At 35.8% G+C, this 72,089-nt stretch overlaps 1 protein-coding gene across 1 annotated transcript; it reads left to right on the top strand.

The window, feature by feature from the left end:
• Positions 1-36,519: 36,519 nt before the first annotated feature.
• Positions 36,520-57,577, top strand: LOC132313794 (protein FAR1-RELATED SEQUENCE 5-like). The gene is made up of 6 exons (XM_059812741.1): positions 36,520-36,744; positions 45,215-45,685; positions 45,814-46,025; positions 46,182-46,431; positions 54,108-54,203; positions 57,452-57,577. Exons 1-6 carry the CDS (start codon positions 36,520-36,522, stop codon positions 57,575-57,577), a joined length of 1,380 nt encoding a protein of 459 aa, XP_059668724.1.
• The last annotated feature ends 14,512 nt before the right edge of the window (positions 57,578-72,089 follow it).

Genomic DNA, 72,089 nt, shown 5'->3' with positions numbered 1-72,089 from the left:
TCAGAGAGCTCCTACACAGAGGTAGCGTCCATAATGGAATGGAAATGAATTTTAATGAAAATAATTCAGAGTTTCGAGAATTCTGAGGACAGAATTCCTTTTGTTAAGGAGGAAGAATGTAATACCCCTAGTTTCAAAAGGATATAATTGGCAATTAATTATTTTATTTTATTTTATTTTAGCTATTAGTGTGTGCTTAAGTGTTTTTTCTTAATTAATTGTTCAAACATAATGTTTTGTATTAGTGTTTTGTATTATTTAATTAATTGGATTTCTTATTTAATTGTTTTAATTTAAAAGTATTTTGTTTTATTTATTTCATTGGCTTACTCGTTTATTGGTTTTAATTTAATTCATTGTTGTAATTTAATTCACTGTTTTAATAGGATTCCTGTAAGGTTAAAATCAAGGTAGTATATTTAAGTTACAGTTATATCTTTGGAAAACTATTCACGTATAGGCAGCCGTGTATATTATAACTTAGGTTATTATATGGGCCGACTAGGGTTTATGTAAGGGTTGTGGCTCTAATTAAAACAAGGATTAGGGTTTAATGTGTTACGTCTATAAATACAGTGATCACATTGGTTAGGGGTTGGAAAAAACAAGCATCGTAAAGGTCTGTCAATGAGGGGAAAGCTAGGTTGGACCATGGAGGAGGAAGGGGAAGTTGCTCATAGGCGAAACCAAGAGCAGCAGAGGTGGAACTGTAGTCTAAAACAGGAACAGCGCATTCATAGAGGGTGGAATTAGAGTTTCAAATCTGAAACTTAAGGCAAGTTCTTTCCTTTCTCTCTCCCGTTGCCTGTGTTCTGTGCATCCTTAGACTGTCTCTAGGGTTTTAATTGGTTACTAAATTGAATCTTAGATGTCTATTATATGCTATATCAATTTTCTGTATGCGTGAATTTACTTTGTTACAATTCATGCAAGTTTGGTTTGGTTTGATTACAGTGTTTGCTCTTCCTAAGCCTGTTTGCTCGGTGAGTGTTCTATGGTTTTATTTAATGTAAACTGACTTAAGTAAGAGTATGGGATGATTCTAGACACACTTAGGACTCCTAGGAATAGTTTTCAAAACACACAGAAGGAGTGGAAGTGGCCGGTGTTAAAGTAGATGGTCGGAAAACGGAGCTGGAGGAGATTAGAGGCTTAGAGGAATGAAGAGCCGGCTCTTGGAATTGAAGAGCCGGCTCCCATCATTCAAGAGCTGGCTCCAAGAAGGCATGGAGCATGCTCCATGCTTGCAAGTGCTTGCTCTTGCATTCTAAGAGCAGGCTCTCTCCTATTTTGTTTAATTTTACGAAATCTGGGTTTTTCTTGGGTGCTCTTTGGATGAATTGAGTAGTCTGGAATGTTTGGGAGTGCACTGGGTGTTCTTAAATACTAGTTTATGTGGGTTTAACATCTTGTATGGTCTAAATTATGCTTCCAAGCTAATAGGTTTAAATTGGTAGGAAAATGAGCAACTTTGTATGTGTTTAACAGATGGAAGAAAATCAATTATGTGACTTGATTTTAGCAACTTAGCATGTTATAACATGATTATAAATATGGATTTAGAAATAAAGTAGAGCTATTTATTTATCAAATTTGGCTAGGTATGTCCTGGAAGATAAGTGCCGAAAGATAACACTTGTTTCTGCAATTACATAGGTTAAGGATCGGAAATTACTTGTTTGTTCTAATACGGCAATTTAATAAGTTATAACATGATTCAAATTCTTGTTTTAGATGCATAGTAGAGTCCTTTATTTGACAGATTGGACCTGTGCATCCTCTGGATTTTTATATTGCTGAAACATTAATTTTTCCTGCAATTACATGAGTAAAAGATTTGCGTTAAATTGCTGAATTATTAGATACACTATGCTACAATTAATTGGATAATGGTTTTCAACTGGATGATGGTTTTGGACTTAAGTTACTGAACTAAATATAGGTTTTGTAATTTACGTGGGAGTTAACCTGGACTTAATTGAAGAATTAATTGCATATTTTCGGTCAATTGTAGGAATGGATTCTAGACTTTAAGTTAACGAACGATTAAGTTTTGTCTTGTCAAGTTCATGGATATTGTTATGGATATTTAGTTGATGAACTGTTCCAATTCTGTTTTATCAGCTACATGGATTTATGTGGATTGTATTTGGTGCATTGATTGAGTTAATGCATCATTTACGGATCATATTCATGGTATGTACCAGTATGGGACGGTGACATATAGAGGGATGGATTTGATCAAAACGCTAATTCAAGCCCTTTCATACATACGGAATGGATTAACTAAAATAGTTAAATCCTACATGATGTCATGTCCTATCAACTAAAACAGTTGAACGACATATTGGATGGTTATTTATATTTTCTGTTAATAGGAAGGATAGTGATATAATTCAAACATTTAAATCCTAATTTTATGTCGTGTCATGGCAATGAATAGTTGAGCGGCACTACATTAGTTTGGATGGGGATTTATATATATAAATTATGGTACCGCGATCTGAGCTTGAGTCTCATAGTCGATAGTTAGGGAGCGTATATGCAGTAGGATGTGTAGCTAGCTATGTTAGTTGAGATATACCCTGTTAGGCTTAGATAGTCATGCCCACTCAGGTGCGTTTTGCATGTTGCCTTCTATTCAGGTTAAAACCCTCAGCGTAGTCTAATGAGAGTCATGTTGTGTGGTTATATATGTATATTTATTTACGGACTATATAGATATGGTTGAGACATTTAGGATGTATCTGTGTATCGAGTCTCTGTTTGGATTGTAGTTAGGATAGAACTTGTTCATGGGCCTAACCCACTATTATTTTTCAGGTAACGAACGGTATCAGGTCTTAGAGCTTGTTCGTGCTGAGCAGAGACGGCTTCTCATTCTTCCGACGACGTTGGAGCTTCTTTATGATTTAGTAATGGAGTTCTTCAGTTGATGATTTTAGTGTTGGAGTTTTTAGGGGTTCACTAAATGGATTCCCGAGTTGTATTAGAAATGGAGAATTTGGATGTATCAGAATAATTCTTTATTAATTTAAGTTTATTCTGAGGTGTCAGTATTTGGATTATCATTTTAGTTTCTTTTCAGCAAATTTTTATTTATTCTGTTTCCTTAATTGTATTCTGTGTTTGTTTATTACTAATTGTTTTGATATCCTCGGGTAGTCGGGCATGGGCCTGGCCAACCCGCATTCGGAAATCCAGGGGTATCACATTCTCTCTATTCTTTTGAGCTTCTTCCCTTCAATGAAAAGCCATAGTGCCTTAGTATTTTATGTTCGTCTTGGCGAGGCCTTTGATTCCACGGATTGGAATCTCATTTTGGCCATTTCTTGAGTTCGGGTTTGAAGTCAAGTTGTGATTTTCATCGGGCTTCCTTGGGATTCTTGTTCACCATTTTGTCCCTGATAAATCCTAGAAGTTTTATCGGATTCGGAGCCGTTTCATTTCGGTGGGGATTTGAGATTTCATCTCAAATGGAGGTAGGGGATGTTTTAGGATTTTGTATGTGTTGTAATGGGTGTTTTCCATGATTATACAACTTGTTTGCATGCATTGTATCTAATCTAGGAAATTAGTAATAATTATTTCTTTGTATAAAATTTAATTTACGTGGATGTATATAGCTTAGAATTGAATTGTGGTATGATGATAAATTAAGTTTTGATATGCTTGTTAACATATATTAAATTGGAATTATTTGAATAAGAATTGCATTTTTTATTTAATAATTATCTTTTGTGAAAGTTTAATTATCATGGATGTATCTTGCATGAAATTAACTTGTAGCATACTTTTAAATTAAGTATTGACATGTTGTTTAATATACTTTAATTTGAGAGCATTTGGATAAGTATGAAAATCTAGAGATTTTAATTAAAATCTATTTAATGATTCTAATGGCCTAATTAAGTTTTTGATTTGGTATATTGTAATGCCCCGGATTTTCGGATAAAAATTTTTTCCGTTGTCTTTTCCCTTCTGAGTTTGGTTTCTTGTTGATTAGTGTCGTCTCGAGTGCTCAGGAATGACTTCTAAGACTCTTTTCTTTGGATTGACAACTTCCTTTGAGGACCGAGTCATTTCCACATTTTTCGTTTTTCAATACTATTCACTTTTCGTCATTTTCCTTGTTTCGTCTTTTTCCCTATTTTGTCTTTTACCCGTTTGTCACTTTGTTGGCATAACCTCACTTCTTATGTTCAGAGTTGGTTTTTGACTTCACATATCTTCATTCTAAGTGGTTTTCACGAAATACGTATCTTTACTTTTGTAAGAAAGTACTCTGGTTGCTCCTGGTGTCCATAGGGGCATGGATGCATAGTTCTTTGGAATTATTTTCTTTTCTTGGGGTGTTTTTCGTAAATATCTTTTGAAGATATTTTATTTCAGGGGTTTTTAAGAAAATATTTTTATAAGATATTTTCATTCTGGGCTAGTTGTGCAGTTTTCACTTTTTGGAAGGGCCATTGTGCAATCAATGAAAGTTATTGCTAAACGCCTTGTTTTGGGTCTGGATCCTCGTACGTGATTTATTTTCACTTTTTGTCGAGTCGTGTACTCTTGGGATTTCCTCCTGGTCATTGTTTTCCAGTTTCAGGGTTTCTGGCCCTAGTTAGTGCCAAACTTGTTTGGGGCATAACTTCCTGCTCAGGACTCAGTTTTTTACGTTGTTTCTTTCGTTGTTTATATTTTCTCATTTTGAATCTTTTTTGTTCATAGAGTTTTTCCATTTGAGTGCGTTTGCTCAAATTTTACTCTTTCGGACCCGGCGGGGCCCGTTCGGAGCACTTTTTGAGATTTCTATAAAAGAGGGATGAGATATTTCATTTTTCATCTTCCCCACTCCTCTTGCATAACCTGAAGCTCCCATGGCAGCCCAAGGGAGGCTGCCACCTTCTCTCTCCTCTTTTGAGCTTCATTCCTTTGTCAAAACATAGTAGTGCCTTAGTGTTTGTTACTTGTCTTGGCGCTGCGCATCTTTCACCCTTATTGGAACCCATTTCTGACCATTTTTCAAGTTTGGGTTTAAATTCAAGTTGTGATTTTGATGGGGCTTCCTTGGGGGTTATGATCATCATGTTGTCCCCGACAAAACCTAGTAGTTTCATCGGATTCGAAGCCATTCCATTTTGATGGCTTTTGAGATTTTCATCTCAAATTGAGGTAGGAAATGTTTTAGGATTATTTGTGTGTTGTATTATGTGTTTCCTATGATTATACAACTTATATGTTTGCCTTGTATCAAATCTAGAAAATTAGTAATTTTATTTCTTTGTATAAGATTTAAAATTCAAAGGTGTATATGGCTTAGATTTGAATTGTGGCATGATGATAAATTATGTTTTAACATGTTTGTTAACATATATTAAATTGGGATTAATTGAATAAGAATTGCACTTTTTATTTAATATTTATCTTTTGTGAAAGATTAAATCCCATGGTCGTACCTTACATGAAATTGCCTTGTGATATGCTTTTAAATTATGTCTTGGCATGTTGTTTAACATACTTTAATTTGAGAGCATTTGGACAAGTATAAAAATCTAAAGATTTTAATTAAAATGATTAATTAAAATCTAATTAAGGGTTTCATTGGCCTAATTAAGTGTTTAACTTGATAATTGTAATAACTATGACTTATGTTCTAACATATGTTAATTTGGAACCATTTGATGTTATTTTAGAAGTTAGGGATTTGATTATCATGATTTAATTAAATTCCACTTTATTGTTCTTATGGCCTAATCAAGTTTTGATTTAGTGTAAATAATGACTATGCTATATTGCTATCATGTATTAATTGAAGGCCATTTGATTGAGATTTGAAACCTAGGGAATTTAATTAGTTTATTGATTAAATTCCGTTTCTATTGTATTTTTTATTAACTCATGTATTGGACATTAATAGTACGTTTAAAGCATAACTTTTGACTTATAATGAATTTATGAGTTTATGTTTTCAATATTGGATTATATTGTTATAGCGTGTAACGAATCGCACTTTGAAGATTCGACATTGTCATCCTATAGTAGTTGTGGTGTGCCGACCCTAGTTTTTAGGCCAGCGTGTCCTGTGATGAACCGTAAGGATGATCCAATAACGAATCCTAATGCGGAAGTGAAAACAGAAAACAAGACTCTAAGAAGTCAAAGTGACCTTCCATGAGGTCGTGGAACTCAATAAGAACTAATGCGGAAGCAAAAGATCGAAAATATGACAAATCAGCCCACAAGGGCAAAACAGTTATTTCTGAAAACTGTAGATTTGGGTGCCACTGAGCACACCGTTGGAAGGACAACGAAAAACTAATCAAGATGGACTCAAGAATCGCATGATTCGGAGTCCGGATGAAGGAGAAACGGCATGACGAAGAAAAACAAGCACTTAAAGCAAAAAGGGTAAACCGGTAATTATCCAGGAAGAACTGGGTGCAACCGAGCACACCATTGGAAAGACAACGAAAAATTAATCAAGTTCAAAAAAAATTCACTTGAATCGGAGTCCGGACGAAGGAGAAAAGCCTAAAAGAAGAATTAACGTCGCGGCGGCCCGACGTGGGGCCATGACAGCCCCATGTGCACGCACATGCGCGCGCCCATGCACGCCACGCACGCGCTGAGTGTACCATGGCTAGCAGCAGCAGCCCATAAAGCTGCCGTGGGCTTATTTTCCAGAAAAATCCAAAACAGAGGCTGAATTTGGAGGCTTAGATGAATTTTTTTGCAAAAACACAAAGAAAAAACCCCCCTCAAAATTGAGTTTTCTACATGACTCACAAGAGAATTCAAAAACAACTCAATGTAGAATGCCTGAAATGCCCCTCCATGAAATCTGGTCATGGAGGTCAAAAAAGCTGCTATGTTGAAAAACTGAGAGCTGAACTTCGTAAGCGATTTCCGATATCAAGACGACATTTTCTAGAAAAACACGGAAAAGAAACCCCCCCTAAAATCATGTTTTCTATTCAACCATGTTGAAAGAAGAAAATAAAACCACAGTGAAACGTCTACAATGCCCCTAGATCAGAATATGCAAAAAAAGTGCGAAATGAATTCACAAGAGGCTCAAAACACAAACGATAAGGTTTTACCCGGAAACAACCATACACGCAAACGTAACTTACCTATTTGGACGTGCTACAATGATCCATGACTTAAAAATACCACCGATACAAAATCCGACCCCCCAACGGGCAAAAAGGCAAAAATGGAACTTGGAATGAAAACTCGGAATCCAAAAATACAAAACGGGATCAAATGACCATTTGGCCCTTGGCCACACTATAAGACCCTATGAAAGAATGAAAATGGAATTCCCACACCCGATGCAACCATGGTGAAGCAATGACTTGCGATTTTTCAAGATTTTCACAATATTCCACGAACTTAAAAAGTATATAGAACACAATATAATGATCATTGGCCTCCGGCCTCATCTCATACATATCAAATACATTGAAAGGAGTGTACTTAAGTACACATTACATACATGGAATCAAATATACATATTTTGACATATAGGTCTACAAAATGACATTTCATGCTAACATTTGCATGAAATGGAAACTTGAAGGCTACACGACATCCAAGGAATGCTAGGCGTCACGAACCAAGTCTTCATACCTGAAATATGCCCCAGTATCGTAGGGGTGAGTAACATAAAGCTACTCGTAGGCAATGAGCAAGCATCGACTTAGCATTTTACAAATTTATCACCGTAAGGTGAAACATGTTAAAGGGGCTCATGCCACCTAACGTCTATATCGAAATGAGACTCAGGGAGCATCCTAAGCTACCTTAGAGTGTTTCTAACATAAATCACATCATCTATGCCATTTAAACAGTATGGAAGCACGTTATACAAAGCAACAAGATATAGGTTCTTAAAGATATTAACTTGCAATCTCGAATACAGAAACAACTAAAGTGATCATGACACCTAACGTCTATGTTCTAAATAAGTCTAAGGAATCATCCTAGGCCATACTGAACAATCAAAACGCAATTTACAACTTCAATACAATCTAACCACATAAAAGCATATTATACAAGGCAACAAAATACAATTTCTTAAAGCTATCAGCTTGAAATCTAAAGCACGAAAACAACAGAAGTGGGTCATGCCACCTAATGTCTAAGTTATAAATGAATCAATAGGATCAATCCTAAGCTTTATTAGAACGTCAAAACACGATTTTCAATATCGATGCAAATTAAGCAACATTGGAACTTCCAATACAATGCAAAAAGCACAATTTCGCAAAGTTAACATCCTGTAACTTAAAATGGAACGACAATTAAGAAACAACAAGTTACAACATCATCTAGTTATCAACTTGAAAATGAAATGCGAAATCAAATAAAGTGGATACTCGGACGTCACGCCGGATCAGACCGACAACATAGTTACTTTAGGGTTACTAGCCCATGGGTAACCTCCCTATGTGCGCACTAGACCATATAGAGGGACTATCCCCTATACTAGAACCACGTCCAAGCCATAGCCAAATAACGACATCCCCAAGTTTCCAAAATCAACAAGTTGTGCAACAACGCATATATCAACAGGAATATGCAAGATAATCAACTATCAACCAAGCACAACCAAATTTGGAAACCTATACAATACATGCTATAGGTCTACAACTAATATGATGTGATGAATGTTGAATCTTCAGTGTGCGATTCATTACACGCTATGCATGAATGATATTAAATACGAAATGTGTAAATCATTACACAAGGCAACAATATATTCAATAAGGAAAACATATTCTCATGAGTATAAACATAGCAACTATGTTATGCAATGCTCAAAACCTAACCAAATGAATATACAACAAGTCCATGTCCAAGATTTTGATATAGAAATGACTTTCAAACACAATTAAATCCATGGCTCAATTCGATAGAATTTAATTAAATAAAAATAATTAAATTCTGTAAATTCTAATTCAATTCCAAATAATCTCAAATTAATACATATTAAAGAACATGGCATGGTCATCACCAATATCTATTCTAAAACTCAATTAGGTTATTAGAACAACAAAGTAGAACTCTAATTAAATCATGCTAATTTAATTACCAAGGTTCTAAAGCAACTTCAAATGGTCCATAACTAATATATACTAGTAAACAAGTCATGGCCAATACAAATATCAAGTTAAAATCTTAATTAAGCTAATGGGACCACAAAATAGATTTTAATTAATTCTTTTAATTAAAATCTCTATATTTTCAAACTTAACCAAATCCTCTCAATTTAACATATCTTAGAGAACATGCCAATGACTAATGTAATATCATATTACAAGCTTATTTCATGCAAGTTACACCTATGTAAATTAAACTTTCACTAAAGTTAAATATAAAATAAAGGTTGCAATTCTCATGCAATTAATCCCAATTTAATATATATGAATAACTATACCTAAGCTTAATTTTCTAGCATGCCACAATTTAATTCCAAGTTGTATATCACCATGAAGATTTAATCTTAAACAAGGGATTTAATTAAATGAAAAGTTTGAAAACCTAACCGAATATTCTAAAACAAATATACGTGAAGCTATATGGTATGTAAGTCAAGAATATCAAGTCGGAATTTAAATAGAGTGAATAGTACACTCGGGGCAAATTAATTAATCAAATTAATTGATAATTACTAATTTTCAAAACACCTCCAATTACTTTCAAATTCAACTATGTTGAAGAGCATGCTAAGGCCTAATATAATATGCTAACATATATTAATTTCAAGCTAGTTAAGGCCATGTGAATTAATCTTTCACCTAAGGTAAATATTAAATAAAATCTTTAATACTTATTCAAATGTTCTAATTTTAATACATGACAATGAGTATATCAAGGGGCAATATAAAATCATGCTACATGTTGAAACCAAGTCATGAGCAACCGGGAAAATTAGATCCCGTACAAGAAAAATAAATAATAAAATCTTTAAATTTTATATTTAATTATGCAAACAAGTAGTATAAGCATCACAGGCATGCTATATAACAAGAATTTAAACCTAGAACATCTCCTACCTCAATTTGAGATGAAAATCCCAAAGGCCCACCAAAATAAAAGTGCTCCGAATTCAACAATACCGAGAGGTTTTGTTGGGGACAACACCGTGAACAAGAATCCGTAAGAAGCCCCATGAAAATCTCTACTTGACCTCAAACCCAAACTCAAAACTTGGCCAAAAATGGATTCTAATAAGGGGTAATGGTAGAGCACGACGAGGCGAACAACAAATGCTAAGGCCGAAGACTTTCCATTAAGGAAAAGTGAACCAAAATATGAGAGAGAAGATGGCAGCACCCCTTGGGCAGCCATGAGAGCTCTAGGTCATGCATGAAGAGGGGAGAAGATGAAAAATGAAATATCTCACTCCCCTTTTATAGAAATCTCAAAAAGTGCCCCGAACAGGCCCTGCCGGGTTTGAAAAAGTAAAATTTGAGTAGACGCGCTCAAATGGCAAAACTTTGTGAACAAAAAAGATTTAAAACAATAAAATATGAACAACTGAAGAAATGACGTCGAAAACCGAGTCCCGACCAGAAAGTTATGTCCCGAACAAGTTCAACGGCAACCGGGTCCAAAAACTCTAAAACTAGAGAAAAATGACCAGAAGGAAATTCTATAAATTTACGATTCAACAAAAAGTGAAAATGAATCCCGTACGAGGATCCAGGCTCCAGACGAGGTATTTTGCAATAACTTTCGTTAATTGCATAATGACCCCTACAAAAAGGGTTAACTGCAAAACTGCCCCAGAATGAAAATATCTTCGAAAAGATATTTTCTTAGATACCCCTAAAATAAAATATCTTCAAAAGATATTTATGAAAAACACCCCAAGAAATGAAAAAGATTCTAAAGAATTGTGCATCCATGCCCCTGTGGGCACCGGGAGCAACCAGAGTACTTTCTTGCAAAAGTAAAGATACGTATTTCGAGGAAACCACTCAAGATGAAGGCACGTGAAGTCAAAAACCAACTCCGAGCATGAGAAGTGAGGTTGTGCCAAAAACTGACAAACGGAGATAAGACAGAATAGGGAAAAGGACGAAATAGCGCATAGTGTCGAAAAACGAAAAATGTGAAAATGACTCGGTCTTCAAAGGAAGTTGTCAATCCATGGAAAAGAGTCTCAGGAACCAATTCTGAGTACTCGAGATGAGACTAAGCGACACGAAATAGAGCTCAGAAAAGAAAATTAAACGAAAAAAATTCATTCGTAAAATTTCAGGAAAACGGAAAGGTTGGCAAATGACTGGGTCGTTACATGTGGATTTAGAGCATGTATCATGTGGATACAATCTACTTGTGCATGGAAGGTGACTTAGTACATTATACAAATTACGTATAAGTTATGAACTTATTTGATTATTTTGGAGTCTTGGGACATTGTTACTGTGATATGGCTAAAGTTCGTCTTTAGTGCGGGAGGTATGAGTTATCCCCAATTGAGATAGTGCGCACTTAGGGTGGTTTTCCCTGCGGGTTAGTGCCCGGAACAACCATTTTGTTCTCGGCGAAAATCCGAGACGTGATGTCCAAGTATTCCACTATTTGTTTTCGCATTCAATTCCAAGTTGACAACCAATGTTTAATTGTGACTTGTGGTTTTGGTTATTGGCGATTTGATGTTGTTAAGTACATCCATACTAAATTGTTATATTTAGTTGTTATTGTATTTTAGATTTCAAGATGGTAACCTTGAGAATCTATATCTTGATACTTGTGTAGTATGCTTCTATGTTGGTTAATTGAGTAGATATTGTGATTTGTGCCTTGTTGTTCAAATGTAGCTTAGGAATGATCCTATAGATTCATTTGGAACATAAACGTTAGGTGGTATGACCACTTTTGTCGCTTTCGCATTTTAGATTTCAATTGATGACTTTGAGAATCTATGTTTTGTTACTTTGAATAGCATGCTCTTATTTTGTTTAAAAAGCATGAATGATGTGATTTATGCTAGAAATGATCTTAGGTAGCTTAGGATGCTCCCTGGGTCTCATATTGACATAGACGTTAGGTGGAATGAACCACAATGATTAAATCATGTAAACTTGTAAAACGTAGGTCGATGCATGCTCATTTCCTACGAGTAGCTTTATGTTGCTCACCCTTATGTTACTGGGGCATATTTCAGGTACAGGATTCGAGATTAGAGTTTTGCACTCGCTTTGGGTGAATTACAGTGTTGAAGTCTCTTTAAAAGTATTCTTGTTTACATACAAGTGTTGGCATGTTTAGTTTTGCTTATGAAATGTAATTTTTCTAACTTGGAGGTTTGACATGTCAAATGTTGTAAATGAATTGTAATAAGGCCTTGGGCCATTGTAACATGTTAAAAATGTTATTTTTCACTTGCGTGGATGTTCACATCATCACACACTTACATATAATGTAATTTGATCATGCTATGGGGGAGTCAAATGAAAACATAAGATCCATTTTCAAAAATTGTGCATAGTAGGTTCATTCTCAGTATTTTAGCCTATTTCGGTCAACCGGTGGGTTGTTTCGGTCGACTGAACCTCCTCAAATTTCAATTGTTCAGCACAAAGTCCAATTCCAGTAGCCTTTTGCACTTCGAGGCTTATTTCGGTCGATCGGTTTGTCATTTCGGTCGACCGAAGTGAAGGTTCATCTCCTTCTTTTCTTGGCCCATTTTGGTAGACCGAAGCTCCATTTCAGTTGACTGAAATGGAGTTGTTTTGTGGTTTTTTTTGCTTAGTCGTTTGTTTCGGCTGGTTAGCTTTGTCTGTTGTTCCCACAGAACTTGGTTGACCTTGTTTAAACCATTTAGTGGTGTACTTGGTCTAGTTTGAACTAGATCTTGTTCCTTTGGTTGTCATTGGTGCCATAGGGTACCATTTGACCTTTCATTCTAGTTTTGCTTCCGCATTTTGGGTCTGCTTTAGGGTCATCTTTTGGTTCACCGCTGACGCACTAGGTTGAAAACTTGGGCCGTCACATATATGCAATGACCATGCTATATTGTTTAACATGTGTTAATTAGAGATTATTTGATTTAGATTTGAAACTTAGAGAAATTAATTAGGTTGTGTAATTAATTTTCGTTTCTATTGCGTTAATGATTTAATCATGTGTTTGACATTGATTGTATATCTAAAGCATGATTTTAGTCTTGTAATGGATTTATGAGATTATGTTTTAATTTTGAATTATATTGTATTAGCATATAACGAATCTCACACTGAAGATTCGACATGTGATGTTATTATAGCGCCTAACGAATCGCGCTCTGAAGATTCGACATTTGCAATCCTATAGTAGTTGTGGATTTAGAGCATGTATTCCGTGGCTTCAACCTATTTGTGCATGAAGGTAGTTTCGTGTACTATTTAATACGTATATAAGTTGTTAACTGATTTATTTTGGAGTCACTTGGGACATAGAGTTTGGCTCTAGTGCGGGAGGTATGAGTTCTCCCCAATTGAGATAGTGCGCACTTAGGGTGGTCTTCCCTGCGGGCTAATGCCCAGAATAAACATTGAGGTCTCGGCAGAAATTCTGAGCTTAGATGTCCAAGTCTTCCACAATTTGATTTAACACTTTTAGATTTCTAGTTGATAACCTAGAGAATCTATGTCTTGATGTGTGGTATTAGAAATTCTAATTATAATAAATTGCTATATTTAGTTAATCTTATATTTTAGATTTCTAATTGATAACCTAGAGAATCTATGTTTTGATGTGTGGTATTAGAAATTCTAATTATACTAAATTGCTATATTTAGTTGATCATGTATTTTAGACTTCTAGTTGATAACCTAGAGAATCTATGTCTTGATATATGGTATTAGAAATTCTAACTATACTAAATTGCTATATTTAGTTGATCTCGTATTTTAGATTTCAAGTTGGTAACTTTGAGAATCTATATCTTGTTACTTTGTATTGCATGCTTCTATATTGGTTAAATTGCATGGATATTGTGATTCATGTTTTGTTGTTCAAATGTGGCTTAGGAATGGTCCTATAGATTCATTTGGAACATAGACGTTAGGTGGCATGACCCACTTTGGTTGTTTTTGCATTTTAGATTTCAAGTTGATAACTTTGAGAATCAATACCTTGTTGCTTTGTATAGCATGCATCTATGTGGTTTGAATTGCATGGATGATGTGATTTATGTTAGAAATGATCTAAGGTAGGATAGGATGCTCCCTAAGTCTCACCTTGACATAGACCTTAGGTGGCATGAACCATTTTGCATGTTTTACCTTAAGGTGATAAAATTGTAAAATGCTAGGTCGATGCATGCTCATTTCCTACAAGTAGCTTTATGTTGCTCACCCCAAAATTACTGGGGTATATTTCAGGTACAGGATTCAAGGTTAGAGGTTCTCATTATGCTTGGATGATTTGAGGGCTTGAATGGTTCAATTCTTGTGAAGGTTGGCTTGAAAAGCCATTTGTAACCTTTTATGTCAAATTTGTATATTTGCTTCTAAACTTGTAATGTGTGCCGAAGCACACTTTTTGATTCTCATTTTATGTATATGACATGAGGCCAAGGGCCAAACTTCTTTTGGGATTTACATTTATGTCATGGATGTTAAATCTTGCCTTTATTGAGAATATATAAAAAATCATACGTTTTAGCATGCTATTTCGAAACCATTTCATAATTTTAGGTTTCAAGTTTTCGTTCCAAACTCCATTTTTGTCATTTTGGCCGTTGGGGGTTATATTTTGCATCGGCGATATTTTTAAGCCATGGACCATTGTAGCGCATCCCATTAGGAATGTTACATTTGGGTGCATGAATGTTTTCATGAAAAGCATCTTCCTTGGTGAAATGAGCCTCCTATGGACTCATTTTACATTTTCTTTGCATAATTTGGTCTAGGGGCATTTTGGGGTTTTCCTTCGGGAAATAAATTCTTGTCTCCTTATGGCCACTTAGAAAATGTGATTTTAGGTGGGGTTTCCTTTTGTGTTTTTCCAGAAAATGTTTTCTTGGTGTCGGAAATCTATCGTAAAGTTCAGCTTCTGTTTTTCATTTTAGCAGGTTTTTGGACCTTCATGACCTGATTTCATGGAGGGGCATTTTGGGCATTCCACAGTGAGTTTTTTTTCAATTTCACTTCCTTGTCATGTAGAAAACTCAATTTTGAAGGGGGTTTCTTCTTTGAGTTTTTCCAAAAAATGTCATCTAGTGCCTGAAAAACCCAATTTTTTTCCGAAAAACCCCTGCTGCCAGGTTTTTAGGTTGAGCTTACTTTTTTCTTTCTATCTAACCGGTTAAAAGGGGTCATCTAAATGGTTAGATGAGCATGGGCAGTGTTTTGGTTGTCATTTTTGGCCTTCTAACTGGTTAGAAGGGCTTAGTAACCAGTTAGATGACCTAGGGTTGACTATTTTGACTATTTTACCCCTGTTTCTTCCGTTAGCCATATCTTCATCATCCGGACTCCGAATCAAGTGATTCTTAAGTCTAAGTTTATTGATTTTTTGTTGTCTTTCCAATGGTGTGCTCGATAGCACCCATTTTTAGGTTAGAAATGGCCATTTTTCCCCTAGGTCCATTCTTGTACGTTTTTGAAACGCCGCTTCCGCATTTGTTTCCTTTGGGTTCCGTGACCTCATTGAGTGTCACATTGTTGTCTTAGAGACACATTATATCTCTAGAGACAAGTGTTTCATCTTTTGTTTCCGCATTCTGGATCCAGTTCGGGTCATCACAGGACACACTGGGTTAAAAAATCCAAGGTCGTCACAGGTGGTATCAAAGCGTCCGGGTTCGAATACCTTGGACGACTGGCTTTGGGTGCATATCATGCTTTTGTTGATGTACTTTGATATGTTTACATGCTTTTGATAACATGTTTACGTGCCTTTTGATAACATGCTCGGTGCGATGACATGTTTTCTACACTTATATGCTTATGTGTTTAAAAGCATTATAGTTTGATACATGCTTATGTGTTTAAGTATATGTTTAGCATGTTGTATATGTATATCTGCTTATGCATGACTGTATGTTGCATACATTGACGTGGTAATTATTTGATGCATTCATTGAGCGAGTTGCATTCGATCATAATAACTCGTGTTATTATTGATCTCGTTTCTTTTTCACGCATATAGCGTCACAGTCTTGACTCATGGAGGGTCTTCTTGTTAGGGCTCAAGTGAGCATAGAGTTGTAGTCTCCATCTGGCGAGATGAGACATAGCCCATGGAGGCATCGCTTCCTCTCATTTTCTTTTGTTTCTTCGTGATGTAGTCATGGTAGTGTTAGAGGTGTCAGTGTCATCTCTTAGGACTTCATAGGGGTCTTGACGTCATTGATGTCATTGAGATCTTTGTTTCTAGCATCATGGGATGATGAGTCAGGGCTGACTCGAATCCTTCCTTGAGGAGTCGGGAGTTACCTTATGAGCCTCAGGGCGAGGTTCTCATGTCTTGCCTCCTTAGGGCGATGGTTTCGGGATTTAGATAGGTGTGTTAACCTAAGATACATCTTGTGTTGCCTTAGACAGCTCTTACGAGCTACGGTTGTGATGTGAGTGGTTTCGTGTAATTAATTGTGTTGGAGCACTTAATTACTCTCCCTCGTCTTTAAAAACTTAGGGCATTGTGTTAAGGTTCTGGTAGAATCCTGTAGAGTTTCCATCGAACTCATTGACTTCTTGGTTTAGGGGACGATTCCTTTCCTTGTAGTGAGAGATTGGACTCATCCAGGTTCGGTTTTACATTTTCTGCGTGGTGTCTTTTAAGAGGTATTCCATTTATTTCTGTTGATTTTACGAACTTGCTATTTGTATCATCACTTTTACATGTTTATGAGCCCCATTATTTTCAGGTATGCATTAGAAACATGTTTAGGATATGTGATTATGTGATAGTTGTATGAGAATGTATAGGATACGTTTGCGTATACAATATCTTCTTACTATGTTAGTGTTGTTGGTGGTGTATAGCTTGTCGCTATTTGTTTAACCTCTATATGATAGGTGGTTTATTTGGTTTACCTTATGTGCATTGTGTGTTTAGTAATATGATATTATTTGATTTATGTCATTTAATTTTTGCGAGTATACACTATGTGAGTGTTTGGTTTATACTATTTTGTCTTTCCTACACTTATGTTGGGATTTTGTGACCTTGGTTGTCGGGATTGTCATGAGTGAGCTATGTAGTGGACTTGTGTTTTAAGGTTTTAGTTATCTAGTATAGGGATTTTGACCCAGCATTTTGGTTTTTTGTATGTAGCCTTGCGGTAAGTCTACTTCAGATCAGTGTTTAGGTTTTCAGTTTTACGGGTCCAATCCATTGGCTTGAGGGCACAAACTTGTCAGACTATGGATTTGGGACTGGTGTTGTTGTTGTAGCATTTTCAGAGGTGGGGTTCGTTAGTACTCCAGCGTTAGGGATCTAAGACCTTAAGCATAACGATGCCACTGACATAGTTGTTAGAGTTTTGGGATTAGCTACCCAAACTCTTGCGAATGCCTAGCTTCCGTAGTGCTTTTGGTAATAATCATTTCCGACATTGATGTCATTTATAACGAAAAGTTTCTTTCTGTGGCATGATATGAACTAGTACTTTATAGTGTCATGCTACCTTACTGACGAGTAAGTGCAGGTGGGTTCTGGCTATTGTTCGTACTGTCGTTTCACTCTTAGCCATCTGTTTAGATTCGACTTGTCGTTGTCTTCGGATTCTCTCGGTGATTGACGTTAAGTTAATATACTGATTCGTTTGGGAAGTGTCACTCAGTTCTTGGGTTTTGCGTTCCTTCGGATGATCTTCAGGCTTTTGAAGTTGTCCTTTCGTACCTTATGGTGTGTCCTTTGGTTTGATCTTGCTTCGATCTTGTTTGGTTCTCTTTTGTCTATTCCTGATTTCAGGGATGAAATCTCTTTAAGGAGGGTAGGTTATAATGACCCGGTCATTTTCCTTCCTTTCCTTTTCCTCAGATTTTCACGGATATTTTTTTTTCCGTTGATCTTTTCCTTTCTGAGCTCAGTTTCTAATCACTTAGTGTCATCTTGAGTGCTCTGGAATGATTACTAAGACACTTTTTCTTAGATTGACAACTTCCTTTGAGGACCGTGTCATTTCCATATTTTCATTTTTCATATACTATTCATTTCGTCCTTTTCCCTATTTCGTCTTTTCCCCGTTTGTCACTTTTTGGCATTACCACACTTCTTGTGTTCAGAGTTGGTTTTTAACTTCATGTATCTTCATTTTAAGTGGTTTCCAAGAAATACGTATCTTTACTTTTGCATAAAAGTACTCTGGTTGCTCCTGGTGTCCATAGGGGCATGGATGCCAAGTTCTTTGAAAACTTATTATTTTCTTGGGGTGCTTTTCATAAATATCTTTTGAAGATATTTTATTTCAGGGGTTTCTAAGAAAATATTTTTTGGAAGATATTTTAATTTTGGGCCAGTTGTGCAGTTTTTACTTTTTTGAGTGGCCATTATGTAATTAATAAAAGTTATTGCTAAATGTCTCATTTTGAGCCTGGATCCTGGTATGGGATTCATTTTCACTTTTCGTCAAGTCGCGTACTCTTAGAATTTCCTTCTGGTTGTTTTTCTCCAGTTTTAAGGTTTTTGGCCTCGGTTGCCGCCGAACTTGTTCAGGGCATATCTCTCTGCTTAGGACTCAGTTTTTGACGCTGTTTCTTCCGCTATTCATCTTTTCTCATTTTGAATCTTTTTGTTCACAAATTTTTGCTGTTTAAGCGCGTCTGCTCAAATTCCACTTTTTCAGACCGGGCAGGGCCCGTTCAGGGCACTTTTTGAGTTTTTCTATAAATAGAGGGCCTTAGAAAGAAAAATTAGATTTTTCTCTCTCTCCCCTCTCTTGGCTAGATCTCATGGCATCCATGGCTACCATCTTCTCTCTCTTCTTTTGAGCTTCTTCCCTTCACTGAAAAGCCATAGTGCCTTAATGTTTTATGTTCGTCTTGGCGAGGCCTTTGATTCCACCGATTGGAATCTCGTTTTGGCCATTTCTTGAGTTCGGGTTTGAAGTCAAGTTATGATTTTCATTGGGCTTTCTTGGGGTTCTTGTTCACCATGTTGTCCCAGATAAAACCTAGAAGTTTCGTCGGATTCGGAGCCATTTCATTTCGGTGGGGATTTGAGATTTCATCTCAAATGGAGGTAGGGGATATTTTTGGATTTTGTATATGTTGTAATGGGTGTTTTCCATGATTATACAACTTGTTTGCATGCCTTGTATCAAATCTAAGAAATTAGTAATAATTATTTCTTTGTATGAAATTTAATTTACGTGGATGTATATAGCTTATAATTGAATTGTGGCATGATGATAAATTGTGTTTTTATATGCTTGTTAACATGTACTAAACTGGAATTATTTGAATAAGAATTGCATTTTTTATTTAATAATTATCATTTGTGAAAATTTAATTATCATGTTATATTTAGTTGATAACCTAGAGAATCTATGTCTTGATGTATGCGATTAGAAATTCTAATTATACCAAATTGCTATATTTAGTTGATCTTGTAATTGAGATTTCTAGTTGATAACCTAGAGAATCTATGTCTTGATGTGTGGTATTAGAAATTCTAATTATACTAAATTGCTATATTTAGTTGATCATGTATTTTAGATTTCTAGTTGATAACCTAGAGAATCTATGTCTTGATGTGTGGCATTAGAAATTCTAATTATACTAAATTGCTATATTTAGTTGATCTCGTATTTTGGATTCCAAGTTGGTAACTTTGAGAATTTATGTCTTGTTGCTTTGTATAGCATGCTTCTATGTTGGTTAAATTGCATAAATATTGTGATTCATGTTTTGTTGTTCAAATGTGGCTTAGGAATGATCCTATAAATTCATTTGGAACATAGACGTTAGGTGGCATGACCCACTTTGGTTATTTTTGCATTTTAGATTTCAGGTTGATAACTTTGAGAATCTATACCTTGTTGCTTTGTATAGCATGCATCTATGTGGTTTGAATTGCATGGATGATGTGATTTATGCTAGAAATGATCTAGGGTAACATAAGATGCTCCCTGAGTCTCACCTTGACATAGATGTTAGGTGGCATGAACCATTTTGCATGTTTCACCTTAAGGTGATAAAATTGTAAATTGCTAGGTCGATGCATGCTCATTTCCTACGAGTAGCTTTATGTTGCTCACCCCAAAATTACTGGGGTATATTTCAGGTTAGAGGTTCTCATTATGCTTGGACGATTTGAGGGCTTGAAAGGTTCAATTCTTCTGAAGGTTGGCTTGGAAAGCCATTTGTAACCTTATATGTCAAATGTGTATATTTGCTTCTAAACTTGTAATGTGTGCCGAAGCACACTTTTTGATTCTCATTTTATGTATATGACATGAGGCCAAGGGCCAAACTTCTTTTGGGATTTACCTTTATGTCATGGATGTTAAATCTTGCCTTTATTGAGAATATATGAAAAATCATGCGTTTTAGTATGCTATTTTGCACCGGAGTGTGCATTGTGTATGAAATTCATCTATTAGCATTCATTAATCATGTATGAAGTGTGGCCAAGGGCCAAATGGCATTTCAAAACCATTTCATAATTTTAGGTTTCAAGTTTTCATTTCAAACTCCATTTTTGTCATTTTGGTCGTTGGGTGGTCATATTTTGCATCGGCGATATTTTTAAGCCATGGACCATTATAGCGCATCCCATTAGGAAAGTTACATTTGTGTGCATGATTGTTTTCATGAAAAGCATCTTTCTTGGTGAAATGAGCCTCCTATGGACTCATTTTACATTTTCTTTGCATAATCTGGTCTAGGGGCATTTTGGAGTTTTCCTTAAGGAAATAAATTCTGGTCTCCTCATGGTCACTTAGAAAATGTGATTTTAGGGGGAGTTTCCTTTTTGTGTTTTTCCAAAAAATGTTGTGTTGGTGCCGGAAATCCATCACAAAGTTCAGCTTCTGTTTTTCATTTTAGCAGCTTTTTGGACCTTCATGACTTGATTTCATAGAGGGAATTTTAGGCATTCCACAACGAGTTTTTTATCGATTCCCTTGAGATTCACATAGAAAACTCAATTTTGAGGGAGGTTTCTTATTTGAGTTTTTCTAGAAAATGTCATATAGGGCCTCAAAAACCCAATTTTTTGCCAAAAAACCCCTACTGCTAGGTTTTTGGGTTGAGCTTACTGTTTTCTTGCCATCTAACCGGCTAGAAGGGGTCATCTAAATGGTTAGATGAGTATGGGCAGTGTTTTGGTCCTCATTTTTTGCCTTCTAACCGGTTAGAAGGTCTTGGTAACTGGTTAGATGACCTAGGGTTGACTATTTTGACCGTTTTACCCCTATTTCTTCCGTTAGCCATATCTTCTTCATCCGGACTCCGAATCAAGTGATTCTTGAGTCTAAGTTCATTGATTTTTCATTGTCTTTCCAATGGTATGCTCGGTAGCACCCACTTTTAGGTTGGAAATGACCATTTTGTCCCTAGGTCCATTTTTGTCCGTTTTTGAAACGCCGTTTTCGCATTTGTTTCCTTTGGGTTCCGTGACCTCATTGAGTGTCACATTGGTGTCTTAGAGACGCGTTGTATCTCTAGAGCCCTTTTTTCATCTTTTGTTTCCGCATTCTGGATCCAGTTCGGGTCATCACAGGACACACTGGGTTAAAAAATCCAGGGTCGTCACAAACGTTGTGATGGAAGGAGAGAGAGACGTAATGATTGGTGATGGAAGGGCGAGACCAGTGATAGAAGGGTGACAGAGCTGTGATGGTAGGAGAGAGACGTGTTGATTAGTTTTGGAAGGGCGAGACCAGTGATGGAAGGGCGACAGAGCTGTGATGGAAGGAGAGAGACGTGATGATCGGTGATGGAAGGGTGAGACCAGTGATGGAAGGCCGACAGAGCTGTGATGGAAGGAGAGATAGCAGCTGAAGGTGTTAGGGCTATTGCAAAATGAAATGGGGAAAGTGGAATTCTGTTTTAGTTGTCATGACCCGGAAATTTTCCTTCCTTTCCTTTTCCTGAAATTTTACGGATGAATTTTTTTCTGTTTAATTTTCTATTCTGAGCTCTGTTTCTCGTCACTAAGTGTCATCTCGAGTGCTCAAAAATTATTTCTGAGATTCTTTTGTTTGGATTGACAACTTCCTTTGAGGACTGAGTAATTTCCACATTTTCACTTTTCAGACACTATGCACTATTTTGTCCTTTTCCCTATTCTGTCTTATCCCCGCTTGTTAGTTTTTGGCACAACCTCACTTTTTGTGTTAGTTTTTGACTTCACATATCTTGATCTTGAGTGGTTCCCACGAAATACGTATCTTTACTTTTGCAAGAAAGTACTCTGGTTACTCCTAGTGTCCGTTGGGGCATGGATGCACAATTCTTTGGAATTTTGCCATTTGAGCGCGTTTACTCAAAATCCACTTTTCCAGACCCGGCGGGGCCCTCTCGGGGCACTTTTTGAGATTTTCTATAAATAGGAGGCCTTAAGAGAAAAAGTCAGACTTTTCTCTCTCTCTTCTCTCTTCTGGCTAGAATCCATGGCAGCCATGGCTGCCACCTTCTCTCTCTTTTTTTGGTCCACTTTTCCTTGGTAGAAATCCTTCGGCCTTAACGTTTATTGTTCCCCTCGACATGTTCTACCTTATGCCCTTATTAGAACCCGTTTCCGACCATTTTTCGAGTTCAAGCTTCAAGTCAGGTTGTGATTTTCATGGGGCTTCTTGTGGATTCTTGTTCACGGTGTTGTCCCCGACAAAACCTCTCTGTATCGTCGGATTCGGAGCACTTTTCTTTCGGTAGGGATTGAGATTTTCATCTCAAATTGAGGTAGGGGATGTTCTAGGTTTAATACTTGCTATATAGCATGTTATTGATGATTATACAACTTGTTTACATGCTTAAATATGAAATCTAAAGATTTTATTATGTATTTTTCTTGTATTGGATTTGATTTTCCCGGTCGCTCATAGCTTGTTTTAAACATGTAGCATGGTATTATATTACTCCATAATATGGTTATTGACATATATTAAATTAAGGGTATTTGAACAAGTATTAAAGATTTTATTTAATATTTATCTTGAATGAAAGATTAAATCGCATGGCCTTAACTAGCTTGAAATCAATGTGTGTTAGCATATTATCTTAGGCTTTAATATACTCGTCAACATAGGTGAATTTGAGAGTAATCGGATATGTTTTGCAATCTAGTAATATTTAATTAATTGACTAATTAATTTATTCCAAGTGTATTATTCACTCCATTGGAATTCCGACTTGATATTCATGATGTGCATGCTATGTAGTTTCACATATATTTGATCTAGATTATTTGATTAGGTTTTGAAATCTATCATTTATTATTTTTCTAGTATTGAAGTTTAATACTCATGGTCGTATCCTGCATGTAATTCACTTGTATCGTGTTTTTTAAAACAAGTCTTGACATGTTGTATAACATACATTAAATTGAGGTCACTTGGATGACTTTTAAAATCTAGAGATTTTAATTAAATGAATTAATTAAAATCCATTCAATGGTTCTCTGAGCTAGATTAAGTTTCTAACCTTGTATTAATGATTTCCTTGACAAGTTCTTTCACGTGTATCAAATCAAGAATAAACGGATAAGTTTTGAAACTTATATTCATTTAATTCCTTTGTATGGAATTTAACTCACATGGTGGTGTCTTGTATGTAATGACTTGTAATTTGACATTAAACTTGTCCATGACATGATCCTTGACTTGCCTTGTAACCTTGATAATTTAATCCCTTAAGTAGATTAAATTTCCTTATATACTTCCATCAAGTTAATCATACCTTGTTGTTGAATTCTTGTTCGACTTGTGAAATTGACTTGAATTCCATGAACCTTATTCTTTTTATCAAGCATCGTGAACACTTGTATCTTGATTTCATTAATGTACTTAATGAATATGCTCATTTGTCTTGGAATAGTTTAATTACACATGTGTCGCTTAGAAAGTAATTAAATCATGTATCTTATACTTGTGGTATATTTACTTCAATGAACTCCATGTGCTATATATCTTGGTTGTTGTCTATATAATTGCACACTATGAATTCTTGACATTTCACATGCCATTATAGTTGTTGAACTTCGGGCATGACTTGTGTGTTCCAAAATCTTGGTTGTGCATGAGACGTGGTTAATGCATTTCTAGTATTTTGACACTATCTTGGTTTGCACAACTTGTTGATTTTGGGACTTGGGATATCAATCAAGAATTGACATGGCTAGGACTTGGTTCTAGTACGGGGGAATGTCCTCCTATAACTATAGTACGCACTAGGGGAAAGGTACCCATGGGTTAGTAGCCCTAAAGTGATCTCAAGAGTACGGTTTTAATCCAGGCGATATCCGAGTTTCCACATTGGTTGATTTCACTCTTTAAATTTCAAGTTGCTATTCCTTAAAGATTTAAACCTTGTCGTGTTATGTGAAATGCACCAATCTTGTTATTTGCATAGATATTATGCCTCATTCGTGATTTCAAGTATACTTCCTGTCATGTTAATTTGTATAGTCCAATCATGTTGATTGCATTGAGAATGTAATTCTTATTAAATAATATCCAAGTATACTTATTGTCGTGTTATATGGAATATCCCATCCTTGTTTACTTGCATAGATATTATGCATTGTTCTTGATTTCGTGTATTACTCCTATCGTGTTAATTGGAATGCTCCAACCATGTTAAATTGCATAGATTTTATGCCATGTTCTTGCATAGATATTATGCCTTGTTCTTGATTCATGTATAACTCTTTTCTTGTTTCATGGAATGTTCCATCCATGTTTACTTGCATAGATATTATGCCTTGTCCTTGTTTTCAAGCATCTTTCTTGTCGTGTTGTATGGATTGTTCCAAACCTTATTCAATTACACTGATAATGTAATTCATGTTAAATTATAAACTTCTCGTGTTCTGTGGATTATCCCAACCTTGACTTGTTTCATACATGTATATATATATCATGATTCTTGTTAACATTGCTCTAGGGTAGCTTAGGATGTTCCCTGAGTCTCACTATGACATAGTCGTTAGGCGGCATGAGCCCTTTAACATGTTTCACCTTAAAGTGATATAAATTGTAAAATGCTAGGTCGATGCATGCTCATCTCTTACGAGTAGATTTATGTTGCTCACCCATACGTTACTGGGGCATATTTCAGGTACAGGATTCAAGACTTGCAGACTTCATTTGCTTGGATGATTGTAGCTTCTCATGACAAAACTTGTATTCTTTGACTCTATGTATGTAAAGTGTACATAAGTACACTCTTTTCAAAGTATTTGACATGTATGACATGAGGCCAAGGGCCAAGCATGTTTATAGTTACACTTGTACTCATTTGGTGTCACATTTTGTATAAAAATGTATTTTTATCAATTTTGGAGGTTTGGCATGTCAAATCTTGTAAATGGAATGTAATAAGGCCATAGGCCATTGCAACATGTTTAATTATCCATATTACACTTGCGTGCATGTTCACATCGTCACACACTTGCATATTTTGTGAATTGAACATGCCATGGGGGATCCCAAATAGACTTTCAGCCTTGAGTGCATAACATGAAATTTTTACACTTTCTCGAGTTATTTCGGTCGACCGAAGCCTTTTGGTTTTTGATTGAACTTCAAAACATGCATTTCCAGTAGCCATTTTCACTGTTCAGGACCATTTCGGTCGACCGATGGCTTATTTCGGTCGACCGATGGTTCATTTCGGTCTACCGATACAACAAGCCTTGAAAACATGATTTCAGCACAAATTTTGTCCATTTCGATCGTCCGATGGGTCATTTCGGTCGACCGAAATAGCTAGATCCCGAGACTAGCCTCTGTTGAGTTTCAGCACTAAACTTCCAACTTCGAATGGCCATAACTTCTTGGTTTCTAACCCAAATGGGGTGATTCTTGAGCCTAAATTCATGCGCTTGAAGTCAGATTTCCAATGAAACCAACCATGCATTCAAACTCTAATTGTGGTGAGAGTTATTTATATTTTAGTGAGAGGGTGTCATTTCTTGCTTAAGCCGATAAGGGGCATTTCGTGGGATTCTTGTCCAATGCTCTTAGAACCTCTTAGAATGTTGTGAAATGAATAGATTAGGTTGTATTCACCTTGTATGACTTGTTTAGAGTCAATTTTCTCATTTTAATCATGAGTTAACCATTTTGCCCCTTCGTTCACAAATTTTGCCCTTTTTGACTTTTGTTTCCGCTTTCGTTCTCTTTGAGTTCCATGGCCTCATGGAAGGTCATCTTAGTGTCTTAAAGGTTTGTTGTGCCTTGAAAGATCATTTTCTTATTTCTTGCTTCCGCATCTGGATCCGTTATCGGGTCAATCTTCGGTTCATCGTTGACCCACCGGGTTGATAAAAATCCGGGCACGACATTAATTGCCCCCAAAAATGGTGTAGTTTTGGGCCCAAATCAATGAGGGAAAAAAGGGAGGGAAGGTAAAAAAAAAAAAAAAAAAAAAAAAAGGAGGGAAGGGAAAAAGTGGGATGAGGCTACCCTATACCAGTGCTCCTAAAATGAGCGCTGGTAATAAAACCCCTATACTAGCACTCCTACAAAGAGCGCTAGTACTACAAACCCTATACCAGTGCTCCTCTAAGAGCGCTGCAACTAAAGACCATATACCAGCGCTTCTATAAAGAGCGCTGGTAATAGTACACCTATACCAGTGTTCTTTATAGAAGCGCTGGTAAAACCCTAATATGTTGTAGTGAAGGTTAGAGATATATACTACTTGCTTTCATAAGTATGGAACATCAAAAAACAAGCATAGATTGTCCTCCCATTTAACATCTACGCTACAACTACACTATAATTAAGCTAATGACATGAAATTAAACTAATTAAACTAAGGGAGAGGCACAATCTATCAAAAAATGAGTATGAACCATCAAATAAACCATAAGAGCATTCCATTAAGCACTATGTCTTGCCAATCTCTAGATTTATAGCATTAATACACATAGACATGCATCAATAACACAAGAAATAGAGATAAACACATGAACATCTATTCTAGCATACATAAACATATGGATAGAATGAAATGATCAATTGGAAGCATTAAACCGCACAAATCATTGAATAAACAAGATCTACATATAAAAAGTGTCAAAACATGTATCACAATACAAATCTCCTCAAAAATACATAAATCAAGATGTAGAAAGCATGCTTAGGGCTAACTCTAGCCCTAAGAGGATGTCTAGCCACTCATGGGTGGTGTCCTCTAACCCTCAAGGGCTAACTCCATGGTAGAGATTGCTCCTCTTCTTGGTTGATGGAAGAACTCCAAGCTTGTGTCTCTAGCCTCCTCCTTTCTTTTCTTCCTCACTAAGAATATGAAAATTTTGTATGTATCTACTATCTAGTATATGCTCTCAAAAAGTGGCTCATATTCCTTATATAGGTAGGTTAAATATTCCCCCAAATGAGCTGGGCTCGTACCCCAATATTCCTTCCAATGATTGGATATGAGACAACTTTTAATGAGCTGGAAATTAGATTTTCTCGGGCTTTAGGAAGTTCGATTGATCGAACTTGTGGTGAGATCGATCGAACATGGCTAAGATCTATCAAATTTAAGCTGGATCGATCCTCTATGGCAGCGTCTTTTTGGATAAAAACAAATATGAGATATTTTGAAGATTTTTTGGGAAAGAGACAAATGTGGTAGGTAGTGTGGTACAAGTGGATAAGATGGAATCTTTTCGATCGATCGGAAGAAAGTTGGATTGATCGAACTTTGTGGGATCTTTAGATAAGGACAAAAGAGCTTGGATCCATTTTGAAATGCTGAGGTCGATGAACTTTTGATCGATCGAATATATTCTGAGATCGATCAAACATGCTGAATTTCCAGCACTTGCTTCCTTTTGCTCCCACTTTTCTCCTTTCTTTGATTCATCTCAAGATTGCTTCAATTATGCTCTTATTTAGCTGAGTTAGCATATTTTGGGGATAAGTACCAGAAAATGGAAATAATACAAAATCAATCTAAAGCGGGAAAATAAGATAGATAAAGGTCTTAGAATACCTAACCTTAAGGGGTTTAAATGCATTCTTTTCAGCGCTCATCATTATAACAGCCTCTTTATAGTCCTCAATGAAAACCCTAGTGAGGATAAGATCAATCCTCCATTGGCCAATGAATTCACTATACTGACTTCTCTTTGCAGGACCACACTGCCATGTGGTAATGGTGTATTCTTGCAATACATTTCATACATATACACTCACACAAATACTTCTTTGCTGTCACATATTGTACACTAGAAAAATGCTAAGCTTTAACACATAAATGAAGACCATTTGATACAATGCACCTTTAGTAGAGTGTTTCACATTATCACTGGAATATAACTTGACCAATATACCCTCGAGACAATTAACAGAATTACTGAAATACCCTTCAATGAACACATCAGAGAACTTTGTTGCAGCTTGTATATTTAAATATAACTCATGAAATTAAGGCCTATGATGCAATGTACTATTCCAGCAAATGCAATAGGATCACACACACATGTAGAAATACTAGAATGCCCCTGTAACTGTCTGAAACTAAAACATGAATGTTGAACCTTTAATAACCCTTGGCAGCCCTCTGAAATAGTAATGCTGAGAATGTAGTATATCCTTTGACATTGAAAGTGCAAAACACTTGATCAGTCATGAATTAACAATTCCTAAAAATTAGGGATGGGGAGATTGTGGTTTGTTGCATACACAGAATCTATTTCAATAGAGGAATGAAGCTATAGTAGTTAAAATACTTGGTGTGTGTATATATATATATATACTTATATAAGCATTTTGAAGAATGTGGGACATATGGCAGTAGTAGAAGAAGTTCATAGATCGTGGGTCTGGAAGTTGGAGTTCAGCGATTGAATATGAGACAAGTTTCTTGTAAGAAAGAAGCGGGTAGTTGCTTAAATAGACATAGGTCCTTCTTGTAAAGCTTGCAAAGCCTATAAATAATTTACTTAGGGCTATATTGCAAACTCTTTTAACGACATCAATCAACATTCAATACTTGTTATTTCAATTCAAGCAATTTCAATACAAGTTATTTCAATTCCTTTACATTCATGCACTTACTTTCAGTATTACATTTTAATTCACTGGATATCATTGTAGTCTTACCTAAAATTCCTTTCATTGAAGGCAAATCCGAAACCTTACAATCGCCTGATCGTTCCAAAAGGATCTTCCTTTAAGTTCGACCTCTCTGAATCTTCCGAGATTCTGGCACGCCTGCGCATTCCAAGTGTCCCAATTTTGTTGAAACACCTACAAAGTTGGAACACATAATACGAACTGATTAAGCCATATAAGTAACAAATTAATGTGTTCTGCATCTTTAGCCTAAAGGGTATGCTTTATGCAGGTCTGAAGAAAATGGCCGTAAGCTATTTCATAATTTTTCCTACTAGATTCTTTGGTAGGGTAGCGAAAATCAGTGTCAGGATCATAAAGAAGACAATTAACTTCAGTGCCAATGGGTTTAAGCCAGTCAAGTGACAAATATCTTTCAAAGTAGGAGCCATCATGCCATAATTTAAATGCAATGAATTTGTGGTAGAACTCCAAAAGAAAAGGGCAGCAAAAAATAGAGACTTATCTTGGATTGGGGTTACTTTGCTGAGTTAAATAGCATCATAAATTCCAAGTTATTTTCAGCTTTCTTCCTTCATTGGAGTCATCCTGTCGACCCAAGCGCTCCAACCTTCAAATGGTGTAACCCAAATTTTTAAATTAAAATGGGTAAGTTGCCATTTGATGCTTTTGGAAATTTCTTCAAAAAAGGAAGGGAATCTTCTACTAGAGGATAAAAGGAAGAAATTGAAAAGGGAATTTTGGAAGGAAAAGCTAGGCTTAATATAATACCCCTAATTTTAAAAGGATAGTCTCAGTTTTTAATTAATTGTTTTAATGGATTTTTCTTGGCTTAATTGCTTATTGAATTGAATTATTTGTTTAATTGGTTATTTTATTAAATTATTTGTTTAATTGTTATTATTTAATTGAGTGTTGGTTTAATTATTTTCTTTCATTAATGTACGCTTATGTGGTAAATGAATAAATTATCTTGTTTATTTTATTTGAAATTAATGGGTTTGTTTAATTACTTTTGTTTTAATTGTTTTAATTGTTTACTAGGGTTTTGTTTAAATTATTTTAATTGTGTACTAGGGTTTTGTTCTCTTTAAGGTATCATGTTTTTATAGAGCCGCCTTAGATATATAATGAACTGTTTGTTTTTCGTGTCTAAAAATTAAATTAGAATTAGGGTTGATTTTGTTTAAGCCTATAAATATAACAGTAGAGGTCTGCCAAGGGTTTTGTTAAAACCCTATTTGACGTACTGGAGGCAAAGAGAAACAGAGAGAGGCTTGAGAGGAAAACAGAGAAGACCAAGGAGGTTGATTGTGGATTAGAGCCGGAGTAGTAGAAGGCTTAACGGTATTCAGTAATTGCTGGAAACTTAGAGACGACATCGAGATTTCATAACTGAAATCACAGGCAAGTTCTTTTCTTTTTCTCTCCCGTTGGCCTATGTTCTGTGCATACCTAGATAGTCTCTAAGGTTTTAATGGATCATTAACTGAATCTTGCATGCTTATTATATGTTAAATTAATCATCTATATGCATTAAATTAACTCTGTTATAGTCTTGCAAGTTTGGGTTTCAGTGTTTGTTTTCTTAAGCATGTTTAATCGGTGAGTGTTCTAAGGTTCCTAATAATGCAAATTGATTTGAGTAATGGTCTGTGATGATACTAGACACACTTAGGACTCTTAGGAACAGTTTTAAAAACAAACAGAAAGGTTAAAAGTGGCCAGAGTTGAAGCAAATGGTCAGAAACGGAGCTGAAACGGACCAGAGGCTCTCAGAGAGGGAGAGAGCCGGCTCCACGGAAGTAGGAGCCACACCCCTTGAGAGCCAGCTCCAAGAGGCATGGAGCTAGCTCTATGCTTTAGGGAGCCTACTCCCAAGTCCAGAGAGCAGGCTTTCTCCTGTTGCACGTTCTGGAATTATTTTTCGGTACTATTTGAGCAAATTGGATTTTTCTGATTGGTTTTGGGACTTCACAGAGGGTTTAAATATTTAACTTTGGATGTTATTAAGACCTCTAATTGCATAAGTTATCCGTTAAATTAATTTAAGTTCTCCCTTTCTATGCTGAGTAACGGTTGGAGGTAAACTTATCGCTTAGTTTAATACGGCGATTTAACGGATTATAGCATGAGTTTAAATCTTGTTTTAAATGCACAGTAGGGTCATTTATTTATCAGATTTAACCTATGCGTGCTCTGGACTTTAAATTGTTGAATTACTAGTTTTTTTTTCAACAATTACATGAGTTAAAAATTGGAATTAATTGCTGGGATATTATATACTGTTCTGCAATTAACTGGATTATGGTTTTGAACTGGATTATGGTTTTGGATTTTAATTGTTGAAATATTATACACTATTCTACAATTATCTAGATTATGGTTTCGAATTTTAATTGCTGAAATACTATACACTATTCTGCAATTACTTGGATTATGGTTTTGAACTGGATTAGAGTTTTGAACTTTAATTGCTGAACTATTATTTAGGTTCTGTAATTTACATGGATGTGGTGGATCGTATGCACCGGTATGGGACGGTGGCATACTAGGGATGGTTTAGCTCAAGACGCTAAGACCTACCCTATGAGAATAAGGGAATGGATTGTAAACATTGAATCCTACTTATATTTAGGTCAGATCAACTGAGTAAGTTGAATGACTACATGGATTAACTGTTGTTTGTAGTTAAGTCATATCAACTGAATAAGTTGAGTGACTAACTGGATTATAAATCGTATAACAAATCAATATATAATTGAATGACATACTCTGGTTGTGCACGGATTTAGATATATGGTTATGGTACCACGAGATGGGCTTGAGTCTCAGGCTCGTTGGTTAGGGTGCGTATATGCAGTGGATGCGTAGCTGGCTATGATAGGTTGAGGTGTACCCTATTAGGTCTAGGTATTCATGCCCTCCTTTGGGTGCATTTTTGCATGTTGCCTTCTATTCAGATCGAGGCCCCCTTTATAGACCAGTGAATGTCCCTTAGTGTGGATATGTATATATATATTTATGGACTAAATAGATATTGCGACATATTTAGGATGTATCTGCGTATCGAGTCACTGTATGGATTGCATTTAGATTAGAACTTGTTCGTGGGCCTGACCCACTCTTATATTTTTTCAGGTATCAGACGGTTCCAGTCTTAGGGCTTGTTCGGGCTGAGCAGAGACGGTCATTCACTCTACCGACAACGTAGGATTTCATTCCATATTTTAGATTTGGTTTCATTTCCAGTTATTTTATGTTCAGTTGGGATTTTATTAAGGGGTCCACTAAATAGATTCTCGAGTTGTACCCTTGGAGGTTTTTGAGAGTTGGATTTAATTAATCTTTAACTTTGGAGGATTTTATATTTAATAATTTTTTCAACTTTATTATGTAATTCTTAAATCTTTTTATATTCTGTGTTTGGTAATATATTAATTGTTTGATATTTCCTCGGGTTTGGGCTTGGGCCTGATCAACCCATGTCTCGGATTCGAGGGGTATCACACTTACAGATTTGACATCACCAGGTAAAGTAATGAAAGATTCTAGGTAGACTTGGTCAGCTGGAGGACTAGAGATAACTTTGACTCCTTGATGGCCATGGGTTGTTGGAAGATCAAAAGGTAGAGGTAGCTGCTTGATGGCCATGGGTTGTTGGAAGATCAGAAAGTAGAGGTAAATCAGCAGAAGATTTTCCTTTGGTTGCCATTTAAGAGATTGAAGGGAAAGCTTTAACAGAAAAGGAAGAGTTTGATAAGGAAGGAAGGATAAGCTTTGTTTTGAATGAGGAAGATGGCATAATAAAAGGAAGGTTTTAGAACTTAAAAGGAATCAAGGAAGATAGGCATTTAATGGTGGTAGTTGGAAAAGTTGTGGCCATTAAGTAAGAAGAGATGGTTGTCAAGTCGAAAATAATAATCGACAGAAAAGAAATCTTTATTGGATGATTGGATAAGGCCTATGCAGATTTCTAAAAAAATTTAAATTTTAAAAATTTTGTAGACCTGATCTTGGAAGATAGAAAGCCTTCAAAATTTAGGAGGCATAATGTTGGCACATAAAAATGGTTGTACAATGGGCAGCCACTTTAATGATGATATGGTGCAATGAAACAAAGATAAGTGGACTAAATCATGGTCCAATGCTAAATTAACACTTGTCAACATTAGAAGGAAAAGGAATTCCAGCATACATGAAACATCTAGCAGAATAGGAAAGGTAAATATGGCAGGACGATGACAGCTGGCAATAAATCGTGGGATAAGCTGCTTCCTAAAATTAAGGAGGACATTGGCTAAATAAGTTGGACATGTATGAAACATCTATAAACTACCAACTCAGTTTAGAATTCCTTATATTCAAGGAGTTCAAAATTAAGGAGCTGCTAAGGAGGTTGGTTCTTAAAAAATAGGGATAAAAAGATCATGGTTTATTACAATAGACAAAATCTATTTCAGAAAAAGAAAGAAGCGGTGGCAATTGAAGTACGTGGCATATATATAGATATACATATATATATATATATATATATATATATAATTTAGATGAGTAGTTTAAAAAATGTGGGACACATTGCAGCAGTGGAAGAAATTCATAGATTGTGGGTTTGGAAGTTGGAATTCAGCAGCTGAACATGAGACAAGTATCTTGTAAGAAAGAAATAGGCAATTTTTTAAAAGGACATGGGTCCTTCTTGTAAAGCTTGTAAGGTGTATAAATAGTTTACTTAGGTCTATATTGGAAACTCTCTCAACGACATCAATCAATATTCAATCCTTGTCATTTCAATTCAAGCAATTTTAATACAAGTTATCTCAATTCATTTACATTCATGCACTTACATTCAATATTGCATTTTAATTCATTAGATGGCATTGTAATCTTAACTAAAAGTCCTTTCATCAAAGGTAAATCTGAAACTCCACAATCGCCTGATCGTTCCAAAAGGATCTTCCTTTCTGTGCGACCTCTCTGAATCTTCCGAGATTCAGGCATGCTTACGCATTCCAAGTGTCCTAATTTTGTTCGAACAATTGGGTTACATGATTTAATGATTTTGCTTGTCTTTGAATTCATTTTCAAGCACACACATACAAATAAAGATATTTTGAGAGTACAGCATTCCTTTGTAATTGGATTATTCAGTAAGCAGTTGTTTCATAAACATAAATTAATTGTGAGGTTGAGAAGGGGACGATTGTGCATTAATTAAAATAGAATATTAATTTTTTCGTTTTACAAAACTATTGCTTATAGTAATTTCACAAATAATATTAGTTAAAAGAAAGATAATTTCTTAAAATAACTCTCTTAAATTAGCCATGGATTATATCTCAAGACTATAATTAAAAGTGACATATTACTCCTTGCTCACCAGGAATAATTGAACACTACTATATATATATATATATATATATATATATATATATGAAATAGCCTAATTAATTAGCCAAATAACATGCCGTAGGTACACGGACCAGGATCACCTCCAGTCCCACAGTGCCCCATTTCGTCCATTTTGGGTCAATGAACAGTGTTAACCATGTTTGGGTAAAAAATATATTTTTGGAATACAGAATTTTGGTGTGTATATATATATACTGTTGCAGAATACCCATTTTGTGTTCCCTCCCCCATTTCTTCTTCCTCTTCCCTCCCTCATTTTAGGCAACATTTGAAATAGAAATAAAATCCAGCCCTAGCCTTCGTCTCTCCCAAAATATGAATGAAGCCATTTTAGAAATTTATTTCTTTCCAAATAGAATCCAGAAGCAGCAATTGTTGTGTGAATCAACCCAAAATTTGGATGCTACAAATTGTTTCCAAATAGAAGCAGCATTCTGTCAGTCGTAATGAAATTACAAATTCTGATTTCCTTCCAAAATGAAGCACCGGTGTATTTCCAAAGCTAAGCGGGAGTGAATTTCCAAATTGAAGCAGGAAATCGCCTTATTTCCAACCCTAATCAGGTACGATTCATAATTTTGAGATTTGATTTTTTAGGAAATCATCTTATTTCCATAGGAACTGAATGGCAGAAACAAATATATATAGACACAATTTTGGTAAGAAACTCAAAAATAGAAAATTATTGGTGAATTTAATTGATCGTTATTTTATTGTTCAATTATTAGGGGTTTTAATGTTTTTTTGTGAGGATAAAAAATGAGAGGATTTGTAGGGTTCATTACTGGCCAGAAAAGAGTGTTCCAGAGTGTGAGTGTTACAATGTTAAGAAAATGTTTGGTCGTTGGGGTTGCATCGCAACAATTTCCTAAGTTGTATCCCAACTTTCTCCTTATAAGCATCCCAAACTCTTTCTTATTTACATTCCAATATTTTTGTAAAGTGAGTCACAACATTTTCCTAGCGTACATCCCAAAACCCAGAAATAGAAAATTATTGGTGAATTTGAATTGATTGCTATTTTATTGTGCAATTATGAGGGGTTTGAATGTTTATTTGTGATGATAAAAAATGAAAGGATTTTTAGGGTACATAACTGGCTAGAAAAGAGTGTTTCAGAGTGTGAATGTTACAATGTTAAGAAAATGTTTGGTCGTTGGGCTTGCATCACAACATTTTCCTAAGTTACATCCCAAATTTCTCCTAAAAGGCATCCCAAATTCTTCCTTATCTACATTCCAATATTTTTGTAAAGTGAGTCACAACATTTTCCTAACTTACACCCCAAAATTTTTGTAGCATAAATCCCAAAGTATTTGAGCAGTATATCCCAAAATTTTCCTAATGTGAATCCCAAAGGTTTCGTAAATCACATCCCAACTTCTTGAAAGGTACATTCCAAACTTTTCCTAAGGTGAGTCCCAACTATTTCATAAGGCGAATCCCAACTGTTTGGTAACGCAAATCCCAAATTTTGTGTAATATTAATCCTAACATTTTCAGAAAGTGTATGTGAAATTAGCATCAGTTGTTTGGACATATATGTTCTGTTGTAGCAACGAGGATTTTTATCGTCATTTGTCTGGGATATACTTGATTGATATATGTAAAGAAATGAAATGAATGAGATATATGTCAAATTTAATTTCTCATACATATGAAAGGTTTTTTATTTGATTGGTCCTACATGTGAAAATGTTTTGTATTTGAGCCATTGAGATGGAACATACTTGGGATGTAGAAGTAAAATTATTTTTTGTTAATTCAATATTTTGTGCATATGTGAGAAAAGGTTTTATATTTGAGGCGTTCAGATGCAAGGTGAAGTAAATAATATTCAAGACACAACAAATGGACGAAACGTTGTTATTGTAGAACCAGAAGTGATGAAATGGAAACCAAGGTATAAAATGGAGTTTGATAGTGAGGAAGGGGCATATGATTTTTCCAATGCATGTGGTGGTCGAATTGGTTTTAGCATCCGGAAGGAGTATGGCAATAAAGTTAATGGAAGAATTACATCGAGGGTGTTTGTTTGTAGCAAGGAAGGTGTGAAGGGGATTGACAAACGGGATGTATTTAGAAAGACTCCCCAGGCTGAAACACGAACCAAATGTGGTGCACGAATGGTTATTGTAATGACCCGGATTTTCAAGGATATTTTTTTTTCCATTGTCTTTTCTTTCTGAGTTCAGTTCCTCTTCGCTTAGTGTCATCTCGAGTGCTCTGGAGTTATTTCTGAGACTCTTTTCTGTGGATTGACAACTTCCTTTGAGGACCGAGTCATTTCCACATTTTTCGTTTTTCGACACTATTCACTTTTCGTCCTTTTCCCTATTTTGTCTTTAACCCGTTTGACACTTTGTTGGCATAACCACACTTCTTGTGTTTGAAGTTGGTTTTTGACTTCATGTATCTCCATCTTGAGTGGTTTCCACGAAATACGTATCTTTACTTTTGCAAGAAAGTACTCTGGTTGCTCCCGGTGTCCATAGGGTCATGGATGCAAAGTTCTTTAAAATTATTTTCTTTTCTTGGGGTGTTTTTCGTAAATATCTTTTGAAGATATTTTATTTCAGGGGTTTTTAAGAAAATATTTTTGGTAGCAAACTTGATTTTAAGGGGGTTTCTTCTTTGAGTTTTTCCAAAAAAGTCCGTTTAGATGCCCCTTTTTACTCTTAGTTGCAACAGTGGTGGGTTGTCCTCGTCTGGCCGCCACGACATCATTTTTGTTTTTGACCTTTCTCCCCCGTCCGGACTCCAAATTGAGTAAAAAAAAAATTGAACTTGACTAATTTGTCATTGTCTTTCCAGCGGTGTGCTCGATAGCACCTGAATCCACTTTTTACAAAATGACCATTTTGCCCCTAGGTTCTTTTTGTCCGTTTGTGAAACGACACTTCTGCATTTGTTTCCTTTGGGTTCCGTGACCTCATTGAGGGTCACATTGGTGTCTTAGAGACGCATTGTATCTCTAGAGACCGTTGTTTCATCTCTCGCTTCCGCATTTTGGATCCATTATTGGGTCATCTTTTGGTCATCACTGACGCACCGGGTTTACAAAACTTGGGCCGTCACAAGTGGTATCAGAGCTCCTAGGTTTGAAAACCTTAGGACGATGGGTTTTGGGTGCATATCATGCTTTTGTTGCCATGCTCTATGTGTTTATATGCTTTATGATAACATGTTTTGGTTGATAACATGCTTATGTGCTTATGTGCTACATGTTGTATGACGTTCATTTAGCATTGTTTTATTCTAATATAAAGAGCATGACATGTGACGTATGCTAGATTAGAATTGTATATGAATACTTATGTTGCATATTTGGCATGACGCGGGATTGGTCATTGAGGCATGAGTTGAGGTTAATGGTGATTGTAGTCACAGTTTCGTGGTAGTATAAGTTGTTGTCGACCTAATATTGGTTTTAAGGTAGGTGGATGGTCACCTTTTGTTTAGGCTCTCGTGAGATGAGTTGTTTGGCGTTACCATAGTGCTGGATTTGTTGGTTTGGGGCCATTATGAGGTTATGGACCTCTTACGATCCTTGATTGTTCAGGATAATTCCTCTGGAACTTGTGTTTTTTGTGGGTGGGTACGTTGTGGGCAGGTGAATGGCACTGTCATGCTACCGTACTGGCATGCTACATATGCAGTTCGGATGGAATCAGTGTCGATTTTGTTTTGATAGGTGTTGTCCTTTTGATCGATGATGATGGTGTTTGTTTTGGGGATCAGTCGTGGTGATTGATTTGGTTGTTGTTGGCATGGCTATAGTTGCCATTTTCTTTGGAGTTCTCCTTGAGTGATAACACTTTTGGGATTAAGTCAATTGATTGATGCTTCGGGTAGAAAGAGCATTGCATTGTTAGCGTCACTTGTAGTGTCACCTCTAGATTTGGAGTTAGATTGTTAGAGTCTTACCATTGTGGTAAGGGCTCACATTTGTTTTGAGACAGGTTGATGTCGTATTGGTTTTTGGAGACAGTTTATGGCTAGGACTGGTCTTTCCTTTTGCTTAGACACTCTAGGACACGATGTCCATAGGGTTCATTGTTACATCATTTTATCTTTTGCAGTTTCATTTACTACCATGTTAGTAGAATGAATTATGATGTTGTGATGCATGAGTAGATGGAGATGTATCCACATTTGCCTTCTTGTTGTGTGGCATTAGCATGCCTTCCATATATGCTTAGAGATGTCATACTGTTATTACGCTTTAATGACATGTTTTTGTGCTTACGTGGAGACGTATTGCATGTACCTTTGATTTTTATCTATGTGAGTAGATTTCTTTTTGGTAGTTGCATTCCTTGTCACATGCATGACTTCCAGGTTTGGGTTCCCTTTTGTTTCTCCTCAGTCGCACGTAGTGTGTATGTGGGTTTCCATAAGAGTTTCGTTGTGAGATTCCTTATAGAGGAGTTATCACATTTGTTCCATCTTGAGCTGTCCACTTCCCTAAGGTAGGAAGGATGCTCCATTTTCGTGTTTATCATATCGACACTTGTAGGAGGATAGGGTTTCTTCTCTTTTCTTGGTTCGTGTTAAGGACCTTACAAGGAGTGAGTCTCTTCTTTTCGTTGCGTTGTGCGCAGTTCTTGGTTGGTTGGCCCGTGAGGATCACCATTGTTGTTTTGAGTCCTTGGTGAGGATTTGATGGATTTTGGTCGACTTACTTCCATGTAGGGGGTGAAGTCTTTGACCTTGTTGTCTTTTATTTCAGAGATGGGGTTGTGGTGTTGTCCTTTTTAGGACTGGTGATTCCCTTTCTTTCGTGTCTTCCTTGGGGAGTTTTTGCTTTGGTTGTTGATGGAATTGTGGTGCTCGGAGTGAGTTGATTGGTGTGAGATCATTTTATGGGGACTTGTGTCCATATCATTGAGGATTTGTTTGATTGTGAGGTGAGCTCGATGCTCTTTTGAGAATGTCTTTTAGAGACTTGTTTCCGTTTTGGGGGTCTGGATGTGGTTAACTTTTAGGAGGAGTTTTGGAGGATCGCTGTTGGATATGGCTTGTTGTGGAGTTTCCCATCCTAGTTATAACTAGGCATGGCTTTGAGGAATCATAGTTCCAGTGGTTGTTTATAGATCGATAGAAATTGAGAAATTTTGATTTAGCTTGGTGTTGCCAAGCATAGTTTTGAGAGATTCATCTTGTGACCTTAGTTGTTGGCATTTTGATATGTGTGCCACTTGGTGGATTTGTATTTTGAGGATTTAGTTATCCGTGATAGGGATATGGATCTGATGTTTGATTACGGTGTAGTCTTGTAGTTGATCTGTTTCAGGAAGATGTGAAGGACTTTCGATGAAATGTCTTATTGTGAGGTTCGTTTTGATTTCTGTAGGCGTTGATTTGCTTGTCAGGTTTTGGATTCCTGATTAATGTTGTTAATAGGGGTATTTTGAGATATTGGAGATGTTGGTTTTGTTGTATTGAGGATTTAAGGCCTTAAGCATAGCGATACCTATGGCATTGTTGTCAGAGTTTTGGGATTAGCTAGGATGGTCTAGCCAAACATCTTTGGACCATATTTCAACTCTCACAAAATATTAGTCTCCGTAGTGCTTTTGGCAATGATCATTTTTGACATTGATGTCATTTGTATCGAGAGGTTCCTTGGGTAGACCTAGTGGGGGGCAGGTTATGAATTAGTGCCTTATACTGCCATGCTACCGTACAAAGTTGTGTGTTGTGGGCGAGTACTAGTTATCGTCGATGCTACCTTACTGACAAGTAAGTGTGGGCGGGCACTAGGCACTGTCATTGCTACCATACATTTGAGTACGTCGTGGGCGGGTTCTGGTCGCTATTCGTACTGCCGCATCGTCTTGTTCGGTACCCTGATATGATACGTGGTTCTCTTGGAGATCTTTTGGTGGTCGTTGTTGGATCGGTATGATGGTTCATCTAGAAGGATGTTTACGGTTATTGTCTTCCGTTCCTTTGTCTCACCTTGGGTTCTATGTGTGAGTTCCGACTTGTTGGGTGGCCATTTAGTCACTTTCCTTTTGAGAGGTTGTCCTGTCATTAGCACGTGGGTGCGAATGACATTGGTTTATGCGTTGTCTTTCAGCTTTGGGATTGCTTTTGTATCGTGTTGTGTGGGATACTCGGAGATGTACTCCATAGTTATCCTGGCTTCGCCTTTTTATTTTGGTTGGGGCTGGATTTCGGGGATGAAATCCCTTTAAGGTGGGAAGATTGTAACGACCCGGATTTTCACAGATATTTTTTTTCTGTTGTCTTTCCTTTCTGAGTTCAGTTCCTCTTCGCTTAGTGTCATCTCGAGTGCTCTAGAGTGATTTCCAAGACTTTTTTCTGTGGATTGACAACTTCCTTAGAGGACCGAGTCGTTTCCACATTTTTCGTTTTTCGACACTATTCACTTTTCGTCCTTTTCCTATTTTGTCTTTTCCCCGTTTGACACTTTGTTGGCATAACCACACTTCTTGTGTTCGAAGTTGGTTTTTGACTTCATGTATCTCCATCTTGAGTGGTTTCCATGAAATACGTATCTTTACTTTTGCAAGAAAGTACTCTAGTTACTCCCGGTGTCCATAGGGGCATGGGTGCAAAGTTCTTTTAAATTATTTTCTTTTCTTGGGGTGTTTTTCGTAAATATCTTTTGAAGATATTTTATTTCAGAGGTTTTTAAGAAAATATTTTTGGAAGATATTTTCATTCTGGGCCATAAGTGCAGTTTTCACTTTTTGGAGGGGCCATTGTGCAATTAATGAAAGTTATTGCTAAATGCCTTGTTTTGAGCCTAGATCCTCGTACGGGATTCATTTTCACTTTTTGTCGAGTCGTGTACTCTTAGAAATTCCTTCTGGTCATTATTTTCCAGTTTCAAGGTTTCTGTCCCCGGTTAGCGCCAAACTTGTTTGGGGCATAACTTTCTGCTCGGGACTCAGTTTTTGACGCTGTTTCTTTTGTTGTTCATATTTTCTCATTTTAAATCTTTTTTATTCACATAGTTTTGTCATTTGAGCTCGTTTGCTCAAATTTCACTTTTTCAGACCCGGCAAGGCCCGTTCGGGGCACTTTTTGAGATTTCTATAAAAGGGGGTGAGATATTTTATTTTTTCATCTTCCCCACTCTCTTGCATGACCTAAAGCTTCCATGGCAGCCTAAGGGAGGCTGCCACCTTCTCTCTCCTCTTTTGAGCTTCATTCCTTCGTCAAAACATAGAAGGGCCTTTGCGTTTAGTGTTCGTGTTGACTACGTGCTTCTTTCACCCTTATTAGAACCCATTTCTGACCATCCTTTGAGTTTGGGTTTGAAGTCAAGTTGTGATTTTGATGGGGCTTCCTTGGGAGTTATGTGCACTGTGTAGTCCCCAACAAAACTTAGAAGTTTCGTCGGATTCAGAACGGTTTCCATTTGGTGGCTTTTGAGATTTTCATCTCAAATTGAGGTAGGGGATGTTCTAGGCTTTTCTGTGTGTTGTATTGAGTGTTTACCATGATTATACAACTTAATTGCATGCCTTGTATAATTCTCAAAAATTAGTATTAATTATTTCTTTGTATAAAATTTAATTCACAAGGATGTGTATAACTTAGAATAGAATTGTGGCATGCTAGAAAATCATGTTTCAATATGTTTGTTAACATATATTAAATTAGGATTAATTGAATAAGAATTGCACTTTTTATTTAATATTTATCTTTGGTGAAAGATTAAATCCCATGGCCATACTTTTCATGAAATGAATTTGTAGTATGCTTTTAAATTAAGTCTTAGCATGTTTGTTAACATACTTTAATTTGAGAGTATTTGGACAAGTATGAAAATCTAGAGATTTTAAATTAAATGATTAATTAAAATCTATTTAATGGTTCCCTTGGCCCAATTAAGTTTTTTACTTGATAATCATGATGACTAGGACTTGTGTACTAGTATATATTAAATTGGGACCATTTGAAGTTACTTTGAAATTTAGCTGTTCAATTATCATGATATAATTAAATTCTACCTTGTTGTGCCATTGGCCTAATTGAGATTTTAGTGAATGTATGTATATACTATGCTATATTGTATAATATGCATTGATTAGGGGCTATTTGATTGAGATTTGAAAGCTAGGGAATTTAATTAGTTTATTTGATTAAATTCCGTTTCTATTGCTTTAATGATTAAATCCTGAAATTGGCATTGATAGTATGTTTGAAGCATGATTTTAGACTTGTAATAGATTTATAAATTATTTTTTCAATATTGGATTATATTGTTATAGCGTGTAACGAATCGCACACTGAAGATTCGACATGTGATGTTATTATAGCACGTAACGAATCGCGCTCTAAAGATTTGACATTGTCATCCTATAGTTGTTGTGGATTTAGAGCATGTGTTGTGTGCATGAAAGTAGTTTCGTGTACTGTTTAATACGTATATAAGTTGCTAACTTATTTATTTTGGAGTTGCTTGGGACATTGTTAAGCTGTGATGGCTAGGGTTTGGCTCTAGTACGGGGACAAAAGTCATCTAAGTCAAAAGTTCGCGCGTTGGGTAGGCTGCCTGGGGGTTAGTAGCTCCAAATTAGCCCTATAAAGTTCGCGCGCTGGGTAAGCTGCCTGGGGGTTAGTAGCTCCAAATTTGCCTTGTCTCGGCGGAAATCCGAGCTGTGATGTCCAAGTCTTCCACTATTTGATTTCGCATTCAATTCCAAGTTAACAACCAATGTTTAATTGTAACTTGTGGTTTTGGTAATTGGCGATTTGATGTTGTTAAGTACATCCATACTAAATTAATATATTTAGTTGATTTCACACTTTTAGATTGCTAGTTGATAACCTAGAGAATCTATGTCTTGATGTGTGGTATTAGATATTCTAATTATGCTAAATTTTTATATTTAGTTGATGTTGCATTTTAGACTTCAAGTTGATAACCTTGAGAACCACTATGTTGTTGCTTTGTGTAAGCATGCTCCTATGTTGTTGCTTTGTGTAAGCATGACTCTATGTTGTTAAAATTGCATGAATAAGGTAATTGATGCTAGAAATGATCTTAGGTAGCTAGGATGCTCCCTGAGTCTCACCTTGACATAGACGTTAGGTGGAATGAACCACAATAATTAAATCATGCAACTTGCAAAACTTTAGGTTGATGCATGCTCATTTCCTACGAGTAGCTTTATGTTACTCACCCCTACGATACTGGGGCATATTTCAAGTACATGATACAAGATTGGAGATTGCAATTGCTTGGGTGATTTGCTGAGTTGAGCTTCTTTAGAAGTATTGTTGTTCACATGCAAGTGTTAGCATGTTCATGATTTGTCTATGAAATGTAATTTTTCTAACTTGGAGGTTTGACATGTCAAATGTTGTAAATGTATTGAAATGAGGCCATAGGCCATTGTAGCACATCTATTTTATCATATTACATACACTTGCATGCTCATTTTGGCAAACAATACCTTCCTTGATGAAACAAAAACTCTAAGTAGCATTTTTGGGGAGGTTTACCCTATTCTGTTCTAGGGGCATTTTGGGTATTTCATAATGCGTTTTTTTCATTTTTCCTTTCCTGTAACATAGAAAACTCAATTTTGTGGGGGTTTTCTTCTTTGTGTTTTCCAGAAAACATCATCTTGACCCTTAAAAATCAATATTTTTCCGAAAAATCCTTGCTGCTAGGTTTTGTAAATTTTTAGTACAAATGTAGTTGGTACTATTCATTGACTTTTTTTTGAAAATAGTCACGACTGATCCGAAACTTTTGAAGGTCTTGTGGGTGCATTTTAAGATTGCATTTTCAATTTAGGCAATTTAAAAACCTCCCGAAGCCCTATTTCCAAAACTTGGGCAGTAGCTCGGATTAGTTTTTTTCCTTTTGACCTGATTTTCTTGGGGGCATTCTGGGAATTTTACAATACATTTTTTTTGTTTCTGTTCACAATCGGGGTAGGAAACTTGATTTTAGGGGGGGTTTCTTCTTTGAGTGTTTCCAAAAAAGTCCGTTTAGATGCCCGTTTTTACTCTCAGTTGCAGCAGTGGTGGGTTGTCCTCGTCGAACTGCCACGACATCATTTTTGTTTTTGACCTTTGTCCCCCGTCGGACTCCAAATTGAGTAAAAAAATTTTTGCACTTGACTAATTTGTCATTGTCTTTCCAGCGGTGTGCTCGATAGCACCTAAATCCACTTTTTGCAAAATAACCATTTTGCCCTTAGGTTCTTTTTGTCCGTTTTTTAAACGAAACTTCTGCATTTGTTTCCTTTAGGTTCTGTGACCTCATTGAGGGTCACATTGGTGTCTTAGAGACGCATTGTATCTCTAGAGACCGTTGTTTCACCTTTCGCTTCCGCATTTCGGATCCATTATCGAGTCATCTTTTGGTCATCACTGACGCACCGGGTTTACAAAACTTGGGCCATCACAGTTATTATATATAACAAGACAAAGGCAAAGTACATAGTTTCTAAATTTGTAGAAAGTCATAACCATCCAATCATAATTGTTGAATGCAGCCACATGATGCTATCCCAGCGACGAATTTCCTCAGTCCAGGCCATTAATGTTGAGTTAGCTTCGGATTCAGGAGTTCCAGCTTGTAATGCATATGAGTTGATGGGAAGGTAGTCTGGTGGCAAAGAATCAGTTGGGTACTTGAAAGTGGATCTTAAAAATTATCGAAGGACGCAAAGACAAAAGGAGCTTCTTTATGGAGAGGCGGCATGGCTTGTGGATTATTTTGAGACGCGTGGTTGTGAAGATCCTTTATTCTTCTATTCCTTGAAATTGGATACTGAGCAAATGATTACGAACATATTCTGGTCAGATTGTAAAATGAACATTGATTATGGCCAGTTTGGAGATGTTATCAGTTTCGACATAACGTATAAAGTAGTACACGGCAACAGACCATTTGCAATTTTCTTGGGTATGAATCATCACTGGGAGACCGCTGTATTTAGAGCAGCCTTAATGTATGATGAGACAGCGGATTCGTTTGTCTGGTTATTTGAAACGTTCTTGAAAGCGATGGGTAGAAAAGCGCCAAAGACAATTATTACGGATCAAGACGCTACAATGGCGAAGGCATTAAAGCAGGTGAATAACTTTCATGCATCTCCATTCTTGTATTGTTTCATGCTAAAACAATTGTATTATTTCAGTCGGTTGTATTTTTTTGGATTTGCATGTTTGCAACACGGGTATTAAGTTAAGTAATCGTGCAGGTCATGCTGGTGACAAAGCATCATTTATGTGTTTGGCACTTAATGAATAACGCGCAGAAGAACCTACTGTTTCTGTTTAAACACGTTGAAGGAATAAAGAAGGTCATCTCAAAATTAATGTTCCAAATTGAGAAAGGGGATGATTTTATCAGGGAATGGGATTTAATGATTACAGAGTATGGTGTTGCTGGTAATAAGTGGCTTTCCACTTTGTTAGATTTGAGACATAAATGGGCCCTAGCATTTGTCTAACACGACTGGTCTGCAAGAATGAGTAGCACACAATTGAGTGAAAGCTTCAATGGTCAATTAAAGTATTACCTTTCCAGACAACTTATTCTACTAGAATTCTTCACACACTTTGACAGATTGTTGTCCGACAAGTGGTACAAAGAGTATGAAGCCGAGTATGGCTTGGTGGAGAGTCAACCGGAACTAAAAATAAAGTGCCACATATTACGTCAAGCGGGGAAGGTGTACACCAAAGTAATATTTCAACTTTTCCAGGAGGAGTTTTTAGCCGCTCTTGCGAGTCAGGCTGTTATTAGTTGCACTAACTTGGATAAAAATGGACATCGTGCTTATAAAGTTGCTGGTGAGGATGGGGTGCAACATCATGTGAGCAGGACATTTGAAGATGAATTGTCTTGTAACGACCTGAAAATTTTCCCTCCTTTCCTTTTTTCCTAAAATTTTACGAATTAAATTTTTTTGTTTAATTTTCTTTTCTGAGCTCTGTTTCATGTCGCTTAGTGTCATCTCGAGTGCTCGGAATTGGTTCCTGAGACTCTTTTCCGTGGATTGACAACTTCCTTTGAGGACCGAGTCATTTTCACATTTTTCTTTTTTCGCACTATGGGCTATTTCGTCATTTTCCCTATTCTGTCTTATCTTCGTTTGTCAGTTTTTGGCACAACCTCACTTCTCATGCTCAGAGTTGGTTTTTGACTTCACGTGCTTTCATCTTGAGTGGTTTCCTCGAAATACGTATCTTTACTTTTGCAAGAAAGTACTCTGGTTGCTCCCGGTGTCCATAGGGGCATGGATGCAAAGTTCTTTGAAATTATTTTCTTTTCTTGGGATGTTTTTCGTAAATATCTTTTGAAGATATTTTATTTTAGGGGTTTTTAAGAAAATATTTTTGGAAGATATTTTCATTCTGGGCTATAAGTGCAGTTTTCACTTTTTAGAGGGGCCATTGTGCAATTAATGAAAGTTATTGCAAAATGTCTTGTTTTGAGCCTGGATCCTCGTACAGGATTCATTTTCACATTTCGTCGAGTTGTGTACTCTTGGAATTTCCTCCTGATCGATGTTTTCCAGTTTCAGGGTTTTTGGCCCCAATTTGCGCCAAACTTGTTTTGGGCATAACTTTCTGCTCGGGACTCAGCTTTTGACGCCGTTTCTTCTGTTGTTTATATTTTATCATTTTGAATCTTTTTTGTTCACAAAGTTTTTCCATTTGAGCGCGTCTGCTCCAATTTTACTTTTTCGGACCCAACGGGGCCCGTTTAGGGCACTTTTTGAGATTTCTATAAAAGGGGGGTGAGATATTTCATTTTTCACCTTCTCCCCTCTTCATGCACGACCTGGAGCTCCCATGGCAGCCCAAGGGGTGCTGCCATCTTCTCTCTCCTCTTTTGGTTCACTATTCCTTGATGGAAAGTCTTCGGCCTTAACGTTTGTTGTTCCCCTCGCCGTGCTCTACCTTTCCCCCTTGTTAGAATTCAATTTTGACCATTTCTTGAGTTTGGTTTTGATGTCAAGTTATGATTTTGTTGGGGCTTTCATGGGGGTTATGTTCACGGCGTTGTCCCCGACAAAATCTAGTAGTTTCATCGGATTCGGAGCCGTTCTATTTTGATGGCATTTGAGATTTTCATCTCAAAATGAGGTGGGAGATGTTCTAGGTTTAAATTCTTATTATATAGCATGCTTGTGATGCTTATAATACTTGTTTGCATGATTAAATATAAAATCTAGAGATTTTATTATTTATTTTTCTTGTACGGGATCTAATTTTCCCGGTTGCTCATGACTAGGTTTAAACATGTAGCATGATTTTATATTGCCCCTTGATATGCTCATTGTCGTGTATTAAAATTGGAACATTTGAATAAGTATTAAAGATTTTATTTAATATTTATCTTAGGTGAAAGATTAATTCACATGGCCTAACTAACTTGAAAGCAATATGTGTTAGCATATTAAATTAGGCCTTAGCATGCTCTCCAACATGGTTGAATTTGAAAGTGATTGGAGGTGTTTTAAAAATAAGTAATTATTAATTAATTTGTCCCGAGTGCACTATTCACTCTATTTAAATTCCGACTTGATATTCTTGATTTACATGCCATATAGCTTCACATATATTTGATTTAGAATATTCGGTTAGGTTTTGAAACCTTGTATTTAATTAAATTCCATGTTTAAGATTTAATCCTCATGGTGATATACAACTTGGAATTGTATTATGGCATGCTAGAAAATTAAGTTTTGGTATGGTTGTTCACATATATTAAATTGGGATTTATTGCATGAGAATTGCAACTTTTGTTTTATATTTAACTTTAGTGAAAGTTTAATTCACATGATCTTAAATTGAATGAAATAAGCTTGTAATGTGATATTACATTAGTCCTTGGCATGTTCTCTAAGATATGTTAAATTGAGAACATTTGGTTAAGTTTGAAAATCTAAAGATTTTAATTAAAAGAATTAATTAAAATCTATTTTGTGGTCCTATTAGCTTAATTAAGATTTTAACTTGATATTTGTATTGGCCGTGACTTGTTTACTAGTATATATTAATTGTGGACCATTTAAAGTTACTTTAGAACCTTGGTAATTAAATTAGCATGATTTAATTAGAGTTCTACTTTGTTGTTCCAATAATCTAATTGAGTTTTAGAATGGATATAGGTGATGACCATGCCATGTTCTGTAATATGTATTAATTTGAGGTTATTTGGAATTGAATTAGAATCTAGGGAATTTAATTATTTTTATTTAATTAAATTATATCGAATTGAGCCATGGATTTAATTGTGTTTGAAAGTCGTTTCTATATCAAAATCCTGGACATGGACTTATTGTATATTCATTTGGTTATGTTTTGAGCATTGGATAACATAGTTCCTATGTTTATACTCATGAGAATATGTTTTCCTTATTGAATATATTGTTGCCTTGTGTAATGATTTGCACATTTCGTATTTAAAATCATTCATGCATAGTGTGTAGCGAATCGCACACTGAAGATTCGACATTCATCACATCATATTAGTTGTGGATTTAGAGCATGCATTGTATAGGTTTCCAAATTTGGTTGTGCTTAGTAGATAGTTGATTATCTTGCATATTCCTGTTGATATATGCGTTGTTGCACAACTTGTTGATTTTGGAAACTTGGGGATGTCGTTGTTTGACTATGGCTAGGACGTGGTTCTAGTACGGGGAATAGTCCCTCTAGATGGTCTAGTGCGCACATAGGGAGGTTACCCATGGGCTAGTAACCCTAAAGTAACTATGTTGTCGGTCTGATCCGGTGTGACGTCTGAGTATCCACTTTGTTTGATTTCGCATTTCATTTTCAAGTTGATAACTAGATGATGTTGTAACTTGTTATTTCTTATTTGTCGTTCCATTTTAAGTTACAGGATGTTAACTTTGCGAAATTATGCTTTATGCGTTGTATTGGAAGTTCCAATGTTGGTTAAATTGCATCGATATTGAAAATCGTGTTTTGACGTTCTAATAGAGATTAGGATTGATCATATTGATTCATTTATAACATAGACATTAGGTGGCATGAACCACTACTGTTATTTTGTGCTTTAGACTCCAAGTTGATGGCTTTGAGAACTTAAACCTTGTTGCATTGTATAACATGCTCTTTTGTTGTTGAATTGCATGGATAATGTGATTCTTGTTAACTTGTATTCAAATATGCTTTTGTCATGTTGTATGGATTATTCTAGACCTAGTTCAATTGTATTGAAAATGCAATTCATGTTAATCTATGCTCAAGCATTCTTCTTGTCGTGTTCTTTGGATTATCCCAACCATGATTCGTTTCATACACGTATGTATATCATGATTCTTGTTGCTTAGACTCTAAGGTAGCTTAGGCTGCTCCCCGAGTCTCACTTGGACATAGACGTTAGGTGGCATGAGCCCCTTTAACATGTTTCACCTTAAAGTGATAAATTTATAAAATGCTAGGTCGATGCATGCTCATCTCCTACGAGTAGCTTTATGTTACTCACCCCTACGATACTGGGGTATATTTCAGGTACGAAGACTTGGTTCGTGACGCCTAGCATTCCTTGGATGTCGTGTAGCTTTCAAGTTTCCATTTCATGCAAATGTTAGCATGAAATTTCATTTTGTAGACTTATATGTCAAAATATGTATATTTGATTCCATGTATGTAATGTGTACATAAGTGCACTCCTTTCAATGTATTTGACATGTATGAGATGAGGCTGGAGGCCAATGACATGTGTATTGCATTCTATACAACTTTTAAACTTCATGAAATATTATGAAAACCTTAAAAAATCGCAAGTCATTGCTTCACCATGGTTGCATCGGGTGTGGGAATTCCATTTTCATTCTTTCATAGGGTCTTATTAATCTTGTATGAAGTGTGGCCAAGGGTTAAACGGTCATTTGATCCCGTTTTGTATTTTTGGATTATGAGTTTTCATTCTAAGTTCCATTTTTGCCTTTTTGCCCGTTGGGGGGTCGGATTTTGTATCGGTGGTATTTTTAAGTCGTGGACTATTGTAGCACATCCAAATAGGTAAGTTACGTTCGCGTGCATAGTCGTTTCCGGGCAAAACCTTATCGTTTGTGTTTTGAGCCTCTTGTGAATTCATTTCGCACTTTTTTTGCATATTCTGATCTAGGGGAATTATAGACTTTTCACGGTGGTTTTATTTTCTTCTTTCAACATGGTTGAATAGAAAACATGATTTTAGGGAGGGTTTCTTTTCCGTGTTTTTCCAGAAAATGTCGTCTTGATATTGGAAATCGCTTACGAAGTTCAGTTCTCAGTTTTCAAAATAGCAGCTTTTTGGACCTCCATGACCAGATTTCATGGAGGGGCATTTCGGGTATTCTACATTGTTTTTTTTTTGAATTATCATATGTTTCACATAGGAAACTCAATTTTGAGGGGGGTTTCCTCTTTGTGTTTTTGCAAAAAAATTCATCTAGGCCTCCAAATTCAGCCTCTGTTCCGGATTTTTCTGAAAAACAAATTACATAGCAGCTTTTGGGCTGCTGCTGCCAGCCATGGTGCACTCAGCATGTGCGTGGCGTGCATGGGCGCACGCATGGGCGTGCGCATGGGGTTGTCATGGCCCCTCGTCGGGCCGCCGCGACGTCATTTCTTCTTTTGGGCTTTTCTCCTTCGTCCGGACTCCGATTCAAGTGAATTTTTTTTTAACTTGATTAATTTTTCGCTGTCTTTCCAACGGTGTGCTCGGTTGCACCCAGATCTTCCTAGATAATTACCAGTTTACCCTTTTAGCCTTAAGTGCTTGTTTTTCTTCGTCAGGCCGTTTCTCCTTCGTCCGGACTCTGAATCATGCGATTCTTAAGTCCATCCTGATTATTCTTTTATTATATTTCCAGTGGTGTGCTCAGTGGCACCCGAATCCACATTTTTTAAAAATAACTATTTTGCCCTTGGGGGCTTATTTGTCATATTTTTGACCTTTTGCTTCCGCATCAGTTCTTATTGAGTTCCACGACCTCATGGAAGGTCACTTTGACTTCTTAGAGTCTTGTGTTCTATTTTTGCTTCCGCATTTCGGATCCGTTATCGGATCATCCTTATGATTCATCACAGGACACGCTGGCCTAAAAACCAGAGTCATCACATGTCTTGCTCATGTTGTAAATTTCAAAGAGAGGGCTATTTATGCAGGCATAGTCTGAAAATCCTTAAAGACTGCATGTTTGTGAATGAGTTGCCTTCGTGATATATAATAAAAAGATGGACTAGAAATGCTAGAGATGGTGGGTTGGAGGAAATTGTTTCCACTGATGTGAATCCGGATCCTCAACTTGAGATTAGGCGACAGCATAGGACGCTTTGCCGTATACTAACTGAAATATCTTCCATTGCATCGCACGACCCTGAAGGATATAATGATCTATTAGAAAAAGCACTGGACTAAAAAAGAATAGTACAAATAACCTATGGTTATAGGTTTGCAGAGAAAATTACTAAGGCTAATGGAAAAAAAGGGTGAAAAGCAACAGTGGAACAATTCCCATGTCCCTGAAAGTTAAAGGTACCTCTAAAGGATGATTTAAGAGGCAGAAACCAACCATGGAGTTAAATAGTGGGAAAAGGAGGAAGTCAACGAAAGCAATAGGCCAAGTATATGTTACTATCGCACACACTGATATTTCATTGTTTAACTATTTGAACATGTGAAGAAAATAAATTCAAATGCATAACATTATATCCTTCGTCATAAAACACTCGTGAGTGGAAGAAACTAACATTTTTTTTGTTTTAGATACCAAATGAAACCGTTGTTTTGGAAGACGTCGGTGGCAGCTATGGTCTGTCAACCCCATCCTACGTGTTAGTGAATGTGAGTATTATTACAAGTATATTATATATAAGCAGTTACTATTCATTCATGATTGTTGGTTAACATGTTGATTATGTTGAAAAGTGCATTGATAGTGTTTATATGAAATATTTTAGGGTGCAGAAATTCCAGTCGAATTTCTTAATGAAGAATCTTACGTAACACCGCCAGCTGTATTCCATAACAGACAACTTAATATTTGTAAACCATGTACTTCATCAACTAACCATGTAAGTACTTTGACTAATTAAGATGCATTATTTTCTTTGTTTTTCCAAAATGGACTAAATTTTTTTTACATCTAAACAATATATTACAAAGGTCACATTGGACATATCCCACACCAAACTCTGCCCAGACTAGGCAACATCATAAAAATTCACACTAAAACCTAATGCAAAACACTAATGTAGATCAGTCGGAATATTATCCATTTTCCGTTGACCTACAGCAATAAAATCCCCAAAACTCTTGATCGAAAACTATATGTGGAAAAAAAAATTGACATCATTTTACCATCACACCAAGGATGAATAAAAATGTTGATGTCAGTTCCTTTTTCCAATAACATACTTATAGTTGATCTTCATGAAGTCCCCCAAATGGCAACTATACTCTTCCATATAGAAGAATCTGAAACCTTTGGCATGACGTGCCAAAAGGATGTATTCCTTAGGAAACATGAACAATGTCTATACCCAACCACTGAAATCCTATCTTTGGACAGTAAATAATCTAAAGCTAATACACAGTTGTCAGGTAAATCAATATCCAAAACTGTTGTCACCCCCAAACCACCTTCTTCTTTTGGGAACAGTAAGCTTCGTCCATTTTAAATTACTCGTATCTGCATAATATCTTCATCATGCCATAAAATGAAGTTCTTCATTATCTTTCATATGCCCATAATCATGTATAAAATTCCCTGCCGCATCCTGAATGACAGTGATATTGGTTCTAGTAGTATGCTCTTTAATTTGCTGATGCAAAAACCTTGTGCACCGGTTCTGGTCCTTCATCCATCTAATTCTTGTCTTATGAGACAGAAGAATTGCTTCATTAAAGCTAGCACATTCAAATTTTTGTCTAATATCCTACTCGTCAATGAAAACATCATTCATAAGATTCTTGGCTAACCTCAATTGCACTTGCTCAAGAGACTTCCTAATACCAATAACCTAAAACAAAACAGACTGAAACTTTACAAAAATTTCAATTTTTTACAGCCCTTTTAACCAATGTAATATAGTACAGTAGCTTCTGGATTGGATTCCCACCCATGACTATAAATCAGACATAATATTGCGAACCACTGTTTGTTTATTCCAAACCAACAAAAATCCGAAAGGCTTTGGACCTTCACCAATGTGCAAAGGAATGTTCAGTTTAAGTCTCCTATGATCTGAAATGAATGTTGTGGAGTAAGAATAATATGTGAACTTGGAAATACATTATCCCAATCCTAGTTCATAAGACCTTGATCCAGCGTTGCATAAACTCTCGTCTGACTAAACCTTTTAGTACCCCATATATATTATCCATTATCTACTGGAATATCAGATAAACAAAGCTGATTAATGGTGTGGTTAAAATCATATAGTAGTGAATTATGGGGGTTGCCTAAGGCCTCCCTTCGTCCTACCTTAATATGTATTGTTAACAATATAAATATTTCAGACTGATATTGGCGATCCAGCCATGTTGTCATCTCAACTGTTCAGTACGCCCTCTTCATATGATGAATCAAGTGCTCATCATTTGGGAGGTGATGAGGTAATCATTTATTCTTTCTCCACTAATGTTTTTGTCATTGTTCTCATTATAAATGTGCTAATAGAAAACAGTTTACAAAAATTATTTGGATTACATTTGTTGTCATTGTGCTTAATTGCAAAACACCTGGGCAAGCAAATGTGACGCCAACATCTGGAATGGCAATGACGTTAGGGATGAATCATCCAATTCAGCATCGACTCTTTCAATATTGAGAAGAAACTTGTGATGTAATTGACTTATCATTGATTATGTGTATCCTTCTAATCTTTTGGACATCTTGTACAAAGTTTATGGCCTACTTTGGCTGCCCTTATTACCTTTAGCTGTCATGTAATTTACCTTGTATTCATTGTGTGCATGCTTATAACATGTTCCACATGTTGAGTATCACCATATTTTGTAAATCCACTATTCAAACATTACAAAATGTATGTCTTATTTTGGGTATGACCATGTTTTGGAAGCAAGAAATACATAAGAGAATCACAATCAAATTGGATAGACTGTTTGTTCAGAAATATTAATGGAACCTAAGCTACTTAAAGCATAAAAAAAACATGTACCAATGGAACACCGAGACCAATAATGGACTCTTGGCTTAGGCGTTAGCAAATGTTGACCCTTTGTCCTGGGTTCGAGTATCAGTATGAATGGGTGGCAATGTCGAAAAAGAGGTATTTTAAAATACCTCCTTTTTCATGTAATTAGTTTTTTTTTTTAGGGACTGTTGGACAACAATAAAGTAATATGTACAAAACATTTATACATTGTTTTACCTACATGAATCAAAGACATCAATCAATATAATATGTAAATATAATCCCAACACAATAATAAATGTGTAATGGGATAGTTGAATATTAATTCATGGATCAGAAATATTAATGTAACTCAAGCTACTGAAAGCTTAAAAAATGTACCAATCAAACACTAAGACTAACAATGGGCTCTTGGATTAGGTTTTGGCAAATGTTGACCCTTTGTCTTGGGTTCGAGTCCCAGTATCATCGAGTTCTGTATAATAAGAGATATTCTAAAATACCTCACTTTTCGTCTTTTTTAGAAAAATTATTTTTTACTACAAAACATTACAAGGTAGGACAAAAATAAAGTAATATTCAGAAAACGTTCCTACATTGTTTTACTTACATGGATCAAAGACATGTTAAATCATTTATGTTGGCAATTGTAGCACATTATTGTACAAAAATTCACTCCAATTTTAACACTCACCTTTGCACAAGTTTCACTATGTTATTTGAAGGATAAAAAATGAACCAATCAAACAACCACACACGTACGTACATAATACCTCAAGAAATTCGTAAATTAAATTGCAATGCATACGTACAGAAAATCCCAATATCTATAGTACATACAATCACAACAAATACGTACATAAAATCAATATAATATGTAAAGAGAATCCCAACAGAATAATAAATGTGTAGGGTAGTTGAATATTAATTAAACTATGGATTAGAATCACAAATGCCTTCAATAACCACTCCCACCCACAATGCCACCACTTCTGCTATAAATATATGTCATAAGGCTTGGATAGAAGCACCCACAAGAAAATGTCTTCCTCTAGGCCAACCAATGGTGCGCTACCAAACCATAGAAGACGCACAACCAGCCCCAATTACCCAACCTTCAGTCCCATTTATGTGTGTCAAGCACCCTCTGCTGCAGATCCTCCCCCTACCCTACAATACCTTATTATGCGTATGGATAATTTTGGGAGTGACCTAAGTCGTCTATGGAGTATGGTGAGGAGGGTGGATTGGCCCATTAAGAGGGTTGAAGCGCTGTGGAATGAAGAGTCTAACGACCAGGTCATGGAAGTTCTCAACTCCTCCGACGCCACAAGCGACGATGGAACCTGAGGAAGGACGGTTGTTTTGGAGGTGGCTGGTTATGAAGGACCCCTTATCGATGTGCGGAAGTTTGGTGTGAAGTAGTATTTGGAAGGTTCTCTGTTTTGCTATGTTTGGTTTGGACCTTCTATGTATGTTTATATGATGGTGTTTTTTTGTATGCTTTTTATTGTGTAATAATTATATGTATGATATATGATATGAAATGATATATGAAGCTATATATATGCTGTGTGAACATTAATATATGAAGCGATTAATATAAAGCCATATATATGTATAAATTCACGTTACTATATATATGCATGAGGGTAGTGTGAAAAAAAAAATGATGAATAAGAATAATATTAGACAATGGATCATGAAAAAGGAAAGAAAAATTCAAATATGTATGATGTAATAAATTGCAACTAAACTACCATAAATGGGGTGTTAAATGCTGACAATTTGGTTTATAAATTGATAGGAAATGGGTGTCAATTCACAGTCACTCCAAAATTTCTACCATTAAAGCCATCATAATTATAGGGAAATGGGTATTCTAAATTACCTCTTTTTTTGTTTTTATTTGTTATGTTTTTTTTGTAGAAAACATTACAAGGCAAGACAAAAATAAACTAATGTGTAGAAAACATTCCTACATTGTTTTACGTACTTGGATAAAAAAAAAAAAAAATGAATCATCTAAAAAGAGGTATTCTAAAATACCAACCTCCTCCTTGTTAAATTTTTTTGGTAAATGAAAGGCAAGGATATAAGTTCATACATATAAGTTCATAAACCTATACAACCTATATCAATTCAAAAAAATATGTCCGAAATTATTATCGTCAAATTGAGATATAAAATTTTATGAAATATAAAATAAAGACTATATATTTAGGATATGAGACAAACAAACTACTTCATTTTGCTTGAAATTATACATATGTATTGTATACAACATCCCAATAGTTACCTAACAAAATGTAAGAAGTACGTACATAAATTCTCAACTACTACAAATATAAAATCAATTTAATTTGTATTATCCATCCAAGAATTAGGGTAGTTGAATATTTATGCATGGATTGACTTATAAACATAAATCGGTTCAACCACCCGTCCCACCCACAGTGTCACGAGTTGTGCTATAAATATATGTGCTGAGTAATGTTCCAAGCACCCATGAACATCATGTCTTCGTCTAGGCCAACCAGCAATGGCGCACTACTAAACCACAGACCAAGCAGACCCAGGCCCAATTACCCCACTTTCAGTCCTTTCTCTGTTCATCAAGCACCCACTAGTCCAGATCCTCCACCTACGCTACAAGATCTGATCATGCGAATTGACAATTATGGGACTGACCTCACTCGCCTCTAGAGGTTGGTGACGAGGGTGGAACGGCGCCTGAGAAAGCTTGAAGAGCTGTGGAACGCCGAGTCTGATGACGACATGGTCGTCGAAGTTCTCAACTATTCTGATGCCACAAGTGATGATGGAACTTGAGGAACGACGAAGGATTTCGGAGGACCCTTTTTGCGTGGTTGTGAAGGAATGATTTGGAGGGGGTGGGTGTCCTTTTGTATGTGTGGAGGTTAAGTGTGACGTAGTTTTTGGAAGGTTCGCAACCAGTGTTGCTGGGTTGGGTTTGGGCCTTGTATGTCTGTTTATATTATGGTGTTTTCTTTTCTGTATAAGAAATATGTGTGTATGATGTGTGATGTTGAATGAAATATGAAGCCATATATATTTAAAAGTTCATGTAAAAATATGTATATATGCATGGGGGCAATGTTTAGAAAAATGAAGACAAATAAGCATATTATATCATCCAAAAGGAAAAAGGAAACAAAAATGACACTACCATAAATGCCTTAAATTGTGACCAAACTACCATAAATGGGGAGTTAAATGGCGACTACTGCCAACTTAAATGGATCAAAAATTGGTGTCAATTCGCAGTGACTCCAAATCCAGGCCCATTAGGGTACAGTAGTTGAGAAGGACATTTGACAATTTATTGAAGTATGAATTAGGATGACTACTAATTATGTCATCTTTTGTGGATTCATTGATTAGGTCCGGGTCTTTATTTGGACTATTAATTACTATGAACTATGATAAGCAATATATATAATTCATAAACAATATAAATCAGTCGTTTATTTTTTTTTTGGGGTTTGGTAAATTAAAGGCAATAATACAAGTTCATTGTCCAACTTCTATAATTTATATCAATTAATATCAGTATCTGTGAAATTATGTATTTCAAATTTATATTGAAATTACGAATTGATATATAATTAAGACTATATATTTATGATATGAGACCAGAAAGGCAGCTATATAAATCTGCCTCAGAATATATATTGTGCATTACATCCCAATAAATACGTACTTTAATACATATAATTCGTAGTAAGTATCCTAATATAATCCCAGGCCAAATCCCTTGAAGGTAACCAACATACATTTGTAACATATATAGATCCATCTGAAATTATAACTGCAGACATATAGTAGTCTGCTTAATACATCATAATTCCCAACAACCCCAACAACATTTCACTTTCTTTTGGACGTACGACTCCTTGGCGGTGGAATTTCAAAGTCATCATCTCCGAAGTCGGAAAAATCTGACAAATCGGAATCCGATTTTAGCTCCGGGTCAATCATTATTTTTTCGACCTCTGCATCCGGATCCTCGCATGTGTTCATCGCCTTTGTCAGTTTCTTCGTCTTACGCCATCTTACATTTAATTAACAGATCTCACATTTAAGTTAGACAATAACAGATTCTATATCTGCGGCATTCGGCTCTTGCATTTTAAGATGTCATGCTCTAGGAATTGTCACCCTGAGTCGTCTACACTCTACCACAATCACAATCCTTGCACCCACCAAGTCGTTATACCTGATACATTGTTGTTGAGGTAGAACTAGTTGATTGATGTCTATTGCTTCGACTTGAGAGTTTGACGTGGATCCAAGCTCGTGCATGTGCCATCGATGAACTGCTTCAACGGCCTCTACATGGCTATGGTAAGGATAATACTTGCCATTAGGAAACCCTCGCGTCTGTGCTATCACTTTGGCCCGGTTCGTGTATATCCCTACTTTTTGACCTACAAAAACAACGTAATATCGACGTCCAGCCATTGATGTGGACAAACTTGGTGTATCGGTTTCGTTAGATTGGCCCTAGGGTAAAATATATATACCACCCACTTACAATATATATAACAGTTGAGAAACCATTTACTTATTTATTGCGTTGGTCACGTTGGGTTTATTGAACTAATAATTCCAAGGATATACTTTCACTTCTTTAGTACATATAGCAATATATATGCATTGAATTATAGATATGTGGATTTTGGTTTGTTTGGAACTTTATGATTAGGTGTGGGTCATTCAGAACTTAATGAACTCTTAATTCCTTTCAACTACTCTTACTTCTTTAGTATATATAGCAGCAGTGAATCTTGGATATGCCGACTTTTGTACGTTTCGATTGATTGATTACCTCTGCGTCATTCAAAATTTATTAATCCCTTTGAATTACTTTCACTTCTTTCCTACACTCGCCACAATTTATAGCAGTTAATATTGTATATGCACTTTTCATTATTATGAAGTACTCTGACTTCTTTATTAGAATAATAAACCATATATATATATATATATATATATATATATATATATATATATATAGCAATGCATATTAAAAAAAAATATTATATAAAACGCTATTTAAAAACCTATTTTAATAGGTTTCCTATTAATAAGGAATCACCAAGTAGTTAGACTTCTTCAGATGCCATGCAATAGCAGTTAATTTTCTATATGACAATTCATGAAGGTATGAAGCGTTGTTTATAAATGTATTTAAGTAGGTGTCATATTAAAACATACCCACCCACAATTAATATTCAAAATCACAAACTTTTGCGTTTACAGAGCAGTGATCCAATGGATAAAGAAATGCAATATTGGATTGATGATGTCATTCGCAGAGTTGATGCTTTATGCTTCAACCATTTGAAGGACAAGCATGAGTGGTTAGTTCTTATTTTTCAGTACCCATGCATGACAGAATATATATTTCAATAAAGGTTTGGACTGAAATTTACATATCATGTTGAAGAGAAATGGAACAACTTGGAAATGCACTGTGGACAACGCTGACATGGGAAGGTTATGGTGTAGCAGAGCATGTACTTCGAAGTGATGGGCCAGAATATGTAATCAGAGATAGGTGTACGTATATACAACATAGCTTTCAGTGCGATAATTATGATGCAAGGTTTATAAGAGGAGTGGTACGTGCCACAAGATTCTATTATTTATATATTTATCAATCAAAGTTCTGTACAAGAATATGGTGCCAACTTTATTACGACTATATCACAGGTGGATTGGATTGTCTTCAACAAACGTAGAGGCTTGGCATTCCTGCCTCGAAATGGGTCTGAGTCGTTATATGCCATATGCATTGCATTACTCTTTTTTGATGATGATGACAAGGAGGCTAGAATTCAGTTATTAACTTTGTTATGGTGAAATGAGCATCTGCGGACAACATTGAAGAAGGCCCGGAAAAAAAATTCTTACATTAATTCAGAAACAAGACTATGGGAATGCTAGATTCTTTGAATATGTTCCTCAATGTTGTCCGCAAGGGAACCACATTGACTGGTAATGCTGGATTTTGAACGAGGATGTCATAACTTGCCATCATTGTTGGTGTGATTTAAATGTCATGTTGTTGCAAGAAAAACTTTCAACAAATTACATTGAAGGCTTATTTTAAATGTGATGTTATGTACATAATTCTTGGGATATTTTATACATAAAGATTGTACTTTTATATACTTAAGTATTGTGGTTTAATGTATGAATAATATGGAATTTAATTTAGGTAAATTTTGGAATTTTATGTACGAATTATGTTCACAATTTATCCTTAGTATTTGTTTCCTACATATTTTATTGGACAATATTAGAGTAAAATTTTTGAAATTCAAAATTTGAAAAACGAACTGTTTTTGTACTTTGATTGGAATTAGTATTTCTAGAGTCCTACAAATCATGACTTCCCAAATTTACTTCATATGAATTACGGTTATATTCTTCTCCTATTTGGAGATAGACTCCTATGTTTTTTAAACCAGCAGGTGTTCTTTAAAATCCCGTAACTGAAGATCATCAATGGCTACTTACACCAACACTAGTGGGAATCGCAGATCACTCTGGCCATCTAATGTTCAGAACACAGTAAAGGTTTCCCTCTCTTCATTGATGAAATATATCATTGTATTCAAACAATTTTTACTTCCTCCATGATGACATTGGATTATCCCCATCTTTTTTTAAGAAGGTTTAGTGAAGCCATATTTAATGTGTTTATTTCCTTTTATTCAGGCTTCATCTGCATCAGGCACGGGGCCAATCGACTTACCTGATATAAGGTATATGAATACTTTGTTGGTGTCAAGAGACGGCATATGTAAAAATTACAGAAAAACAAAATGCCAACAAAGGAAAGTTATATTATGTATGTTCAAAACCACAACATGAACGTTGCGGATTCTAGGAATGGTGCCATCCTATTTCTTCTACCAGATTTAGTCAATCTTCAACTTTATTTGCATGTCAACCACAAGACTTACCAACCGACAAGTCAATAGGAGATCGCATTAATTTGGTGGATGAAGTTGAGGAACTTATATCTGAAACTGGAGACCTTGTTTCAACTATGAGAGTCATCCAAACAAGTAATGCATTGCTTAAGCTGCTGGCAATGTCAACCCTACTTATAACTATCTTATGTTTTGTGTTAACTGTATCTGTTTTTACTTTGTATATAAGTTTCAGTTGTAAGGTTTGATCCCTCTTTGTGGTTATGGACCAACTTTTGTCTTATGTTTCTTTAAACACTGCAAATTTCATATCCACATTGCAATGGTAAGGTGTTTTTGTAGTGATGAGAAAGTTGGGATTGACTGTAGCAAATGTTTGGACTTTTGGCACAAAATTATTGAGATATAAATAGGAAAATATTGGGATTTATAGTAGGAAAATATTACGATTTATTTTAGGAAAATGTTGAGATGTTAATTAGGAAAATATTGGGAATGATTTTAGAAAAATATTAGGAATAAATTTAGAAAAATATGGGATTCATTTAGGAAAATGTTCTTATTTTCAAACCAAAATTTTGGGATACAAAATAGAAAATTATTGTAAATTTACACAATAAAATGTTGGGATATAAAGTAAGAAAAATTTGTGATTTTAGGTAGGAAAATGTTGAAATTTAAAAAGAAAATTGTTGGGATTTAAAGTAGAAAAATATTGGGATTTAAAATACCAAAATGTTAGAATTTGAAAATAAGAAAATGTTGGGATTTAAAGTAGGAAAATGACGAGATTTAGAGCATCTCCAACACTAAAATAGACACCACCACATATACACCGGCACATATGTTTTGTAATTTATTTTCATCTCCAGCACTTTGTTAGAGTGATATACAATACATGTTTAGCGACATACATTCCATTCACGTGTCTATTCAAGGCGAAGTAAGAATGATATAAAGTCATGACATGAAATTTGTTTGAAATTTTTACACCAGCTGAACTTTGTTTTTTGAATGTTACTATTACAGTTATTATACGACATGACTATCGTGCATCTATCCCATATTAGTAGTCCACTATCTCATGTTTACTTTTTCCTAATTAGTTGTCCACCTTGATAACTAAAACCAAATATTCTAATCATTTACCATAATTGGCACATGCATATTTCCACAAATACATAATATAATACTTCACAACAATTACCAAATGACAGAAATTTCAAATAATCCAATCCACTCATTACCTAGGCTAACCTACCAAACTAGGAACCATATACAAAGTTCATGCATTAAACCCAAAATCGTATCCTTGTTTTGGAAATTATTTTTTCAAAACAGTACCACAAAATTAGAGGAACTGGACATGGATTAAGTCAAATACATCAACATTGCTTACTGAATTTTTTAACAACTTTTGCTTTTATTAATACATCATGGTATCCCGAATATCTAAAATCGTCACCACACCCGTTGATCCTCCATCGACACTACCTACGCAAACGTTTTCTCCATTTTACTGTTAACCTTAACTTATACAAATCAGGAACTACTATCATAGATACACTAATCCAAATTAGATTGGGAAAGAAATTAAGGGGTAAGGTACTTCATACTTCACCGCCATTCCACAGGACATTATAATAATACATGACATATAGAACTCAACAAGTTTGAATCCCCAATTACAAAACCTGAGACAACAATTGCGGGCCGAAATTTGGATCAATATTTTCCAAAGACGGACATCATTATAATCATGCATCAATCATGTAATACTTCACAAACCATGCTCTAATCAGCCCCAAATCTATAGTCGTCTGTCCATTATCATTCTCCACAGTAGTAATTGCATTAAAATTTCTATATTTTTTCAGCTTACTATAAAAATACCCAGTACTTCTATCATTATCTTCCAACCAACGTACACGAGATTTCTGGACTACAAGAATTTCTTCATCACTAACAACAGAGTGATAAGCCAATCTAGCTTCTTGTTGAATTCGAAAGGTTGCATCAGTGGTATCATTCAATAATTAGAGCTAGACTTCATCCAAATGGTCCTTAGTTTTGATCACTTTCTCACCAACATTACCAAAACAATTTTTGTTCCAATCTTTTATGATCAACTTCACATTCCAGAGCTTCTTCAGCAGAACATGGATTGGATTCCCTGAAACCTCAATATCCCAACCTTTCTGCACCATAGGAGGCATACAATCTTGCATACACCACAACTTGAGCATTTTTAAAGGTTTGGGACCTACTGCAAAATCATTCTAGATGTGAATTGCAATTCCATAATCATCAGAACATGAAGCGGTAGTATACAAAGCCTTAGTATAAGGCAGCTTGTCCAACCAACTCTCATTCAAATGCATTTTTAAATTTGTTCAATGTTCGTGAGCTTATACAATTCATCTCGTTTTGCATTTCTGGGATCGTCAAGTAGATCCAAGATGAATTGCGAACGCAGGGGCTTAGGCTCTTTCTGTATCATATCAAAAGTATACAACAGTATGTTATGTACACATTACGACGCATGAAATAAATTTTGAATAAATAACCCAACTGACATGAAAGGTAGTGGATAATTCATTGCCATTCCACAATTCCATGTACCTCATCACGAACAATCCATAAGAATTTCTAACATCCAATGAATAAATTACATATATATTCAGTAACTTATAGAATACTAAAATATGAAACTTTTTTTCACATTCATCATTAAATAATTCTATTTAAATTTCAACTATACATACACATCATTCTGAACTGGTATTTTGTTTGAAGGCTTTCTTTTGTACGATGGCCACTTTTCCCTTACTGCAATCTCAATGAACTGTTTCGGTCATACATAACATGATCCCATTTACGAGGAGAGATTAAAATAGCATGTATTGATTAATAATGCCAGTAGAAGACATAGATAAAAAAAAAATTAATAAATACAATTCGTACGCATAGAGTAGTACCACGTAGTCGGTATATATAATGTATCTATATGGTCGGCCCAACGAACATAGGTAATCAATTGACTTATTCAGGCGGTTAACGACGAGCAAAAACCAGTGACTCTTGACAAGTGCAAGAAAAAAATACTATGTCACAATGAATCAAGATGAAGTAACGACATACAAGACAGCACATACAACCGACTGAAATAAAATTAATGACAACAAATGAAACAAACCAGATCACACTTCTTCAGCACGTCTACCTCGATTTTCCCATACTTTCTGTAATTTTCCCACACTTCTTCTAAGGCTACCCGCCGTTCCTCAACAGTTTTCAACTTCACCAACTGTTTTGCCACAAGGAACTGCACGGCTGCAGTTGGGAAGTAGTACTTCATCATACGGTCTCCTTGTTGTTTGTTCAAAACATTTACCCAAAATAGTATGACCTGAAATAAGTAAACACTTATATTCACTAAGTATATTCATAACAATAAAGATTAATTACAAATAACATGCGATTACAATCACTCACGAAATTAGACACCCAATTCAGGTCAAACAGTTGAGCTATCTCCTTCCTTAAAAGGGCCCCGCCATACACTTCTACCAATATCTCCCTACACAGATTAATTAAAAATAATATATTCATTCCAATGCAATATTATATTAATTAAAAATCAATGCAAATGGAAATATCACGACATATATACAATTGCAAAGGATTTTAACAAGTGTATTAAGTTAATTACTCCTCATCATGCTCACGCAATGCCGCATAACTCAACAATTTCTTTTGCTTCATACCCAATTTAATCTTCTTACCTCCCTTGTACACAAACGGAGAGAAGTAATATTTTGTTAGCTTTTTTGTCCTTTTACTTTGTCTCAGATTTGCCAGGACTTCATCCTCTCATATGTCCGTCACATTAATGGCATTTTGAGGCACTGCAACATTTATGTCTGCCTGACTACTGGAAGCTGCAACTGGTGCTACACTTAAGTCATGCTCCATAGCCATGGCGACAACCGTATCACCCTATTTCCTTTGTTGGTCATTCATTTTAGGGTTAGTGGTAGGAGTAAAGTGGCCTGCATCTCTCCCCAATACATCCACATCAACTGATTCCCCCTCACCACCTGTTTCCCTATCCTCCCTATCCTCTTCATCTCTTGGCACTGCAACATTTATGTCTGCCTGACTACTGGAAGCTGCAACTGGTGCTGCACTTAAGTCCTGCTCCATAGCCATGGCGACAACTGTATCGCCCTCTTCCCTTTTGTTGGTCATTCATTTTAGGGTTAATGGTAGGAGTAAGGTGGCCTGCATCTCTCTCCAATATATCCCCATCAACTGATTCCCCTTCACCACCTGTTTCCCTATCCTCCCTATCCTCTTCATCTCTTGGCACTGCAACATTTATGTCTACCTGACTACTGGAAGCTGCAATTGGTGCTACACTTAAGTCCTGCTCCATAGCCATGGCGACAACCATATCACCCTCTTCCCTTTGTTGGTCATTCATTTTAGGGTTTATGGTAGGAGTAAGGTGGCCTGCATCTCTTTCCAATACATCCCCATCAACTGATTCCCCCTCACCACCTATTTCCCTATCCTCCCTATCCTCTTCATCTCTTGGCTCATCAGCAGACTGTTGCTCCTCACCTCTACAATCATTTCTTGACTTCTTCTTTAATAAAATCTCTATTTCCTTAACCTTTCTCTTCAACGTCTTTGTATTTTCTGTATCTTTTCTTATTTCCTTTTCCATATCTTTAATGCAACGCTACATACAAATGTAGTAATTGTTGAACACTAATTGAAATACAATTACGAGGCAGTCTATTCATACATATATCATCATCTCCAGCATTAAAATATTTATTTACCTCCAATGCAGTATTGGATGAGCCTGGCCGAGATTGGAACGGACCACATGTAGTTGCGCCAACATTAACATTGCTCAAATCTACTGTGCCCCAAGCTGTGATCAACTGTTTCAAATTCAAATTACGCAGAATGTGTAACTATTGTTCTACTTGATGCTCAAATGATAAAAATAAAGATACACAAGCACTTAAATTTGCAACGTCACTGACAAATACTACATTACCTGACCATTTCCAAACCCTCCTATCTGTTCCTCCCATTTTAATCGATCACGTACGAGGCCATCATCCCAATAACCTAGGCAATTTTTATCTCCAGTAGGATAGCATGGGTACTTCACTTGACATCTCATCAAATAAACCAGCTATTTTGTATGAAACAAAATGCAGCAGATTAGGCATGATTCACAATTTAAATTCATAACTTTCAATTTGCAAATGGAGTTAAATTCAAAGTTGTATACCTGCAAGAATAGCAAGTAACTAACATACTCTCTTTTCAGCTTGCCATCACCCAAACTACCAACCACATGGTCCACCACATACAGGCACCAGTTATAAGAACTTATTGCTTTGACATTGTCAACGGCCATTAATTCTTGTACATGCGCATGATAATGACTGTTTGGGGTTAGTATAGTTGCACATGCGAATAATACAAAGGCCCTTTTGAAGTCATCTCCAGCTTCACATTCTACAACCCTTTTCATTAATTCACCTACAGACAAGAACAAGTACTCTCGATATCCACCCTCGATATCCTCCACATCCTTCCTCTTCTCAGAGTTCAGTTTTGCAACTATTTCTATGAATTTGGGAATAGAGCTTCTGTGGAAACCGGCCTTAATCTTGTATTCTGCCTTCTTCTATTGAAAAACTAATAACATTACATTATCATTCAATTTTCAAGTCTATGTTATATGAAATAAATATAAACAATTCGATTTAACACATTACTTTTTTCCTTCTTTTATTTGCAGCTTTACATCCGGACCTTCGGAACTCCATTTCAAGTATACTTTTTTCATCATAATATAAGGCCTTCTCTTCACTGCTCATTATTTTCTATGCATGCGTAGCTTTAGTCTCTATTTCTCTTTTTAGAGACATCTTGATTTTTTCCATCAATCCATGATCTTCTCGGTATTTCCTCATATATGCCGCTCTGATCAACCATAAATAAACCAAGCATAAGGATTTAAATACATATACATCACAAGTTACTTTTTATGTTCTCCACTCTCAAATTCATATATCTTCCATTTCCGGAAAACCAAAAATTTCATATAACTTTCCAATTCGTTCTTACTTTTCCATGACTTTAGACTTCAAACCAAATTTCAATTGCAAAATTAACATTAATACATACATACTTGAACATAACGAACACTTCAGCAGGACGACGCGGCATACTTTCTTGGGTCTTGGAGGATGTAGTAGTGTTTGCCTCCGGCTCAAATTCTTCTTCATGTTCATATTCATATTCATCTTCATGTACCTCCTCTTCACTTGGCACATAATCAGAATCGCTCTCAGATGACATTCTCGAACTCTGACTAACCTCACCACTCTTAGGGATACTTATCTTCTTTGGAACCAGTATCATTTTCCTTTTCCCTTTCCCTTTGTTACGTGCTACAGTCTTCAACCTACCCATTTGAAAACCTAAATTCAATTCAAGCCACAATTAGATATGACAGATAGAGACTATTAATGTACATTACATGCTACATACCCACAACAAGTTAACTGCCAAATATATAACACAATGCATCAGTATTTTACAATTAAACTGTTAAAACATGTCCAACATAAGCATTTGCTTTCAATCCAAAAATAAAAAATACTAATATTACTATTACACAATCTGTCAAACCATGAAGTTTCATCAAACTACATGTGTACAAATAACAAGATTTTAGGCAAGTGTTGTGTATTTGGAGGCTGATTCACTAATATGAAGAGAATTATTGTGAAAGATATAAGCAATAAATAAATAGTGGATTATTTGACAAAACTGTATTATCTTCAAAAGTAATACTCCTACTACATAGCAAAATATACGGAGTATATCATATAAACATAGTCTTTTTCTCTAGGAAGGCATATTACATAGGTAATATCAACAAATCAAGGCATACTAGCTCTTCTGCGCAATTTGTCAACCAGAAAATACGCAAAAACAAAAATGTATATGCAACATAAGTTAAGTGGACAGAAATTATATAATCATAAACCAAATTTATACACACTAACTTTATAATCATACACATGTGACAAATTTTAAATATATACAAGATCATCACTAAGGCAGAGCAAAGCAAATTATGCTCACAACTCAACTGCAGTGAAAATAAGCAATTTAATCACTAAAAAATTATGAAATCAAATACATTTACGATTTACGATGTCATATGTATGCTAATGCACACATGTGAATGCAAACATCAGGCACCTCATCTACTATGCTCAAAACATTAGGCAGCATTATTAAACTAAAAATGGCTAATTCACACTCACCCAATTACAGAACTTCAGACTTTTGGAACAGCCGCTTGCTATTGATGAAAGCAGGACTCCAAATAAAGAATAAATATCTTCTGCACTTTGTGGGTTTTTAGGGCGATCGGTTATGGTGTTCTCTTTAATCACCGAAAAGGAATGAGGGGGAAAAGGCAAAACAGAGGTTTCGGTTTTCTTGAATCAAAGAAAGAGCATGAGAAGTTAGGGTTTTCTTTAATGTAGCGATGGTTCTCTTCACAGACCCAAGCCTCAGACGCAGAAGAGAGGTTAGGGTTTTCTTCAAAGGAAAATGTTAGGTTACAATTTACATATACTTTGGGATTTATATTACGAAAATGTTAGGATGTACATTAGGAAAATGTTGTGACTCACTCACTTTACAAAAATATTGGAATGTAGATAAGGAAGAATTTGGGATGCTTATTAGGAAGAATTTGGGATGCAACTTATGAAGAATTTGCGATACAACCCCAACGACCAAACATTTTCTTAACATTGTAACACTCTAAAATGCTCTTTTTGCACCACTACACTCATGTACTCTACAAATCCTCTTATTTTTTTATCCTCACAAACAAACACTCATACCCCTAATAGCTGCACAATACAAAAGCCACCAATTCAAATGCACCAATAATTTTCTATTTCTGGGTTTCTTACCAAAAATGTGTCTATATATTCTTACTAATTATATTTGTTTCTGCCAATTACTTCTTATGGAAATAAGACGATTCCCTTCAAAATCAAATCTAAGAATTATGATTCGTACCTGCTTAGGTTTAGCCACCAAATTTTGGGTTCATTCACAAAACAATCGCTGCTTCCAGCTTCTATTTGGAAGGAGCGGTTAGGGTTTCTTACCAAAAATGTGTCTATATATTCTTACTAATTATATTTGTTTCTCCCATTTAGTTCTTATAGAAATAAGACGATTCCTTTCAAAATCAAATCTGAACATTATTATTCGTACCTGCTTAGGTTTAGCAACCCAAATTTGGGTTCATTCACAGAACAATCGTTGCTTCCGACTTCGATTTGGAAAGAGAGGTTAGGGTTTTCATCAATGTAACGATGGTTCTCTTCGTAGACCCAAGCCTCAGACGCACAACAAAGGTTTGTACCTGCTTAGGTTTAGCAACCCAAATTTGGGTTCATTCACAGAACAATCGCTGCTTTCGGCTTCGATTTGGAAAGAGAGGTTAGGATTTTCTTCATTGTAGCGATGGTTCTCTTCGCAGACCCAAGCCTCAGACGCACAACAGAGGTTACGGTTTTCTTCAACTACAAAATCGACAACACAGGACCTTCTTCCTTCTTTCTTCTTCGCAAACCCACGCAGACCTCCTTCTTCACGCAACAAAGCACCTTCTTCCTACGCAAACTTTCAGATGACATTCTTCCTTCTTTCTCTTCTTTGCATTCCTTACAAATTCTGTAAAGTAAGGGCTAGGGGTAAATGGACAATTTCATACAATAAGTAAGGGCTAGATGGACAATATGCCGTATAAATATAACCTATACCGAATATATTATATTATTACACACATTTAATATAACTTCAGTTACTTTTTCTTACCCACTTTTTAAGTGACGTGACCATTTCTCCTTCACTCATTTCAAAATGGAGGAACTTGTGCACTGTGGGACTGGAAGTGATTTTTACCCGTAGGTACACCAATTAATATATCATGTAATATGACCTAGCTTTTGTCTATATATCAGTCCCCTGGATGCACGTTGAATGGATTCTCATTCATCAATCATCATCATGTGTGAATATAATCATGTGATTGAGATCTCTCTCAATTTAATCCAATCCAATCCAATACCACCATGTGGTTTAGATCCAATCCAAAGAGATAGATCACAATATTGTTTGGATCAGTATATTCCAAGTTATTACGGATCGGACCGGGCCAAGAAATTAAGAATTAGTCTTACTTCTCCATGACGGAAGGGAGGGTTGGAGTGTTTAAGGTTTCGAAGCATACCGCCATTGTACTAAGATAGGGATGGAGTGTTTAAGGTTTCGAAGCATACCACCGTTGTACTAAGATAGATATAGGTGTGAATATATGTAAGTTTTACATTGAAAATTGAAAAGCTTTATTAGGTGACCTTTAACCGGAAAATGGGATGAAAAGTGGGTTGAGGGAGGGACCATTTGAGATTATTATTATTATTGTTGTTTTGAATTGGTATTTATCTTATGGAAATGGCATGACAAACACAAGTAATAAGTATCAACCACATGTATTAATATATAGTCCAAACACTACAAGTTTATGATGCATGTTGTATCATATATATTAGAAAGATAATGTGGGTTAAGATGTGAAAGTTGGCCATTACGAAGCACATGGGGTCCATTAATTGATATGAAAACGTTACAGGAAATGCATCTAACAAAATTATATCATTTGGTGGGATATGTATGAATGTAACAAATTGAGGATCTAATCAAATTAAAGTTTCATTATCTTAAATTTAAGAAATTGAGTATATATGTGCTGAATCAAAATTGATAACCTAAAATAACATTCGGAAAAAATAATTTAATATTTTGAGATTTAAATTATGTAATTATTTTGTACAAAATGATTAGAAAGATAAACAAAATTATATCAAAGATCACGTTTTTATTTCTCCTTTAAACATACATTGTCAATTCCAGGTTTGAACTTTATTATTTTTTTACTTTCTAAAGGAAAATACCGTCATTTTTCCTTACTAATTCAAGTGTTGAGCAATACTGCAATATATAAGGTGTGAAAGTAGACTTTTATTTTGAGATCACATATATATATATATATATATATATATATATATCTATACACATAAGACTTTTGTTTTGTGTGATAGATATTGATTTGTAAATATAAAAACGTAGTAGTAATTAAGAACTCAAAGTTGATGTGAAAGACGTTGTCTCTTCCACTCAATAAGAGGGCCAGCCTTCCTTTCTTTCTTATTGATTTATAAACAATCCACTTTTACAGCCAA

The sequence above is a fragment of the Cornus florida genome, unplaced genomic scaffold (genome assembly GCF_030987335.1).
Source record: "Cornus florida cultivar Cherokee Brave unplaced genomic scaffold, ASM3098733v1 CherokeeBrave_3.0.0_Hap2_Chr06, whole genome shotgun sequence".
Taxonomy (NCBI): Eukaryota; Viridiplantae; Streptophyta; class Magnoliopsida; order Cornales; family Cornaceae; genus Cornus; species Cornus florida.
Note: the sequence above shows the minus strand (reverse complement) of the source record. Positions and strands in the feature narration are given on the sequence as shown.

Excerpts from the sequence above, each read along its gene's own strand:
- LOC132313794 (XM_059812741.1), top strand. The coding sequence starts at position 36,520 with ATGGAGTTTGATAGTGAGGAAGGGGCATATGATTTTTCCAATGCATGT. Across the intron at positions 45,686-45,813 it reads TGGCGAAGGCATTAAAGCAG|GTCATGCTGGTGACAAAGCA; the intron begins GTGAATAACTTT and ends GTAATCGTGCAG. Across the intron at positions 46,026-46,181 it reads AATAAGTGGCTTTCCACTTT|ATTGTTGTCCGACAAGTGGT; the intron begins GTTAGATTTGAG and ends ACACTTTGACAG.